This window comes from Dipodomys merriami, unplaced genomic scaffold (genome assembly GCF_024711535.1).
Source record: "Dipodomys merriami isolate MVZ:Mamm:240054 unplaced genomic scaffold, mDipMer1.0.p SCAF_368, whole genome shotgun sequence".
Taxonomy (NCBI): domain Eukaryota; kingdom Metazoa; phylum Chordata; class Mammalia; order Rodentia; family Heteromyidae; genus Dipodomys; species Dipodomys merriami.
Window position 1 is genome coordinate 150001 of NW_027205248.1, and position 58160 is coordinate 208160.

The window sequence follows — 58160 nt, forward strand, 5'->3', positions numbered from 1 at the left end:
CGGCAGCAAAACGTACTAGAGAAAATATTCACACACACAGACTGCTGAATGACATGCAGGTCACAGGAGAAACAGAAATGTTCCTGGAAACTAAGGAAAATGAAAACACATCTTACCAGAGCAAAGGCAGGGCTGAGAGGAAAATTTATAGCCATGAGTGGCTACTTAAAAGAAAACAGGAAACTAAAAAGCCCTCAAATAAATCGCCTTATGATGCAATTTGAACTTCTAGAAACACAGGAACAAACCAAGTCCAAAATTAGTAGAGATAATAAAGAAATAATAAAGATTAGGGAAGAAATTAATAAAACTGGGACCAAAGAAAACCCCTCCTATACGAAGAATCAGTAAAATAAAAAGTTGGCTCTTTGCAATAAATAAACAAGATTGACAAACCCATCTCTAACTTGACCAAAAGGAGGAGGGAAGAGATTCAAATCAAAATTAGAAGTAAAAAAGGAAATGTAACCACAGATATCAAAGAAATCCGAAGACTCATGAGAGAATGCTTTGAAAACCTACACTTAAAACAAAAATGGAGGCAGGATGCGAAATGGATACATTTTTAGATACAAGTTAACCAAGAGGCTATAAATCACTTAAATAGAAGTATAATAAGCAAGGAGACTGAAGCAGTAATAGTCTTTCAAGGAAGACCAGATGGATTCACAGTTAAGCTCTACTTCAAACAACACCAATAGTTGCACAAACTCTTCTATAAAGTAGAAAAGGAAGCCGGGCGCTGGTGGCTCACGCCTGTCATCCTAGCTACTCAGGAGGCTGAGATCTGAGGATCCCAGTGTGAAGCCAGCCTGGGCAGAAAAGTCAGTGAGACTCTTATCTCCAATAAACCACTCAGAAAAAGTCAGAAGTGGCACTGTGGCTTAAATGGTAGAGCATTAGCCTTGAGCACAAAAGAGTGCTCAGGGACAACAGTGCTCAGGCCCTGAGTTCAAGGCCCAGGATGAGCATAAAACACACACACCACACACACATGTAGCTAATAGATACATGAAGAAACATTCCTCATAAAAGAAACACACATCAAAATCACACTACGATCACAATTTTAACAACAAATGCTGGAGACAGTGGGGGGGGAGGGAGAGAGAGAGAGAGAGAGAGAGAGAGAGAGAGAGAGAGAGAGAGAGAGAGAGAGAGAGAAAGAGCTCTCCTGCATGGTTGGTGAGGACATAGACCACTGCTTCACTCCAGAAATCAGCACGGAGGCCCCTCGCAAAGCTGAAACATGACTTCTCTCTGAATCCGCCACCCTACTACTGGGAAGATACAATCCCCAAAGAGTGCGGGTCAGGATGGCGAGTGCTATCTACGTAACTTATATTTATGTGGCCGTGATCACAACAGATGAGTGGTGATGCAGCCAGGGTGTGCAAGAAAATGTAGGGTGTGTGTGTGCGTGTGTGTAGAAGGGAATGTAGGGTGCGTGTGTGTATAGAATGGAATGTAGGGTGTGTGTGTGTGTGTGTGTGTAGAATGGAAAGTAGGGTGCGTGTGTGCATGTGTGTAGAAGGGAATGTAGGGTGCATGTGTAGAATGGAAAGTAGGGTGCGTGTGTGCGTGTGTAGAATGGAATGTAGGGTGCGTGTGTAGAATGGAATGTGGGGTGTGTGCGTGTGTAGAATGGAATGTGGGGTGTGTGCGTGTGTAGAATGCAATGTAGGGTGCATGTGTAGAATGCAACGTGGAGTGTGTGCGTGTGTAGAATGGAATGTAGGGCTCGCGTGTGTGTAGAATGGAACGTACGGTGAGTGTGTTTGTGTAGAACGGGATGTAGCCCACGTGACTGTGTAGAATGGAATGTGGGGTGCGTGTGTATGTAGAATGGAATGTGGGGTGCGTGTGTATGTAGAATGGAATGTGAGGGCGCGTGTGTGTGTAGAATGGAATTGCGGTGAGTGTGTGTAGAATGTTATGTGGGGTGCGTGTGTGTGTAGAATGGAATGTAGGGTGCGTGTAAAATGGAATGTGGGGCGTGATCGTGTAGAATGGACTGTGGGGCATGTGTGTGTAGAATGTTATGTGGGGCATGTGTGTGTAGAATGGAATGTAGGGTGTGTGTATGTATGGAATGGAATGTAGGGTGTATGTATGTATAGAATGGAATGTAGGGTGTATGTATGTGTGTAGAATGGAATGTAGGGTATGTGTGTGTGTGTGAAGAATGGAATGCAAGGCGCATGTGTGTAGAATGGAATGTAGGGGTGCATGTGTAGAATGGAAAGTGGGGTGCGTGTGTGTGTAGAATGGAATGTAGGGTGTGTGCATGTGTAGAATGCAACGTGGGGTACGTGCGTGTGTAGAATGGAATGTAAGGTGCATGTGTGTAGAATGAAATGTAGGGCTCATGTGTGTAGAATGGAATGTAGAGCGTGTGTGTATAGAATGGAATGTGGGGCGTGTGTGTATAGAATGGAATGTGGGGCGCGTGCGTGTGTAAATGGAATGTGGGGTGTGTGTGTAGAAGGGAATGTAAGGCCTGTGTGTGTGTGTAGAAGGGAAATGTAATGCATGTGTGTGTGTGTAGAATGGAATGTAGGGTGTGTGTGTGTAGAATGGAATTTAGGGGTGCGTGTGTGTAGAATGGAATGTAGGGTGTGTGTGTAGAATGGAATGTAAGGCCCGTGTGTGTGTAGAAGGGAAATGTTATGCATGTGTGTGTGTGTGTATAATGGAATTTAGGGTGCGTGTGTATAATGAAATGTAGGGTATGTGTGTGTAGAATGGAATGTAGAGTGTGTGTGTGTACGTGTGTAGAATGGAATGTAGGTGCGTGCGTGCGTGTGTGTGTGCACGTGTGTGTAGAATGGAATGGTACACTGCCATGAAAAGGAAAATGAAACCGCATCATGGGCAGGAAAATGAATGTAAATGGAGGACGCCAGACTGAGATGAGCTCATAAACCTATTGTATTTTTTCCACTCATGGACAGGCGCGCGCGCGCGCACACACACACACACACACACACACACATACATGCACCACACACACATGTATTTCTGTACATAGAATTATGTATTTAGAAAGACACGGTATACCATTCTGACGGAAGGAATAGTTTTTGGGGGGAAGGGCAGGGGAGGGTGCGTAGTTTTGGGGGGGAAGGGCAGGGGAGGGGTGCGTAGTTTTGGAGCAGGGGCAGGGGAGGGTGCGTAGTTTTGGAGGGGAAGGGGCAGGGGAGGATGCGTAGTTTTGGGGGGGAAGGGCAGGGAGGGTGTGCAGTTTTGGAATACACTGAGTAGATGGGCTGGGGGGCCGGGGTGGAGGGGTACAGGCTGTGTGGGCGGCTGGGCACCAGGGAGGCTGACAGGGGGTGCCTAGAAGGTTTTCCTGGATGAAGCCGGGAACAGTTGAAGCTGTTGAAACTGTTTCCGGAAGGGGGGTTGGGGGGACGGTAGGGAGGGGGAGGGGTTGGAGTACAGTGCACACATGATCGCCATGGCACCCCTCCTCCCCCCGCATAACAGATGTATGCTAATAATAAAAACTACAGAAGCACAGTTGAGGGCGAGGACAGGGTCTGGGCTCAGCCGGGGCCCAGCGGGGTGCCCACAGTGCCCCCCACCCCGCCACCCCCAGGTCTCAGCAGACGCTGTCTCCCAGGGGGCCTGGTCCGGAGCCGCCTGCTACAAGTGCGTCTCCTTCTCCTGAGCCACGAGGCCCTCCTTGGCGGTGGGGAGCCCGCCCTCCTGGGCCAGGCCCCCCTCCGCGCTGGGGCGCAGCCTGGGCTGGGGCAGGCTGGGGTCGGGCGTGACTAGCTGCCAGAGGCGCTGCGGAGAGGAAAGCAGGTGTGCTCAGCTCAGCTCAGACCCGCGGGCTGCGAGAGGCCGGCCAGCTCCGCTTTCTCCTCCCAGGGCATGGGCCGGGGCCACGGCCGTCACGCGGTCATCACCGCTACTGCTGGCCACGCCCTCTCGCCAGGTGGAAGGTGGACCGAGGTGATGGCCGGAGCCACGCCCACCTTTTTGGGACGGAGCTGGTGGCAGCGCGTGTGGCCGGTGGGTGGACGATGTGTTCAGGGGGGAGGGCAGGACAGATGGGACAGCCCGTCCCCACTGACACCTGAGCAGCCGGGCCCTATGCCAACTACTCCCCCCACCCCTTGTGGGTCTTGAACTCAGGGCCTGGCGCTGTCCCTGAGCTGTTTTGTTTTAAGGCTGGCCCTCTACCACTTTGAGCCATAGCACCACTTCCAGTTTTCTTGTGGTTCATTGGAGATGTGAGTCTTAGGGACTGTTCTGCCCAGGCTGGCTTTGAACCATGATCCTCAGATCTCAGCCTCCTGAGTCACTGGGATGACAGGCGGGAGCCACCGGTGCCTGCCTGGCACTTGTTAATTATTTTCAAGGTAGGTAGGGTCTCACTTTATATCCCAGCCAGCCTGTCCTTCCCTGGGGTGCTGGGGGTCACAGGGATACGACACCGTGCCCTACCCCTGCACTTCTCTGGTAGCTGGAATGACAAGTTATACGCCACTGCTCCCGGTCAGTGGTTGGGATGGAGTCTCGGGAACTTCTTTTTTTTTTTTTTTTTTTTGTCGGTTGTGGGGCTTGAACTCCGGGCCTGGGCGCTGTCCCTCAGCTCTTCAGCTCAAGGCGAGCGCTCTACCACTTGAGCTACAGCGCCACTTCCGGTTTTCTGGTGGTTTATTGGAGATAGGAGTCTCACGGTCTCTCCTGCCCGGGCTGGCTTTGAACCTCGATCCTCAGATCTCAGCCTCCTGAGTAGCTAGGATTACAGGCGTGAGCCACCAGCGCCCGGCTTCGGGAACTTCTTAAGCCCAGGTTGGCCTCGAACTGCAACCTCCCTGCCCCCCCCCCCCACGCATCTTCAGCTCCGTGTGTGTGTGTGTGTGTGTGTGTGCGTGTGTGTGTGCGTGTGTGTGTGTGTGTGTGTATAGCTAGGATGACAGGCTTGAGCCACAGCACCCAGCTTGCTGCTTACCTCCGTGAAGGAGCCCCGGGCCCGCAGCAGGTTGATGACGGCGCAGAGTGGAACGCAAGCCATGGAGGAGAGGGCCAGCAGCCAGCCGATGGCGTAGCCCCAGGGTGGGTACACGTACACCTTGTTGTAGGTCAGAGGCGTGAACTTGCTCAGGGAGAAGAGGAAGATGGCCTGAGTGGAGAGAAGCAGGGAGGAGCAGGCCATGAGGGAGGCCCTCCCGCTGCTCCCACAGCCCGGGGCGGGTCAGACCCCAGCGGAAGCCCGGAGGCCTCCAGGGCCAGGAACCCCCCCCCCCGCCCCCCATGGATGGAGCAGGCAGAGGTGAAATGGCGGGCGAGGCCGACAGGAAGGCATGGAGCAGGAACGGGAGGAGGGGGCATGGGGGGGGGAGGGTCTCACAGGGCGTGGAGGAAGGGCGGGCAGGCGGGCGGGCGGGCAGTACCAGGCAGAGTCCCGGCGTCAGGAAGAGCCAGGAGATCTTCACCAGGGGCCACGGCCGGTAGCCGATCATGTCCTCCATGTTGTCATAGAAACGGTCGGCCCCTGCCCAGGCAAGGGGGAGGGTGAGGAGCAGAAGGAGGGGGTGTCCCTGGGCCCCTGGGCTCCTCCCAGCCCCTCCCTGCGATGGTGGTGGCCCCCTGGGAGCTGCAGAGCTTGGGGGGAGGGCAGGGCCACCACCACAAGGCGGGGTGCCCCTCCCCCCCGTGCCTGTCCCCCCCACAAGCACTGGGAAGACACGGGAGCAGCTGCTGTGGAAAAGGCCACTCTGCGCCGGCCAGGCCCTGGGGCTTGAACTCGGGGCCTGTCCCTCAACTCAGGCCCTCAAGCGCTCTACCACCTGAGCCACAGCTCCATCTCCAGCCTTTTGCGGGCGACTTAAGCGGAGTGTGGGGCGGGCTGGGGCCGGGGGTCTCAGCCCTCCCCAGTAGCTCAGCTGGGGTTGGTGGGCGCCACGGGCGGGCACGCGGGTGGGAAAGGCTGTTTGCACAAGTATTCAAGCAACGCCCAGGCACTGAACCAGCCACTGCAACGGGAAGGAGGGAATCTGGGGGTGGGGGGCATCAAACCAAGTGGCTGAGGGCCTGTGTGAGGGGGCTCCAGCCGGGGATGGGGGCTCAGCAGCTTCCTCGGGCCTTGCGGGGAACCGGGCTCTCGCCATCCGAATGAGAGACGCCGGGCTTCCTACTCTCAGGAAGCCCCTGGCTGTCTCTGCCCCTTCCCAGCTCTCCCTCCCCTGCTGCGGCCTCCCGGGGCGGAAGGTGGGGCTGGGGGGACTCACCGTACACCCAGCCGATACAGATCACTTCAAACACAGAGAGGAAGAGCAGGCAGATGCCGCTGCACGCGTAATAGTCGAACAGCTGGAAGATGTACATGCCGCCCTGTGGAGGTGGAGGGGGGTCAGGGCTGGGGTGGGGGCGGGGATCCCTCTCCTCTTCCTCCTCCTGGGTCGGCTGGCTGGGAAAAGCCGCTAATGGCCACCACCTGCCTTTGGTTACCAGGTGGACCCTCGGCCTGAGACGGCGGAGGGACACAGGGGACAGGGACGCGACGCAGGGGCCATCTCCCCGGTTGGCTCTCCTCCCCCGGGGCCCCCTCACCTCGGTGACCAGCAGGAGCCCAACCAGGTAGCACAGGACGGCGATGGCCAGGATGAGGAGCTCACGGCGGCCGCGCCTGCGCAGCTGCCCGGGGAACATGTCCAGGAAGGCAGTCACCAGACACTCCATGCACACGAACTGTGGGCGGGGGCGGTGAGGGGCTGTGCGCGTGCCCCCCACACGGCCTGCCCTGCCGCAGGGGCTTGGGAGCGGGTGGGGGGGGCTGGGAGGGGGGGAAGGCTCTGTCCGCAAGGCTGTGGGGCTGAAGCCGGGCCTCCAGAGCTGAGCAGCCAGGAGAAGAGTGGGGGGACATCAGTGGGAACCCCAAATAACAGCCCTGGGCAGCAGAAGGCTCTGAGGCAGGGCCGGGAGGAATAGGAGCTGGAAGAAGGTCCCAGGGCAGGCTGGGCCGGGCAGGGCAGGGCAGGGTGGGCAGGGCAGGGCAGGCTGGGCAGGGTGGGCAGGGCAGGGTGGGCAGGGCAGGGCAGGGTGGGCAGGCTGGGCAGGGCAGGGCAGGGCAGGCTGGGCATGGGTACTGTACCTGGCTGTCCAGCCCGAGAAATATGAGCATGAGGAAGAAAAGGCAGGACCAGAGCTGTGACAGTGGCATCATGGTCACAGCCTTGGGGAAGGCGATGAAGGCCAGCCCAGGACCTGCCAAGCACAGCATGGGCCATGGGCTCTGGGCTCTGGGCTCTGGGCAGCACGGAGGAGCCCTCCCCCACGCCCCACCCCCGCCCAGCCCCATGTGTGTCTGGGCATACCCGTGTACACACAGCGTGGGAGTGGTTCAAGAGGACACAGTGGACTTACCCATTGTTTTGCTCTTCCTGAGGAGAGCAAGTTGTTCATCATTTCTCTATCCTTTCATCCATGCATGCATGCATGCATTCTTCCATCCATCCACCATCCACCATCCATGCATCCCTCCACCCATCCATCCACCCATCATCCATCCACCATTCATGCATCCACCCACCCACCCATCCACCCACCCATCCATCCATCCACCCATCCATCCATCCATGCATCCATCTATCCATCCATCCATCTACCCATGCATGCATGCATGCATCCACCCATCCATCCATGCATGTATTCATGCATCCATCCACCCATCCATCCACCCATCATCCATCTACCATCCATGCATCCATCATCCATCCACCCATCCATCCATCCACCCATCCATCCACCCATCCATCTATGCATCCATCCATCCATCCATCTACCCATCCATGCATGCATGCATGCATCCATCCACCCATCCATCCATGCATGTATTCATGCATCCATCCACTCATCCATCCACCCATCATCCATCCATCATCCATGCATCCACCCACCCATCCATCCATCATCCATCCATCCATCCATCCATCCATCCATCCACCATTCATCCATGCATCCACCCACCCATCCATCCATCATCCATCCATCCATCCATCCACCATTCATCCATCATCCATCCATCCACCATCCATCATCCATCCACCCATCCATCCATTCATCCATCCATCCACCATTCATCCATCATCCATCCATCATCCATCCATCATCTATCCACCCATCCATCCACCCACCCATCCATTCACTCATCCACCCACCCACCCACCCATCCACCCACCCATCCCTCCATCCATCCACCCATCATCCATCTATCCACCCATCCACTCATCCATCCATCCATCCATCCACTCATCCATCCATCCATCTACCATCCATCATCCATCTATCTACCCATCCATCCATCCACCCACCCACCCATCCATTCACTCATCCATCCACCCACCCACCCACCCATCCATCCATCCATTCACTCATCCACCCACCTACCCACCTACCCACCCATCCATCCATCCATCCATTCACTCATCCACCCACCCACCCACCCATCCATCCTCCATCCACTCATCCATCTATCCATTTATCCATCCACCCAACCACTCATTCATCCATCCATCCACCATCCATCCATCATACATACATACATCCACCCATCCATGCATCCACTATAATCCATCCATCCATCATCCATGCATGCACGCACGCATCTACCCACCCATGCATGCACACATGCATGCATCCATTCATCCATCCATCTACCCATCCATCTATACATTCATTTGTTCATCCATTCCTTCATAAACACATGCATGCAAGCATTTCCCCTTTCCCGATCCCCATCTCATTCTAGAAACCCAGTGTGTCCCACACTGCCTGCCCCTGACGCTGAAAGGGTCCTGAGGCCGGGGCTCCGGTTCCTCCGGTCTGCAGGAGGACCACAGCTGGGAGGCCGGGAGGCCACTCACCTGACTCGGCCACCTCGGAAATGGGCACCCCTTGTTCTTGGGACATGAAGCCCAGGATGGAGAAGACAACAAAGCCCGCCACAAAGCTGGTGGCGCTGTTCAGGAAGCAGAGGGCGATGGAGTCCCTGTGTGCAAGCAGGGGGATGCAGGCAGGGATGGAGACGGAGAGGGGACGGGTGAAGAGGGAAGGGGGCACAAACGGGGAAAGACAAGGCAAGGATGTGAGAGAGGGAAGAGGAAAGCGGGCAAGGTCTGGGAGCAGCAGCCGCAGCGTCCGGGGCAGGCCCAGGCCGGTGGGTCTTTGCTCAGGCCCCTCCCCGCCCCCCCAGTCCCCCAGTGGAATCCCTGTCCCCTCCGGAAGGGCTGTCCTCACCTGTAGCAGTTGTTGTGGTACTTGTTGTAGCTGCCCAGCGCTGTCAGACACCCCTGGCCGATGGCAAAGGAGAAGAAGATCTGGGTGCCGGCATCCATCCACACCTGCGTGAGATGCCCGGGGATGTGGTAGGAGGGTCAGAAGGGAGCCCAGGCCGCTGGCGTGCGCACCAGCCCACCCCTGGGTCTCCCTGGTGTGGTGCCTGGGTCCCCTGCTCACAAGCATGCCCGCCCCTCCGTCCACTCTCCCATCCCCATCACGGCAGCAGCGCCTGGCCCTTCATGGAACGCCGGTACATTCTGTTGGCAAACCTAAGCGGTTGGCATTTGGAGATGAATTAGTTAAAGAACAAAAAGGATATATGGCCAAGTGCCAGTGACTCAGGCCTATAATCCTCGCTACTCAGGAGGCTGAGATCTGAGGATCGTGGTTCAAAGCCAGCCTGGACAGGAAAGTCCATGAGACTCTCATCTGCAATGAACCACCAGAAAACCGGAAGTGGCGCTGTGGCTCAAAGGGTACAGTGCTAGCCTTGAGCTGAAGAGCTGAGGGACAGTGCCCAGGCCCAGAGTTCAAGCCCCACAACCCACAAAAAAAATCCAAAACAAAAATAGCTGGGGAGGAAATATACTGCTGTGCTAACAGAATTATAGATGCCAAGAGATGCACTAGTTCCTTTCTGGGTTGTCTTCTGTGTCGCCCCCTGTATTTATAGACGGCTTTTAAAGCAAAGGCAAGACTTGCCCAAGCACAGATGGGCGCAGGGTGAGCGGCCCCGGAGTCCCGGCGCCACACGGAGCCCACCTGCGGGTCCCTGAGGCGGAGCAGGTCCGGCTTCAGGTAGTAGAGGATGCCATGGGAGGCGCCGGGCAGGGTGACGCCGCGCACCAGCAGGACGATCAGCATCAGGTAAGGAAAGGTGGCCGTGAAATAGACAACCTGGAGGGAGGGGGGCCGAGGTCACTCCTGGGTGCGGGGGGGGGGGGCTTCCCGGGAGAGACCGCGAGCCTCCCTGAGTCTCCCCACTGCCCAGGCTTCCCTCCCGGGCCCCAACTTCAGATGTCCCCACGCCTGTCGTGCTAGCGACTCAGGAGGCTGAGATCTGAGGATCTCGGTTCAAAGCCAGCGCAGGGAAGGAAAGTCTATGAGACTCCTGTCTTGAATGAATCACCCCAAACCCCAAAGTAGAGCTTTGGGTCAAGCAGTAGAGCACTGGCCTTGAGCAGAAAAGCTCGGGGACAGCTTCCAGGTCTGGAGTTCAAGCCCCAGGATTGACAAGCACACGTACACACACACACACACACACACACACACACGCACGCACATGCACACACACGCACACACTGCAGTCTGGTGTCCCTCCATCCTTTACCCTGGCTGCTATCTCCTCTCCCATGGGGGGGGGGGCGGTGTAGGGAGGGTGCAGGGATGGGCAGGGAGATTTCGGTGATTGGTTCCCAAGGTGAAGGTTGAGGAAGGGTGTCAGTCCGCCCACGGGGACCTCGGAGTCACAGGGGTCCTGTGTCCCAACCCAGGACTGCCCTGTGCATCATTACCCCCACATCTCGCTTGTACAGCAAGCCAGGCAAAGGGACGGCTTGGGGAGGGGCCTGACTGGCGGCCTGAGCCCCTGCCAGGCCTGGCTGGTGAGAGCGGCGAGCGGTGTCCTTGGTCTCTGGGTGGGAAGCAATAACCCCCCCCCCCCCCCCGCTCCCCCTGAACTCACTCCACAGCGGAGCTCAGTCTCGCCCCGTCTAGCCAGGCAGTTCTGCTTGGAGCTCTGTGTACTGAGACTCCTGTTCAGGTGGAATCATGTACAATAAGCAGTTGTGAGTGTGGCTCCTGAGTACTGTACACACAGCACAATACACACACACACACACACACACACACACACACACACACACGCAGTGACCGACTCCTGAGAGGAATGAGTAAGCAGAGCCACCAAGGTCCCCAGGGACCAGCAGATCTAACGTGCCGCCCACTGGCCCGCCTAGACACAGATTAGCTCCGGCTGCGAGATTTTGATGCTTTTTGATTTGGCTCTGAGTATTATTTATGTAAACGGGCCTTTTGAAGTCTACCAAAAAAAGAAAACCTCTCCTTATCCCAGGCCAAAACTGTGGAGCCTTCCTGCCATGGCCCCGCACCCCACCAGGGGGGACCCCAAGGACTTCCTTTCATCTCTTGGGAGGAGGGACCCCTTGGAGTGCCCATGCGCAGGGCGGGCTGTGGCCGGGGCCGCTGGCGCAGCTCACCTTGCCCGTGGACTTGATCCCCTTCCAGATACAGAAGTAGCAGATGATCCAGGCGAGCAGGAGACACAGCGCCAGCTCCCAGCGCAGGGCCCCCAGCTCGTGGAGGCCGGAGGTGATGCCCAGGACGCGTCTCCTGGTGGGTTGGGAAGAACAAACACCCGGGTGAATGGTCGAAGGGACAAACGGCCACTGTCCCCCCAGTGTGTTCAGAGCTGACCCCATCCCATGCCTCCCTCCCCCCCCCCGCCTCCCGCTCCTCCCTCCCAGGGGAGGCCGGTCTCCCCCTGCGCTCCCACCTGTGGTGTCAGGGACCCTGGCTGGGGGTGGGGGGGACCCCCATCACCGTAATCCCACGGGCATCTGTGTCTCTCTAACTGTTGCACAGAGAGATAAAGAGAGAGGGTGAGGGCGTGTGAGGTTTGTCAGGAGTGGGAGAGTGGACATTCATTTACGTGGTGGGTCTGTGTTCGGGTGGATGTACAGGTGCATGTGTGCTTACATATGCGCAGGGAGACATAAAGATGGCATAAGGCAAGCGGGTGTGAGCAGCGCCCACGCTGGCCAGCCAGGCAGATGCGGGTGAGGACGTAGGTGAGCGAGCTGGGGTTTGCAGCCGGTGGGGCACAGGCAGGCTGGGGAGAAGCAAGAGGGACACACACGCGGGCAGGCGGGGGGTAGAGGGGTGCACAATCGTGGGAAGGTTGGCTGGCACACTTCCATGGTGTAAACACTCCCCTGGCTGGTGGGGACAGGGTTTGGAAGATCCCCAGGCTGTCAGCACCCCGAGGTATGTGGGGGTCCAGGGATGGGGGTCCTGGACCTCGGGGGAACGCAGGACCTGACCGTGCCGGAGGACAGTGAATGGGGGAATGTAAGCAGGCCTGGGTGGAAAATCCAGGTCTGGGTGTGGGGTGTGGGCTTGGAGTGTCGGTGGGCAAACATGGGGGTATGTGCGGGGGTGCGGACTCCCTTGTCTCTCAGTGGTGTGGGTGAAGGCTAGACAGCGTGCCCACAGTCTCAAACATGCACCCCTGGGATATCCCGACCACGCACAGCTCAGACGCGCAGGTTTCCCCTGTGTGTGGGGGGGGGGGCCTGGAAGGTGGCACCTACTCCCAGAATTCTATGACGGGCGAGGTGAAGTTCTCGGAGTGCGTGACGGCTGCGGAGTGGTTCAGGAAGTTCACGCAGAGCTCTGCGGACACAGGCAGGGGAGGGGTCAGTGACGGAGGAGATGAGGAGCCCCTCAAACCCGAAGCCTCCCCTGGCCTCTGTCCTCACGTCCAGCGCCTTGCCTTCCACCATGGCTAGGCCCCAGAGCTTTCTTTGGGGGCTCCATCTCCGAGAGCGCCAGGGCTGGGTGTAGAAGGGCCCCTGGTCCCAGGCAGCCCCCACGGCCGGCTCCCTCCAGTGCTGCCCCTCTGATTCCTCTCTCCCTCCCACGCCCCCCCACACCAGTGCGATATCCCACACTCCCCCCCTCCCTTTTGCCCCACTAGGCTGTCTCCACCTCTTTGGCGCCATGTTTGGCACATAGTAGATGCCTGGGAACTATTACACGGGAGGAGGCGGAGACAGCCTGCCACCGCCACCACGGCAGCCGTCACCATGGTGACCGGGGTGGGGGTGGGGGCTGGCGCACGGGGGTCTACCTGTGTTCCAGGCATTGGAGCAGCTGGTCCAGGGCAGCTGGGAGGTGAAGGAGCTGAACAGATAGAAGAGGGCCCAGGAGAGGATGATGATGTAGTAAATGTTCAGGTAAGACTCGATGACCACAGACGCCAGGCCGATGCCTTCCGGAACAGGGGTGGGGGAGAGACACACAGCGCACCAGGGTGATGTTAACGCAAGCAGGGACGGCATGGAAGCCGCCAGCCGTGGGCTCAGGACAAGGACCACGGGGGTTCTGTCACGGACATGGATTCCTGTTCCTTCCCCTTCCCTTCCTTCTCCTCTCTCCTCTGCTGTCTCTACTTGGTTTGTTTTTGAGACAGAATCTCACGATGGAGCCCCAAATAGCCTCAAGCTCACAATCCTCCTGCTTTGGCCTCCTAAGTGCTGGGATTATAGATGTGCACCACTGTGCACAGCTCCACCGCTGGGCTCTCTGGCAGCCACCTCAGGGCCTGTCCCTCCCTGCCCCTTCTGGCCTCTTTGTACTGAGTTCTAGAGACCAGAGGCCACACCCTAGTTGGACAGGGGTCCGTCCCCTGGCCCAAGGGAGCCCTCTGGACTGCCTTTTCTGGTTGTCTGTCTGCAGCATCAGGGTGGGCACTGTGGGAGGCTCAGCGCACACTCAGCCCTACAGACCCACAGAGGAGGCTCAGAGACCCCGTCCAAGACCTGCGCCAAATCTGCTCTTTGTGATTTTGGTAACTTGGTTTCCATGCTGTGGGTCCTCATCCCCAAGCTGTGTAAGCTTCGGCCCCCACGAAGCTTGTCTGTCCAGTTAGCCCAGGCTGAGCAGTGGATGGAGAGTGAGGTGGGCAAGGGTTAAGGAAGCGGGCAGATGCTACACAGGAAGGGGAGGGATGATGGGCAGATGTTATACAGGAAGGGGAGGGATGATGGGCAGATGTTATACAGGAAGGGGAGGGATGATGGGCAGATGTTATACAGGAAGGGGAGGGATGATGGGCAGATGTTATACAGGAAGGGGAGGGATGATGGGCAGATGTTATACAGGAAGGGGAGGGATGATGGGCAGATGTTATACAGGAAGGGGAGGGATGATGGGCAGATGTTATACAGGAAGGGGAGGGATGATGGGCAGATGTTATACAGGAAGGGGAGGGATGATGGGCAGATGTTATACAGGAAGGGGAGGGATGATGGGCAGATGTTATACAGGAAGGGGAGGGATGATGGGCAGATGTTGCACAGGAAGGGGAGGGATGAGCAGATGTTGCACAGGAAGAGGAGGGATGAGCAGATGTTGTACAGGAAGGGGAGGGATGAGCAGATGTTGCACAGGAAGGGGAGGGAGGACGATGGGCAAATGCTGCGCAGGAAGGGGAGGGATGATGGGCAGATGTTGCACAGGAAGGGGAGGGATGATGGGCAGATGTTGTACAGGAAGGGGAGGGATGATGGGCAGATGTTGCACAGGAAGGGGAGGGATGATGGGCAGATGTTGCACAGGAAGGGGAGGGAGGATGGGCAGATGTTGCACAGGAAGGGGAGGGAGGACGATGGGCAAATGCTGCGCAGGAAGACTCACCCTGGAAAAGGGGGCAGATCTTCCTCCAGGCTGTGACGCTCCCTTGGCTGGTGTGCTGGCCCAGGGACACCTCCAGGAAGAACACCGGGATGCCGCAGCTGAAGAAGAAGATGAAGTAGGGGACGAAGAAGGCGCCTGTGGAGGAGAGGGAAGGGGCATGAGGGCTGAGCCACGCGCTGCGCCTGGGCCCTGCCCTTCAGAGCCTCTGCCCAAGGCCCAAAGGGGCCTCGTCCTGTCTGTGGGCCACCAGGTGATAGGGCTTTGGCTTTCCCACTGAACTCAGGGCCTAGGTGCTGTCTCCGAGCCGTTTTTGCTCAAGGCTAGCACTCTACCACTTTGAGGCACAGCTCCGCCTCCAGTTTTTAAGATTAAGAGTATCACGGGGGACTTTGCTGCCTGGGCTGGCTTCAAACCAGGATCCTCAGATCCTCCCAAGTAGCTAGGATTACAGGCGTGAGCTGCCAGCACCCGGCTCTGATTTTTTTCCCTCACAAATCTTGTTTGTGTATTATTTTTGGAACAAGACATATGTTCTGCATGATCTGATATGCTTATTAAGCTATCAGGTTTGACACATTTGGGAGAAAAATAAACAAACAAGAACACCTCAGACAGACACTGTTTCCTGCTAATAGTTCTCAGCATTCCCCTCTGCTGGGTTCCGATCTGCCTGGATCAGAACCCCGGATGGCAGGCAGGCAGGCAGCCCTGGGCCCCTGCGCTCATGTTGGGATGCACAAAGCGCCCAGGCCTCACTGCCAAAGAATACTGGGCAGTTGTCGGGTGCTCATTGTGTGTCTGGTCAACAGAAAAGTCCTCACGAAACAACCTGCCACTGCATAGGACCTGCGTGACCGCCGCCATTTTAGAGACAAGAGAACAGAGGCCAAAACTGATGCAAAAATCCAAGGCACAAACAAACACACTGAGTCCATCCTCCAACCAGGCTGGCTGTCTGATCCTAAGAGTGTCTCTTCCTCTCCCTTCCCCCCCCCTCCCTCTCTCTCCCTTCCTCTCAGGGCCCAGGCTGTAATCCAGGGCCCCCTGTGTGCGCCAGGGTACCCCTCCACCGCTGAGCCAGGCCCCACAGCCTTCCTTCTAGATTTCTGGGTTTTGCTTTGTGTTCAGACAGGGTCTCTCTATCCTGAGGCTCTGCCTGGCCCATAGTTCGTGGGCAGCCCCAGAACAGCCATGGGGAGATGTCTGCAGACATAGTGGCTTCAAGCTAGGAGTTGATTGGAAATCTCCCCCTCACATCCTCTTCTCTCTCTAAATTAGGCCTTTTTCTTCTCCTCTCTCCTCCCTCCTCCCTGCAGGGCTTTTTCATGCTACGCTCAACAGTTAGCATCTGTTCTCTTTAAGGGGGAACCATTTCTTCAGGATGATCCATTTTGTAGTTTCCTTTTTTGTAGCGGGACCAATAATTGTACTATGGTTTTCTACTTTATACTTTTTTGGGGGGGGGTGTTTCTAGGGTGTGAACTTGGGGCCTCCTGCTTGCTGGACAGGTGTTCTAGCTTGAGCCACACCTCCAACCCTTTTTGCTTTAGCTATTTTCCAAAGAGGGTCTCATGATATTTTTCCTGGGCTAGCCTGGACTGCAGTCCTATTTATGCAAGCATAATCCCAAGCAGTTGGAATTACAGGTGTGAACCACTGCACTGACTTTTTCTACTTTTTTTGAAAGACTTTTCTCTACTGAACTCTCATTAATAACCAACAAATTTCCCTACATAAATTAATAAAAACTGTATTTAACTATAATCAGAGCATATCATTGGTCTGAGATAAACCTTATTATTACCATGTATAACTCTTGCCTAAAGCAAAAAATTTACATTTGTATTAGTCTGTGACATTGTGTACCTGTATAAATCCATTTCTAGGTTGTCTGTAATAAAGAAACTAATCTCTGCCCCTCTCCTCCCTTTTTGTACCAGTCCAGGGGATTGAATTCAGGGCCTTTTTGCTCAAGGCTGGAGCTACACCTCCACTTCTGTTTTTTTTGGTGGCGAATTGGAGGTAGAAGTCTCACCGACTTTTCTGTCTAGGCTGGCTTTGAACTGCAATCCTCAGATCTCAGCCTCCTGAGTAGCTAGGATTATCCCCTTCCTGGACCCAAGATTGGGATCCAGGTCTCACTAAAAATGAGGGATCAGGGTACAGGGGTGGCAGCCTGTTTTTCCCTAGTAGTTGGCCTACTGTGACTGGGGGAAAACTGATCTAGAATCCACCTCGCTGCCCAAAGCCACAGTGCTCAAGACCCTCCAAGAAAAACAGCACAGGACCTGATGATCTCCTCCTAGCAACCAGAAATCATTTCTAGATTGTTTGTAAGGCCTAGCACAATGGAAAGGCTGTCGAAATAGGTGTTATGCCCCATTATATGGGGAATCACCACAAGAAAAAAAAAGCAGATGGGTGGTTAGTGGCTCACACCTGTCATCCCAGCTACTTAGGAGGCTGAGATTTGAGGACCATAGTTCAAATCCAGCCCAGCAGGAAAGTCTGAGAGACTCTTATCTCTCCTGAACCACCAGAAAACCAGAATTGGCTCTGTAGGTCAAAGTGGTAGAGACTAGCCTTGAGCAAAAAAGAGCTCAGGGACAGTGTCCAGGCCCAGAGTTCAATCCCCCTGAATGACCACAAAAAAAAAAAAAAAGAAAGAAAAGCTTTTACATTTTCAGTTCAGATTCCACTTTTAAAAACATGTATCTTTTTTGCCAGGCACTGGTGGCTCATGCCTGTCATCCTAGCTACTCAGGAGGCTGAGATCTGGGGATCACAATTCAAAGCCAGCCCAGGCAGGAAAGTCTGTAAGACTCTTTTATCTCCAATAAACTACTCAGAAAAAGCCAGAAGTGGTGCTGTGGCTCAAGTGGTAGAGCGCTAGCCTTGAGTACGGAGGGGGATAGGGACAGTGCCCAGGCTTGGAGTTCAAGCCCCAGGACCAGCATAAATAAATACTATATACTATATAACCACATATATATATATATGTGTGTGTGTGTGTGTGTGTGTGTGTGTGTGTGTGTGTGTGTGTGTGTGTGTGTGTGTGTGTGTGTGTGTGTGTGTGTGTGTTTTGGTGAGTCATGGGGCTTGAACTCTGGGTTTTGGCGCTGTTCCTCAGCTCTTCAGCTCAAGGCCATCGCTCTACCACTTGAGCTACAGTGCCACTTCCGGCTTTCTGGTGGTTTATTGGAGATAGGAGTCTCACGGTCTCTCCTGCCCGGGCTGGCTTTGAGATCCTCAGATCTCAGCCTCCTGAGTAGCTAGGATGACAGGCGTGAGTCACCAGCACCGGCATATGTGGTATTTATATATATATATATATATATATATATATATATATATATATATATATATGTATATGGTAGGGATTCTCCTAAACAATATGTGTGTGTGTGTGTATATGTGTGTGTATTATATTGTTTAGGAGAATCCCTAAGTTTGAGTGTTTCTTTTTTTTCCCCCTTCCTGGAATATTTCTGGAATTTATAATACATATTTCTCCAGGAAGAATACAGGGAATTCTTTCAAGAGGTAAAATGAATGTGTGAGCCAGCCACAAGGGCTGCTAGGTTAGAGCCCACCAGCTCCCCCTCAGGCCAGAACGAGGGGTCTGGGCAGGCGCTGCCCCCCCGATGCCAACCCAGGTGAACTCACCACCTCCATTCTTGTAGCAGAGGTAAGGAAACCTCCAGACGTTGCCTAGGCCGATGATCTCCCCAGCCACGGACAGCACGAACTCCATCTTGTTGGTCCATTGGCCCCGGTCCTTCGCCCCGTCCTCGCTTTCTTGGTCCGTGGTCTCTCCTTCCTCAGGGACCCAGGAGATCACAGGAGCCCCAGCCTCGTGGACTGCCACTTTCCTCTCCATCTCCACGGAGTGGCGGGGGCAGGGCGGGAGGAGAGAGGCCAAGGCTGGGGGAGAAGGGAGGAGCCGTGAACTCTGGTGCGTATGTGCGTCAGCCCATTCTGCCCTCTGCCCAGTCTTTGCTGTTCACATATTGCTTTTTTTTTTTTTTTTGGTGGTGGTACTGGTGTTTGAACTCGGGGCCTTATGCTTTGCTAGGCCGGCGCTCTAGCACCTACCTGCACCATGCCCCACCCCCCCCCACCCCCCCCCCCGCTCCACAACCTGCTATATTGTTTTCCTTCTCAAACTCTGCCTGGCATTTCCACCTAAAGTTCCACTCTGCTCCAAGGAGCCACGAGACCCCGCTTCCCATCCAGGAAGCACCTCTGACCTGGCCAGGTTTGCAGCTCAAGTGACTTGCTTGCCCAAGACCAATAAGGAAGAGCTGGGACCTAAACCCAAGCCTGGGTTCTGTAGCTCAAGTGCCCTTTTGATCTATTTGGGCAGCCACCATCTCACCAGCCCCTCCGCCCAGATGGTCTGTGTTCTCCAAGGCCCTGCTGGCCTCCAGGTCAGAGGGGATCATAGGCTGTGTGTGTGTGGGGGGGGGAGGGTTGGGGTCAAAGGGCAGGGGTAGCGGAGTGGGTGCCTGGAGCTCCAGGCCAGGCACGCTGTGATGGATCCTTCTCACTTGGAGTCCACCAGGGCTGGGCGTTCAAGCGATCGGAAGGCAAGCAGAAGGTGGGGCCTCTGAACAAGGCTAGGGGGGAACCTTGGGCAGCACCAGCAGCAAGTGCCAGCCGCCTGAGGAAGCCATTCCTTCCTTGTCTCCCCCTCCCCACTGTATCTCCATCCCGAGCTGTGCAGGAAGGGGACGCGGCTTGTGCCAGAGAGGTCACAGAGCACCCTCACCTGGTAGGAGGTGACCTAAGAGGGTCAGATGATGGGGATGGGTCCCCCCCCCACCCAGAGGAGTCCTAGCAGGAGCTACCCATCCTGGGCAGGCAGGATACCCCCTCTTCTCCCTGCTCCCCACCCACCCCGGGAGACAAAGCTCCCCAGCCCCCCTCCGCTCTCAGCGCTATTTCTGTCCCTCTCATGGGTCTGTCAAATGCCAGGCTGTGAGCAGAATCTTGATCTGACTCACAAGGGCCTGAGGCCCTGCTGCCTCTCCCCCTGGGAAGTGCCAGGTGGAGATGCCCAGCTGTGGGGGGGAGGTGCCCCCCGCCCCTCACCTCCAAGAGGTACCAGGAGAATGAAGTGAGCCTGAGCCTCAGCCGTCTAGCAAGGCTCCATGTTTCTCTAAGGCTCTAAGGAAACACAGGGGAGTCTTTTTTTTTTTTTTTATTAAGGAAGAATCTGTGTTTATTTGTTGGTCCTTTTAACCCAGGCAACAGCCCAAGCCCAAGTCAGTTAGAAAGGCGTGGGCAGGAGCGATTGGAGGTTATGGAAATTTTTGAAGGTGACTCTGGAGGGTGCGGGCAGGGGAAAGCGTGGCGGGGTAAAATTCTGGAACCCACACAGAGGCATGGATGGAAAGCTCAGCCCGGGACGGAGAGCAAGGAAAGAGCCACTAGGCTGCAGGTCCAAGACCTGGAGCTCAAGGGAAGAGGGAGGAGAGGGAGTAAGACAGCAAACCCACGGGGGGGGGGGGTTTGCAGGCCAGACCCCCAGAGCTCAGGCTCCTGTGGCCAGTTCTGACTGGGGGCCATCCCCCTGAGGAATGGCTCCCGAATTGTCATCAAGCAAATAAAGGCATAAATGAATGAACTCGGACACACAGATCCAAGAACACCAAAAAGCCTGAGTCCAACGCAGGCCTACTCATCACAACAATAACCACAAAGGGTTAATGGCTGAGAAACACTGAGTGCTGACACTGGTGAACAGGGCCTCATCTGACCACAACCCTAATCCCTACCACAGCCTCTCAAGCACCTTATCATCGTGACTAGCAGAGGCTAAAGGGGGGAGGCTCAGGAGGTGGCACAGAGCAGCTGCTCAGTAAGACAGACTCTTGAGGAGCTGCTGAATACACTTACCAAGATGACGAGTGGCAAAGCTGGGTCTTGCTGTGTGACCTTGGGGGAGTCACACCTCTTCTCTGAGCTTTAAGTCTCCCTGGAAGACAGAACGGCCCCTTGCTCAAGTAGGATAATGGAAGGGGGGTGGGGTGGGTAATGATGAGAATGGTAAAAGACAAGAAGAGATTGTCTTTGCCAAGACATGGGGTAACAGGGTCAGAGTAAGCCCCGAACATCAGGACTGCCAAGGGACCTGGCAGGAAAAGCAGTAATGAAGGAATGAATGAAGCGAGAGACAGAGGAGAGCCAGACAGGGGAGCAAGTCACAGAACCCAGTGTGGGCGCAGGATCTGGGGATGCATTAATACGGGCAGAGAGAGGGGAGAAAGAGAAGAGTTGACGCGTAGACCCGGACGTAACTTTTTATGTTATAAAAAACATTCTTCTTTACCAGACTTACGTAACTGTAGCCCCTCTGTTCATCACCTTTATCATAACAATTTAAACATATTTACCAGAAAAGAAGATTATTGGGAAGAACAAAAACTTATGGGTAAGAAGGAAAGCTGGAATGAGGGAAACTGGCTCAGAGCCAAGGTAAGTCAAGGGGAAAGAGGCTAAAAATTGCAGCAAGAGGGACTTAAGACAGACTTGGGAAGGAAGTGTCAGGAGGGGATATAGACACACAGAAGAGCAACACAAAGATCTCCATGTTGGGTTCTTTTCAAAAGTAAAAAGGGGGTGCTGGGAAGGTGGCTCAGTGGTAGAGTGCTTGCCTTGCATGCATGAGGCCCTCGGTTCAATTCCTCAGCACCACATAAGCAGAAAAAGCTGGAAGTGGCTGTGGTTTAAGTGGTAGAGTGCTAGCCTTGAGCTGAAGAGCTGAGGGACAGCGCCCAGGACCAGAGTTCAGGCCCCACGACTGACAATCAATCAATCAATCAATCAATCAATAAAAATAAATGCACTTAGCAAACTTTCACACACACACACACACACACACACACACACACACACACACACACACACACACAAAAGCTAAAAGGGCCAGCAGGTACTGGTGGCTCACACCTGTCATCCTAGCTACTCAGGAGGCTAAGATGTGGGGGGTCCTGGTTTAAGCCAGCCTGGGCAGGAAAATCTGTGAGACTTTTATCTCCAGTGAACCACCAGAGACCTAGAAGTAGAGCTCAAGTGATAGAGGGCCAGCCTTGAGAGAAGGAAAAAAAAAAAAAAAAAGCTCAGATAAAGAGCCCAGGCCCTGAGTTCAAGCCTCAGGACTGGTGTGCAGGAACACACACACACACACACACACACACACACACACACACACACACACACACACACACACACACACACACACACACACACACACACACACACACACACACACACACACACACACAGCTAAAAGGGCTGAACTACATAATGAGATCCTGTCTCAAAACAACAACAACAAATCAAGAAGAAAGGGAGGGAGGGAGAGGGAAGAAGGGAAGGAGGGAAGGAAGGGTGGAGGGAGGTGTAGCCCCATCACAGCGCCCTCCCACCTCTGGCCAGCTTGCTAAGAACCACGTGTAATGACGGAGCCCCACAGCGGAGAGGAGGCTTGGACAGCTCTCTGTTCTCAGGCCCCACCCCAGGAGCTGATGGTGGTCCCCCCCCCCGCCCTCCTGCTGTCCCCCTGCTTGGCCAAGCTGGGCTGGGGGGGGGATGGGGAGGGCGATGGGGCCTCACCATCCTCCAAGAGCAAACGGGGGTCTGCACTGAGTATTCAGTGTTCGGGAGACGGCAAGGTGGAGGGAGCCGCCCCCCCCCCCTGGCGGGGCTCGGGTGGGCATGGGCGGGCTGGGCATGGGCGGTGGCACGTTCCGCGGCTGTCTGTCCCCCGTCAGCCCAGGAATGGCCGGACTCCTGCTCCAGCTCACACCCACATACCAACACCCCTGTGTGTGTGTGTGCGCGCGCACACAGAGGCCGGTGCCCGTCACGTCCCTTTGCACACACATACCTGTGTGCATGGCACCAAAGCCCGTCTCCCTCACACCCCGTGGGCCACGGGCTGCCATGGGGTGCCAGCTCCTCCCCTCAGATCTCCCAGGACACTAACACGCCCAGCCGCCCTCCCTCCACACAGAGGGGAGTACCGAGCCTCCACCTGGGTCCCCCCCCAGCCATCGTAGGCCCTGGCCACTCCTGTCCTTCCCACCCCTGGGGTGCTCTTGTCTTCTCCCCCCTCCCATCTTTCACCCAGCTCCCTGGGGGTCAGCTCTCCATCTGTGAGCTTGTCCTGGAGGATCCTCAATGCTGTGGTAATTGGGGTCACTGGGGAGCCCCCGGTAGTCCCCGCACCCGTTGCCTGTGGCCCCCCCCCCGACCCCCAGACACACAAGTCCATCAAGTCCTGCCTTCCAGGTCTCAGCCCTGTGGGGCAGCAGTAAGAGATTGGGGGGAGGTGTCCCGATTCACCTCAGTCCCCGGGCGTCGGCTGCACCACACGTACCTGCCTTCCTAGGTCCTGGGGACGCGGCCTTGAGCGCAGGGACCCGAAGGGGCAGGGTCTCACACTGCCCGTGCAGAGTCCCATCCACGTGCTTCGGAGGCTGCTCTGTTTCTCGTCCGTCTGTGTGTGGGAAGAGGGTCAGAAGCGCACAAGCACAGGAGGGGCTGAGACTAAAAGGCTGTGAACCGGGGTTACAACATCCCAACATCCAACCTCAGGAAGCCAAGACCTCTGCCCTCCCCTCCCCCCCCCCCCGCCCCCAGCCCCAGCCCCCTCCTTCCGGTGGGCACGGCTGCTCCCTCAGGCAGAGAGGAAGGGGCGCACGCAGCCTGACCTCAGCTCCCCCGCCCCCGTCCTGGTCCCCTTCCCCCCACCTCCACCCTTGGGCCAGGTAGGGCTGTGTCTCTTACTAGACAAGGAGAGCCAGAGTGGCCAACGTCCAGGCTGGACACGGAGAAGCCTGGAGGGGGGCTGGCCTCCCTGACGTGGGCACGGGAGGAGGGTGAATCACATACTGGACTTTTCCACCCAATACCTGCCCTCAGTGGCTTCCAGCAAAGCCCTGGGCCTCACCAGCCACTGCCCTCTCCCTGGGATTTTCCTAGAGAAAATGCCCAGAGCCACCTTGTCCTGGGGTAAGCCTGGGGGAGGGGGGGAGAGGACCCCTCCCTTCCCGTCCCTCTCCTGTCACCCAGGACCGCAGCCTCAGTTTCCCACCCTGAAAAGGCAGAGCGCAGATGCTCCGCGTGGCCGTGTGTGTGCAGAGCCCTGTAAGAGGGGCTGCATGGTGAGGGGCGCCGCCCATGCCCTGCTGGGCTCCCAGCCCTAGGGCATTCGCCCCGCCAATGTACCATGTGCCCCGTGGGCTTCTCAGCACAGAATCTCGTCTCCTCACTGCTCCTGGGGACTGGGGTACAGGGTCATCCCAAGCCCAGTGTCCCCCCTCCCCCCCCCACTTCAAGACAAGACGTGTCTTCTGCTTCAGGGGGGAGGGGAAGTGGTGGGGAGATGGGAAATTTCCCCTTACGTCTTCTTCCTCTTCTTCTCTCAGAACTTCGCAGCAGTGGAGGGGTGTGAAGGCAGAATCTTGGGTCTGTAATTTTCCATCAAGTAACCCCCACCCCCAGCCTCTCCCATGGGGCTCCCCACCAAGGAAAGCAGGTACGACTCAGTGAAATGGCCACCGCTACGCGTCCACCCCGTCCACCCCGGAATGAAAGACTCACACTGCTCTCTTCCGGGGAGTGCAGTTTGATCCCCTCTACCCCTCCCCCCCCAAGCTGCCTCATCCCTCACCCCTTTAACTCTGAGCACCCTCCCCTCCCCATTCAAGGCCACCCCAACCCCCAATCTCCCAGTACTCACCTCTAGCCCAGTGAGTCCGAGTACTGACTGGAATCTCAGGATGCCAGATACTGCCTTCGCACAAAATCCAGCCAAGGCTGGGTTCCCTCCATACTCAGATGAAATCCAGTGACATGAATCGGTCATCTCCCTGTAGCTAAGAAGCACTGCTCACGACCCCCACCCCCAGGATGTTTTCACTGACCTGGCCTCTGCAGCCTTTCGGAGAGGCTGGAGTGGACCCCGTTTCCTGAGTACCAACCTCAGGCTAGGCATGGAGGTGCTGTCTCTTCTGATCCCCTGAGGAGCCTTGAAATGGAGGCGTGATCCGTCCCACTTCTACAGATGAAGATGCTGGGCTGAGTAGAAAGCTAAATGTTTTGTTCCATGTACGAGTCAATGATGGAGCTGGGATGTGAACTTGGGCCTCTCAGTCCCCAAAAATCTAGGCTGGCACTACCGCATACTCTTTTCTAGAACATGCACACTAAATGGATGGGAACCTCTGTTTCTGTCCGTATCAATGAATACAGTGTGATCTTAGGGCACGTACTTCACATTGGACAGATGGATGGATCATAGATGATGGATGGATAGATGAATAGACGAATGGTGGGTGGATGGATGGACAGATGATGATGGATAAATAGATGATGATGGATGGATCTATGGATAGATACGTGAATGGATATATATATATATATATATATATATATATATATATGCATGGATGGGTAGAAGCAACTGGAAAATAATAATTCTAGTTGTCCCCCCCCCCCTTCTATTTTGCCAGTCCTGGGCTTGAACTCTGGGCCTGGGCACTGTCCCTGAGCTTCTTTGCTCCAGGCTAGCACTCTACCACTTGAGCCATAGCGCCACTTCTGGCTTTTTCTGTGTATGTGGTCCTGAGGATTCGAACCCAGGGCTTCACGCATGCTAGGCAAGTGCTCTACCACTGAGCCGCATTCTTAGCCCTTGTCCCTTTTCTAGAGCCTTCTGTTCCTCTGGAAGCAGGGGACAGATGAAGGTGTGGTCTGCTCTCTGGTTCCACTCCATGCAGAGCCCGGTCATGAGGCCCCCAGCTGCGTCAGGGCTCTCTCCAGCCCTAGGGCTGTGGGGACAGTGAGGATGTGTCTGAGCACTCCCCGGGCCTGCAGCTGGGGGGCTGGAGCTGCGGTAAGCTGGAGGGACTTACTTGGATGGGTCACAGGACAGTTTTCCCTGAACTCTCTGCTGGACTCTATCGATATTATGATGGACGAAGTATTTTTCTCATTTTTTTAGAAGAGAAAACTGAGACCCCGAGAGGGTTAACCTGCCCAGGCTCGTACAGCTAGCAGGCGCGAGGGTCCAAAGGAGGGTGCTTGGCCAGTACAGGTTTGTGTACAGCTAACAAGGGGCTGGGAAGCCCTGGTGTACCTGTGTGCAAGATCTGAGGGCTCAAGGCAGGGCCCAGTGGGCTCCGTACTCACTAAGCGCTTCTCACCGCCATGGGCATCTTCTCAGAACTCCGCAGCTCCCCGACTCTGTGTGCTCAAGTCACCTGCTGCCTTTCTGCTCTAACGGGTGCAGCCTCTGCGTGTGACAGGTGCCCCCTTCCTTTCTCTGGAACTGCTGGGATCCAGGCCTGATCCTTTCCAGTCAGGGAAAGCGAACGCCAAGTCCAGGGCCAACCCTAACCTTGGCCAGCGATACTTCTCACTTCCCCGCCTTGGCCAGGCAGAAGGTCTCCTCCCTCAGTAGCCACGCCCCAGGTAAGACCGGGCCAGCTCGCACACCCTGCATCTCCTCTGAGCCCTGTCACAAACCTGTGCAGGTGGCACGCACACTCTCACTCACCACCTGGAAAATGAACACAAATTCTAATGAGCACGCAGTGTGAGCTAGACACACAAGCCTGGACCAACAACCTATTCCTTGCACTATTTCCTGATCACTATTTCTTGTGTACCAGTGGCTGGGTTTTTTTTTTTTTTTTTCATACTGTGTTCCACCACTTCACCATTTCCGTCACCGAATCCCCCCCTACATATCTTCCTGGGCTCGGCAGACTCTTGTGCCTTTGATCATCCCCAGTGATTGACAGATACTACATCCCTAGAGCCATCTTCTAGACCACCCGAATGAAGCCATCATGCTCCCTTCCTGTGCCCTAGCCTTTGATGGCATTCGCCACAGGTTGTTTATGGGGTCGGGCCCACGGTGTTGGTGGGTCCCCATGGAGCGGCCTTCCCGGGAACACTGTCAGATGATGCAGATGGTGGGGGAATGTGGTACCCCGAGTTTTGGCAAGCGACTCCTAAGGATCTGCTTCTCCCCTGGAAGACCGTGACCGAGCCTGGCACACCTGAGCCCCGTCCAACCAGTCAGTCACGCCTCTGGAGAGCGGCCCAGGTTAGCTCTCAGGAAGGGCTGCTGTGTCATTATTCTTTCTCCCTGAATTTTTCCCAACTCCAAGAAATCCAAACTCGGAGACATGGAGAAGACCTCTGTGCATTCCCCCCAAACCTGATGAGTGAGAAAGCCAGCCAGGGAAACCCCGGATGAGAGCAGCTCTGAGTCGCGGGGGACGTGCACTGTGCAGGGAGCAGCAGACCCAGGCTTATCCCAGTGAGCCGTGCAGCTGTGTGTGTGTTCAAACACCTCCACAAACACAGCTGCGGCTGCGGCACCTGTGGGACCCCCTGGGGCCACGGCAACAGGCAGGACGGGGCTTTCCTTCCTCTGTCCCCTGCAGCCGCAGCTCCAGGACCTGTCTGGGCGGCTCAGGCCCCACAGTGGAGCCACAGTACCACCCTCTTGTGGCCACAGCTGGCGGCGACAGCACCGGGTCCGGTTGCAGGCCTGTCCCTGGAGGGCAGGGTCCCTCTCCTGGCCTTGCTGGGGTAGTGTTTTCCTCCACTAAGCCTCCCCTCCCCAGACCTACTTGGGGCCTGCAAGGGTGTGGCTGGCAGCCCGCTCCCGCCCTGGGGAGGGGGGGGAGGGGGGGGAGGGCCTGGGGTGGGCACACACAGTGTGGGAATGTGGGCATGGAGGAAGCTACCCGCCTCCTTCTTACAACCAGAAGGAAGAGGGAGGAGGAGGAGGAGGAGGAGGAGGAGGAGGAGGAGGAGGAGGAGGAGGAGGAGGAGGAGGAGGAGGAGGAGGAGGAGGAGGAGGAGGAGGAGGGGGGGGGGGGGGAATGGTAAGGGAAGTGCAGGGAGCCGCGTGGCCGCCTCCTCCCCTCCACTGTCTGGTGAAGGAGGGTCTCCACGTGGCACTTGCCTCTCCCCGCCCCCCCCCCCCCCCGCCAGGCCGCATCAAACACCTCCCGCCGCCGCATGGCCCACGGGAATCCACGGAGGAAGGCACGAGGCCGAGGCAGAGACCAGGCCGGACTGCGAGCGGTGGTGGGAGGAAGACGGGTTTAATGGCACCGGCGGGAAGGAGGCCCAGCGGCCAGCCACACTGTCGCCCCTGCAGGGCTGCGCTCCGGGGGCTGTGTGTCACTGTCGGGGGCCACCTCTGGAGTGGGGGCAGTGGAGGTGGGAAGGACCCCTGCCCCAGCTCACAGGGTGGATTGGAAGATGTCCCCCGCTTCTGTCCTTTCCGCCCCGGGTGGACGGCGGGAGCAGAAGGAGCACCGAGGGCTGCCGCGGCCTGGGCCGCCGTCCCCTCCCCGCCAGGCTGACTGGCGGCAGGGCCCCGGGCGGGCCTGGGCCTCAGCAGTGAGACTCCAGCTCTGAGAGTCTGAGAAGGGACGTCCTGGGCGTCACAGGGGTGGGGGGTCCTGCCACGTTCTGCCGGGGCAGGTCCTCGGCCGGGCACAGGAGCTGGCGGAGTCTCTGCAGGGACAGTGAGGTGGCCATTGTCTCGTCTGTCCATCTGCAGGCAGCCCAACCCACCATCCCCCCCCCCGCCCCCCAGCAGGCTCCTCTCCGGCCTGCCTCCCTCCCTTTCTTACCTCCCTGAAGGGCCCCTTGAGGGTGCTGAGCCTGTAGATACCCCAGGTGGGAATGCAGATCATGGAAGACAGAGCTAACAGCCAGCCTAAGAAGTCGCCCCACCAGGGGTAGGTGTATTTGTTGTTGTAGGTCAGCGGGGTATACTTGATCAGCGAAAACATGAAGGTGGCCTGGGGAGAGGAAGGGCTTGAGGGGGTGGGTCCCCTGCCCTCCCCGCGCAGCCCCCCCCACAGCTGCCTGCTGGGGCTCCCCACACTTCAATCTCAATCCTCCAATCTCAGCCTCCTGAGTAGCAGGGATGACAGGTGTGAGCCACTGGGGCCTGGCCCCCATCCTACTTTTTGTCCAGGATAGAACACACACACACACACACACATACACACACACACACACACACACACACACACACACACTACACACTCTCTCTCTCTCTCTCTCTCTCTCTCTCTCTCTCTCTCTCTCTCTCTCTCTCTCTCTCTCTCAGACTGGGGGTGAGGAGGGGGTCGAGGACTTCCCTCCCCTCCCCTTTCCTGGCAATCCGATGTAGACTTGGAGTGGTAGATGTGGGGGTCAGGTCCAGCGGGAGGGTGAATGGAAAGCTACACCTCAACTCCTAGGAAGAAGTCCATTTTGGAGCCAAGACTGTCCCTCCTGAACACCTGGCTGTACCCCTGGGGGCTTTTCCTTACCATGCACACAGCTGGGGTGAAAAAGAGCCAGCAGTATTTGATCAGCGGCCATGGCCTGTATCCAATCATATCTTCAATGTTGTTGTAGAAGCGCCCGGCCCCTGCCACGAAGAGCACATGGAGAGGGGAGGAAGGTCCTTCTTCAGAGTCTGAGGAATCGGAAGGTGGGGGTGGGGGTGGGGGTGGGGGTGAGGCCCCCCTGTCCTGGGACAGGCCAGGACCATAATCAGAAGGTAGCAGGGCTGCCTTTGTATAAATGACAGCGGGAAGAATCGGTGTGGGGGGCCCTGACTCTGCTTTCGGAGGGTGTTTAAGGGCAGGAGGTGTGTGTAGACAGGTGGTGGCCCCACCAGAGCTGGTCTAGGTGTGGTCATCACTGGCCAGGCCCTGCAATGGTGAGAGACCACACGGAAGAGGTCTCCAGTGGGTGGAGTCCTTGGTCTGAGAGGTTCTGGGGCTGGGGCGGAGGGGAGACAACTGGGGTCTGGATCCAGGGGGAAAGCCACTCACCGTAAATCCAAGCCACACAGAGGGACTCGAAGATGGCCACGAACAGGAGGCACATGCCGCTGGCCGCGTAGTAGTCAAAGAGCTGGAACACGTACATGCCGCCCTGCATGGGCGGAGCAAACAGGTGGGGTGGGCCCTGGTGCCCCTCAGCCTCACACTTTTGGGGTATGGAGCCCAGTTGGCAAGGACCACGGGGCAGGACGGGGGGGGGGGGCGGACACACAGGTCCTAAGAGGACATAGATGGTAGACCTGGACACTAACTTCTCTGTTATCACTGTGGGAGGCGGGATCGGGTGAGGACTCGTGGTTGGTCCACTGCCCTGCCTCTCCCTGGTGACATCACACAGGATGTCGCTGGGCCCCGGGTCCCTCCCTCCCTGCCTAGGAAACCATGGGCTCTCCTTCTTCCCAGCCTATGAACCTCCTGCAGACTCTTCATACATCTTCGCTTCCCCAGGAGCCAAAATGGGGCTGGTGGGAGGGTGGGGGACTAGAATCCTAGAACCACAGCGGCATGCCCCGCCTGGTGAGTGGCTTGGCCCCCCCCCCCCCCCCGTTCCCTTTCCCCACTAGCCTCTCCCTCAGTCCCCGCTTCCCTGGCCGGCTGCTCACCTCTGTGACCATGATCAGGCCGACCAGGAAGGAGAAGACAGCCACGGCGAGGATGAGGAGCTCCCTCCGGTTTTTCTTGCGGAATATTTTGGGGTACAGGTCCACCACCGCCGTTGCCAGGCTTTCTACACCCACAAACTGATGAGATGGCGAAAGGATCAGAGGGGAAGGAGAGCTCCCACAGAGCCCTGCCTGCCGGCTCACAGCCGCTCTGCTCCCGCCCTCCTGCCGTGGCCTCCCTTCTCCAGCCTCCTGCAAGTGCCTCTGGGTCCAAACTTGTTCTCAGTCCCCAGCTTTCTAAGGTCTCTTGGGGCAGCAGGCTCAACCTGGTATTGTCTGCTCTCCCTTCTGATACCTGGCTATCTAGTCCCAGGAGGACCACCATGAAGAAGAAGCAGCAGGACCACAGAGGCGAGAAAGGCAGCATCACCACAGCCCGAGGATAGGCGATGAAAGCCAGGCCAGGGCCTACGGGGGTCAGGGGTCAGGGGTCAGGGGTCGGCAAGGAACACAACCCAGGGCCTAAGCCAGTTTCTGGTCTCTGTGATCCCTGAGCCTCCCCAGATGGGCCACGGAATCACAGAGCTGGAAAAAATTCTACCCCACAGTGCCCCTCGCCACCACCAAGAGCGCCACCCAAGCCTCTACCGGTGCCTGAATTCCTAAGGTGCCACCACCCAACCTGAATCGCAGATCCAAGATGGCCCCCGCCCCAAAACCAGAGGTTTCAGACTTAGCATGAGCTCAGGAGCCAGCAGGCAAAATGAATCTCTGCGAGGCTCCCCGGGGGCCCCACGGAAGTGGCCGGGCCTGAGGGGAACAGGCCAAGTCTGCGTTTACCCAACAGATCGTGGTGTGTCAAAAGCGCCGCGTCTACCCCGAAGTGGCTCTCACCTGACTCGGCCACTTCGGAAATGGGCACGCCTTGCTCCTGAGACATGAAGCCCAGGATGGAGAAGATGGCGAAGCCGGCCAGGAAGCTGGTGCCGCTGTTGAGGAAGCAGAGCGCGATGCAGTCCCTGTGGGGAGCACAGCCTGGTCAGAAGGGGGCTGCTCCCCGGGGCCAGCCCGGCACCTTTCCTGGATCGTGTTTTTGGTCAGTCGTGGGGCTTGAACTCTGGGCCTGGGTGCTGTCCCTGAGCTCTTCAGCTCAAGGCCATCGCTCTACCTCTTGAGCCACAGCGCTGCTTCTGGTTTTCTAGTGGTTTATTGGAGATGAGTCTTACAGACTTTCCTGCCCAGGCTGGCTTTGAACTGCGATCCTCAGATCTCATTCTCCTGAGTAGCTACGGTGACAGGAGTGAGCTACCGGCATCCGGCCCTTCCCTGGATCTTAGAAAGGGCCTCGGGGACTCTGAATCTACTGGTCCAAATCGGGATGGTAGAACTCGGGGAGCTCAGAGTGTGGTCTCTGCCCCCATTTCCTCCCTCCCGCCCCATCCCCAGCTCAGTGGTGGACCTGGTTCTCAAAGGAAGATGCTAGAAGGGAGGAAAAGAACAATCTAACATTGCTAAGCTGACACACAGCCTCCCGCTCCCGAAGACCCTCCCAGACTGACAACAAGACCTCCTCTGGCACCCGTAAGGATTATTCCAGACAGTAAATAATTCTTAGACATCCACATTTGATTGTAGCAGGATTTTTTTTTTTTTCTGGCTAAAATCAAAATCGGCATAGGCTGGGCCTTGGTGGAACAATGACGCCCATAATCCCTGCACAATGGGAGGCTGAGGCAAGGAGGATCCAGAGTTCAAGGCTAGCCTGAGCTTAATCAGCTCTCAAACAACATCAGCAATAAACAGTAACAACAACACTAGTGAAGTTGGCTTCTGTTCTCTGAGCAGAGCCAGGCAAGGCGGGGTGAGCACTGGGGAGAAGACGGAAGGGAGGGAGGAAAGGCCTGTGGCAGACATAGCTAGGGTAAGTATTTGACGCCCCCGGGCACAGTTCCCAGGCTGAGCTACCAGGGCTTGGCAATGCTAGCACGCTGGGCACGGTCAACCTTGATCCTCCAGCCAGTGAGCGGGTGTATCGCCCCTAGCCTAGCCGGAAGGGCAGGGGAGGCGCAGGCCGAGGCTCCGCCCCCGCCCCGCCCCCCATCACAGTCACCTGTAGCAGTTGTTGTGGTACTTGTTGTAGCTACCCAGGGCCGTCAGGCACCCCAGACAGAGGGCGAAAGAGAAGAAGATCTGGGTGCCCGCATCCATCCACACCTGCAACGGGAGGAGAAAGCTGAGCTCCAGGAAGGCCCGGCCCCGCCCCGGCAAGGGGGTGGGGAGAATTCTGTTCTCAGCCCACGGGAGCCTGGGTCCTTGCGTGGAGTTTCTCAGGCACCACCAGGGTGGCAGAGGAACTAAGAACTCAAAGGAAAAGACGCTGAGGAGGGGGTGGGAGGGAAGGACAAGGATCTAGGTTCGAGGGAGGTGGAGGGTCCGGTGTCTGCTCATGGAAGTCGGCGGGGGTTCTGTCCCCACTTTTTCCTCCGCTCCAAGTGTCACGGCAGTGTGACCCGTGGGCGAGGAGTCTCTAAGGGTGGGAGGCTTCCATGTCAAGGTCAGCTGGAAGATGGAGCTTTGTCCCTCCTGAACCCTGGCTCTCCACTGGGGCCTCCTTATTATCTCAGCTGGCTCATCGGCCCGTGCCTGTGGGGGTTTAGATCTCCCAGCTAGAAAAACATCCTGAAGAGAAAGGATGTGCAGAGATCGGGGGCCAAGCTGGGCGGCAGGAGGGGGTGTGCTGCGGCTGTCCCCCCCTCCCCGCCGGCCCCCGGCTTGCCCACCTCCAGAGGACAAGCACCACCATCAGGCTGCAGGTGCGGACGTGGCCAGGGCAGGCTCCTAGCCGAGAGGACACCCCATCACCCCATCCATGCCTCCGCCCAACCCCCACCTCCGCCAAGGCCCCCAAACAGACTCCTGCTTTCCACTTACCGCCAACAGCACAAGCTAATCCACACACACACAGTCCCTTCCTGCCTTTTCCTGCCCCCCCTTTCTCACACCTTCACCCCTTCCTCTCCCAGTGTCAGCTCAACCCACGTGTCCATTCTTCACACAGCAGGGCCAGGCTGGGGGAGGGGGGCGCCCTAAGCAGGCCGAGCACCTCAGGGTCTGAGCGACTCTTCAGCCAGCATTCCCCATTGAAAATGCCGAATCTCAAAGCCAGGAGCACAACTCAGAAAGCATACATCTCCAAAACTTGCTAGTAGGCCTCATGACCCCTAACATCTGGCGCTGGGGGGACCCAGCCAGAGAGCCCCCTCTCGCTACATTCCTACAGGCCCACCAGGCCTACAGCTGCCACCAGGGAGAGGAGTCAGAGGAGGAGCGTAGGGGGGTACAGAGCAATGGGGGAAGGTCTCTGGGCCGGTCTGGCCGTTCCTGCCGAATGTTGTGCTCAGTCCCTGCCCCAGGAACATGCAGGGACCTTCAGGAACCTTCAGGAACATGCAGGGGCCTTCAGCACTGTCCTGTGGGCCTTCCTGCCTCCTGTGGGTCCTCGGGAGTTGGGAGGCCTGGCAGCGTGGGCCCTGAGCCCATCCCCAAGGCCTCCCCCCAGCAAGGCCAGGGCTCTCGCCCAGGTAGGTGCATCCTGGTGGTGAGCGCACAGCCCTCTGCCCTGTGCCCAGATTGGACGCCCCCTGCACCCGGTGGGGGCTCCGTCCCCGGGACGACCGGGTGTGTGTGTGTGTGTGTGACCCAGGGCTGGGGCAGAACTCATTAGGAGTGAGCCGTGACTTGGCTGGGTCACCTCCCGCAGCAGGAAGCCAGGGGAGGAGAGGTTACTGAGAACAGAGGACCCCGCAGGAGGACCGGAGTTCGGAGCTCAGGGGGTCCCGTGTGCTGCCTTATGACCAAAGCCCCCTTGCTGGGAGCTTGGCAGGCCCAGGACTCTCAACAGCTGTGGCTCGACAAGCCTGCTGCGCTGGGGGACAGAATGGGGTCAGAAGGAGGTGGAGGAACATGGAGGGCAAGATGTCCCCCCCCTACCCCCCACCACCGGCCGCCCAACCCCGCTCATTCCAGAAGCCCCAGATTCCAGAACAAAACTGGGATGGGTCTTCGGCTGGGGGAGGGGGCTGGGCAAGGCCAGCCAAGGCAAAAGCAAGGATGGAAAACCCTTGTGAAGGGACAGAGAGCTTTAGATGACCCGCAAGAGTCGTTTCCACCTTCGGGTCAGGCCATGGCACATGATGACGGAAGAGCTCACGGGCCCAATTCCTGACGTCATCGCTAGCTGTCGGATCTCAGGCAAAGCACTGCACCTCTCTTTTCTCACCAGAAAAAAGGGGTACGGTAACAAAATCAGGCACACAAATTTCCCGACATAGAAACATAAACATCCCACCCTCTAGAACAAGAAAAAGCAAATAAGTCACGTGCCGGTGGCGCACACCTGTCATCCCAGCTACCCAGGAGGCTGAGACCCGAGGATCACAGTTCAAAGCCAGCTGGGGCAGGAAAGTGTGTGAGATTTGTTATCTCCAACGAACCGCCAGAAAACCAGAAGTGGTGCTGTGGTTCAAGTGATAGAACACAAGCTTGGAGTGAAAAAGTTCAGAGATAGCACCCAAGCCCTGAGTTCAAGCCCCAGGACTGTCAAAAAAAAAAAAAAAGAACTTGCAAATGATGCATAATAGGCTTTGTGAAAGATCTATCATGGAGGCCAAGAGAGCAGACTACAACACACAGAACCCACTCCCTCCAATACGCTAGTTTGGGGTTCTGACCGGTCCACACCCTTTCCTAAGTGTCTGTCAAAGGAGGCTTGCCACCGAGTCAGGGTCTGTGGAAAGGTGAAACTGGGCCAAGTCTCAGTCAAGTCTGGGCAGACCCCGAGCAGACCACCTGCAGCCAATAACGAGGTGCCATCGATTTCAAGTAACAATCACAGCGATGACAAATGATCAGCTATGTCTGATCCCTGGGTTCAGACTTCCCCTTTACAATTCGGCACGGCTCTTTGGACACCCTACCAATCCCCTGTCCTTACGCATCTACCAAACCTCACAGGAATGAGAAGTCAAGCAGACTGAATGAGGGCTGGGGCTCGGACCCTGCCACCCTGGAGGGTCAAGCCCAGGAACCCAGGGAAGGTAGCAACCTGTCCCAAACGCACAGCAAGCCCGGCAGAGGCCCCCCTGGCTCCCCACCCCCAGCCTCCGTGCCTGGCGGAGAGAGAAGCCCTGGGTCTTAGCACCTTTCTCAAGTACCAGGCGAATGCCAGCTGGATCTTTCCCGCTTCCCAGGGAGTGCCAACTAGCTTCAATTAGGGCTCTGGTGGGGTGCCCCGCCCTGCAGGTGCAGCTCAGCTCACTGATGACAAAGGCCTGGCTCCAGCAGGGGCCCAGGGCCTGGCTGCTCCTGAAAGAGCTCCCTCCCACCACCGGCTCTGCCGCCTGCAGCCTGCAGCCGGGGAGGGCTGGAAGGATGGTGGCGAGGTTGGAACCCCAGCGCCTACTGCTGCTCCTGCAGAATCCCCCGTCCTTCTGAACGCTCAGAATTAGAGGCGGCCTGGTCTAGCCACATGGTGCGCTAGAAGCTTACCAAACACCCCACCTCAAATAGACCTCCAACTCAACAGGTGCTGAGTGAACGGGTTGGGGGAGAAACACAGGGGAGAAGATGGGGACTTGGTCTTCAAGAGATCATACCGTGTGGCTGTGCGGGGCTGTCACCAAGCAGCCCAGTTCCAGTTGTGTCAAGACAGGAAATTCTTAAAGCTCTAGGCCTCTATTTATGTCATCTCCTCCTCCTCCTCCTCCTCCTCCTCCTCCTCCTCCTCCTCTCTTCCTCTTCTGCCTCCTTTTCTGCCTCCTCTTCTGCCTCCTCCTCCTCTTCCTCCTCCTCCTCTTCCCCCTTCTCCTCCCCTCCACCCAACTTTCCCCCATTCCTCAGGTAGACTTTTTTTTGATCAGTCATGGGGCTTGAACTCTGGGTCTGGGAGCTGTCCCTGAGCTCTTCAGGTCAAGGCTGGTGCTCTACCACTTGAACCACAGCACCACTTCCAGTTTTCTGTGGTTTGTTGGAGATAAGAGTCTCACAGATGGAAGTGGCGCTGTAGCTCAAGTGGTAGAGCGCTCGGCTTGAGCTGAAGAGCTGAGGGACAGCGCCCAGGCCCAGAGTTCAAGCCCCACGACCGACAAAAAAAAAAAAAAAAAAGAGTCTCACAGACTTTCCTGCCCGGGCTGGCTTTGAACAGTGATTCTCAGATCTCAGCCTCCTGAGTAGCTAGGTTTACAGGCGTGAGCCACCAGTGCCCTGCCCCCAGATAGACCTTGAATTTCAATCCTACTACCTCTGGCTCCAGAGAAGTTCACTTTTTTTTTTAAGACAACGTATCTACCTTTGCCTAGGCTGGCTTTTGAACGTCCTGTCCCTACATCCTAAGAAGCTGGGATTATAGGCATGTGCTACCATGCCCAGTTCTAGGTCTCTATTTCTTTATGTGCAAAATGAGGATAGCCCATGCATTTGCTGTGAGGATAAGCAGAAATCATGCTTGCAAACTTTGCAATAGCGTCACGGATATAGCAAGACAGACCCCAGTGGTTGTTCCAAAGCCACAAATCCTGGAACTCCCTCCCTCCCCCCCATCCCCCTCTCTCCCCCTCTCCCTCTCCCCCCACCTTTTTCTCTTTCAGCCTGGCCTGCCTGACCACATCCCCTGTGCTCTGGGCCCTCCCTGCAGGCCAGGGTGAACTTTGGCTCCCTTCTGAAGCAGATCTAGGCCTTCAAGGTCCTCCTACGGCCTCCTGCTTTGTGACACAAGCAGCCGTCACAGCCCTCTGGTCCCAGACAAGCCAAACGGCTTCCTTCTCATTCACGAAAGGAAGATGCCCCTCGCAGGATGTACTCCCTACTTGCGAGGTGCCCCTTGAGGCTGCGGAAGGCTCTCTGGTCTAGGGGAGTGGGGGCTCTGAGGTGGAGCTTGCCCTCACTCCCAGTGGGCTTTGCCAGCTTTCAAAATGGCTGCCAGAGAGGAGCCCAGAAGCCATTCTATCAGGGGCCCCTGCCCAGGCCTTTTGTGCCCCAGGCCTGGCTCCACACACCCTCCAGTCTACCCACCAGCAGCAGCGCCCCTCCTGGGGGCCCAAGGGAGGAAGGGAGGGACTGGGAAGAGGGAGACTGGAAACTTAACACCAGCCCAGTTGGTATGGGGAGGGGCAGGGAGCTGGGGGCCTGGGAGGGGGGAATGTGGCCAGAGGGAGGGCAGCAGAGGGCAGAGGGAAGGGTGGGCTGAGGAGAGCTCAAGAAGAAATGCAGAAAGATAGAATGAGGGGGGGGGGCAAAGAATGGGGCAAAGAGACCCAGGTAAAGGCATTTAGTGACTTATTTCTAGTCTCCAAGAAATGTCGCCAGAGGGCTCAGGACCCCCCTGGGTTGCCTGGCAGCTGTGGACCAAGGAGGGACCACAAAGATCTGCTTATCAGGAGGGACTGTCCCCCCCGCCCCCACCTTCGGGAAGGATCCAGGAGGCGCCCAGAGAAGGGAGGGGGCCTGGGGTTCAAGAGGTGGTCCCTCAGCTCTGTGGCTTCTTACCTGGGGATCCCACAGCCGTGTGATGTTGGGGTACAGGTAAAACTGAATTCCTTGGGCGGCCCCAGGCAGTGTCACCCCTCGAATTAACAGAACCACCAGCATGAGGTAAGGGAACGTGGCTGTGAAGTACACCACCTGGTAGGGAGGGCGGAGGGAGGGAGGCAGGGCGCCGTGAGGAAGGGAGGGAGGGGGGGCCCCTGGCCCCGCGTGGGGGGACACACTGGCAGCTCCGCTCCAGCTGCCCTCTGGTCCTCCCCAGATGTCCACGTCCATCCCCCGGCCACACCACGCCTCCCCCCCCCCAGCTGAAAATACTGGCTGCCTCTCGGAGTAAGTCTCATAGAGGAACTGACTGGAGCTGACGCGCAAAGGGTGTCAGGAACGAAACAAAATCTTTAACACACGATTCCTTCCTCCGCAGTTGAGACGCTTAGCGTGCACACACAGACAGACAGCCGGATTAGGAAGGAAGCCTCTCCGAGGCCTCCGGGGGCAGGAGTCCAGAAAGAGCCTGGGACAGCCCCGTCCAACACGTCAGGCTCAAGGCAAGGACGCTCCCCACGTCTCAAGCTAGTTGAGAATCATTCTGAGGTAACGGAACTGTTATTGCTGTCATCATTATTGTTATTAATTTTGGTGGTAGCGGGGTTTGAGTTCGGGGGCTCGTGCTGGCTAGGCCTAGCTCCTGCCCTGCTTTTGAACCACTTTTGTTTTGAGGTAGGGTCTCACGGCCCACCTGAGTCGCAATCTATCTTAGGCTTCCCGTTGCTGGGATCAAAGGCACATATCACTTTGTCCAGCTTCCCCTGGTGGAGGTGGGGGGGCTCTCTTTCCTGTCCAGGCTGGTCTTGAACCCCGATCCTTCCATTCACAGCTCCAGGAGGGAGCCGTGAAGCGTGTGTGGTTAGTGTCACGCTCACAAGCACACCGATCCAGAGATCAAATCCTTCCCCAGGTGGCCTTCCTGCCTTTTTCTCTTGGTTCATCTCCCAGCAGTACTTGGGGTTCAATTCAATCGAGAGACGCAGCCACGTCAAATCTTTGCTGTGTCACCCTCCCTTCCTCCCCCCCCCCCCCCCGTCCCTCTGTCCCCTCTTTATCGGGGACCCAGCCACAGGAACTCCAGGAAGGGTGGGCCATGTGGCACGGAAGGGGGAGGGGTGGGGGGCGCAGGCTAACAGCACAGACCTTGCCCGTGGACTTGATCCCCTTCCAGATGCAGAAGTAGCAGGTGACCCAGGCCAGCAGGAGACACAAGACCATCTCCCAGTGCAGGGCCCCCAGGTGCTGGATGCCATCCGTGATCTTCAGGACCCGCCTCCTGGAAGAGCGGGGGGGGGGGGGTCCACTTTGCAGGCCTCACATCTTCCCCTCCCTCCTTCCCTCCCTTGCTCCTGCCCTCTCTCTTCGCCTCTCCTCCCTTCCCCTCTCCTCTCCCTTTCTCTCTGGCTTCTTCCCGGCACGCCAGGGAAGCCGCTGTCACTGAGTCACCCCACAAAGTTCCCCCAAGTGTGTCTTGTGCTGACCATGGCGGACCCCACAGAAGCAAGGCGCCAGGCGAAGGGCCAGGAAAGGAGTGGAGAATCTGCTCCCCGCTCCCCGCCCTCCGCACAGGCCCACAGGAAGAATGGGACGAGGGTCTCACTTACTCCCAGAACTCAATCACTGGGGAGGTGGCGTTCTCCGAGGTGACGTTCAGGGAGCCATTGGTCTTCTGGAACTCCACGCAGTTCTCTGCCGCCCGAGCCCCGGGGAAGGAAGGAAGAGAAGGATCATCAGTCAAGACTCAGGTGGGGGGTCCCCGGGGCTGACCTAGCCTCTTCCCCACACTTTCTCCGGGGTCCTGTGTGTGTGTGTACACATCCCCGTGGACGCTGTTCAACATTAGGAAAGGTGGGCTGGGAAGGTGGCTCAGTGGTAGAGCACTTGCCTTACATGCATGAGGCCCTGGGTTCGATTCCTCAGCACCACATAAGCAAAAAGAAAAAAGCCGGAAGTGGCACTGTGGCTCAAGTGGTAGAGCGCTAGCCTTGAGCTGAAGAGCTGAGGGACAGCGCCCAGGCCCAGAGTTCAGGCCCCATGACCGGACCCCCCAAAAACAAACATTAGGAAAGGTTCTCCAAGTGCTAGCTACTCAAAGCGAGCGGATGATCCCAGAAGCAGGCCCGAGAAAGGCACCGCCTTTGAGGCAGGGGAGCATGCCTTCCGGCTTGGTGCAGGAGCAAGGTCAAGACCCTGGCAGGGTTCATTACCCTCTGGGTACCAGCTGAGCGGCCATCAGGAAGTGACAACCAGGCTCTCTAACCACCCCTGCCCTATTTCCGGTATGGGTGCATCTTTTAGAACCGATGGAGGATCACAGGCAAACATGGGATGGGTGCCGGTGGCTCACGTCTGTAATCCCAGCGACTCAGGAGGCTAGATCTGTACCACTCTACCCTCCTGGGCGCTGCTGGCCCCTGGATACACTAGGCACGGCGTACTGAGGGACTTGGCACTCACCGCTCCTCTATTAGATGCTTGTCCCCCTCTGCCTTCAAATCTTTATCTCTATAAGGCCTCTCCTGACCACCCCTACCTCAAATCATATCCCACCCCCAAAATGTCCAGACCCCTTCCCGCTCAATCCTCTGCAGAGAATGGGCTCCTGGGCAGCCCACCCTGGACACTGCGTTGTCCTTACTATCTGTGCATTAGTTTGTGGCTCTAATACCGAAGGTGGTCTGCCCAGGCCGGTAAGAGCAGAAGTCAATTACTACCATGAATTATATCGATGACATACAAAACAGCCAATTCCCTAATTAAGCCCAGATAAATGATAAGTCTGAAAGACCTAAAATAGTATCAGAAATAACAAGGAACAAAGAAATGACCATGTAACAGACACATATATCAAGCTGGCTACAGTCCAAACTAAAATTAATAAGTGGCTGAGCAACATGTTTTTAAACAGAAGTCAATTCTATTTGCCTAAATTGTGAGCTACATGCATTTTTTGTCTGTGATGCTGGTGAACTCCTGTTTTCATTTTCATTTTTTGATAGCAATACTGAGGATTGAACTCCAGATCTCGGGCTTGGTAGGCAGACACTCTGCAACTTGAACCATACCTCCAAGCCCCTTTTACACTGATTTTAATTTTTATTTTTTTCTTGATTTATTTCATTGGTGGTGGGGCTTGAACTCAGAGTCTGGGCACCGACCCTAAGCACTTTTGCTCAAGGCTAGTACTCTACCAATTTGAGCTACAGCTCCGCTTCCAGTTTTCTGGTGGTTCATTGGAGATAAAGAATCTCATGGACTTTCCTGCCTGGGCTGGCTTTGAACTGCTGTCCTCATATCTCAGCCTCCTGAGAAGCTAGGATCACAGGTGTGAGCCACCAGCGCTTGGCTGTACATGGATTATATTAAGGTCACACTTGAGGCCTGGGAAGACCTGCCTGGTCTGTGCTCTTCCTACTTGTGTTTCCCTATGTCCCTGGGGATAACAGGCACATGCCTCCAGGACCATAAACTCCCCCCCACCCCCCCCACCCCCCCACCCCCCGCTCTGACTAACCTTAAACCATGATCCTCCAATCCCTGTCTCTGAGGTAGCCAGGATGAGAGGTGTGAGCCAGGGTGCGCATCCCCTACCCCTTCCTCTTATTATTCTTGGTGGAAATTCTCTGTGAATCTGGGCTGAGGAACAGGCCGCCTGGGATACAGGGCCAACCTCACTGCCGGTCTACATGGCAGAGCAGGAGGAAGCCGTAGGATCCTGGGAGACAACCTCACCTGTGTTCCACTCATGGTGACAGCTTCCCCAGGGGAGGTCAGTGGTGAAGCTGCTGAAGAGGTAGAAGAAGGCCCAGGCCAGGACAACAATATAGTAGATATCGAGGAGAATGATGATTATCTGAGAGGCATACCCGATGCCTGGTGGCAGGAGAGAGGACAGGCTGTAGAACGTGGCCGGGGGCACCCAGCCCTGTTGGGAGGGAGCTTCGCTTTCACTATCAGTGTCCTCAAGGACTGAGACTCGCACCCCAGCTCCAGGAATGGGTCTCCTGGGTGCGGGTGGCCTCTCAGCCCACTCCCTGCACCTTCCATCTTTGTCAGCTTCTGAGAGTTCACTGTTCTGAGTTCTTCTAAACCTACATGAGGTTATCTCCATGATTCCAAGGGCTAATGATCCCCAGTGTTTTGTCAGCACAAGTAAGGGATGGAGACAGCAGGTTTGTGTGGGAAAAGAACACGAAGTCACGGTCACATACACACATAGAACAGATACAGCTAAAGTAGTTCCCTGCACTACTGGTTGAACCATCCTTGCCTCTATTTCTCCCTCATCCTCTCACAGGCCAGGTGGCGAGTGCAGGGTGTAGCCCACAAGCCAAAGGCTTGCTGTGGAGCCTCCGTATCTTCTTGTCTTTGTGTAGAATGTGCTTCGTGCTCAGCCATTGCAGATGAGCTCTATCGTGGGGGAGGAGGAGGATGCCTGGGAATGGGGCACACAGGTACTTACCCTCAAACAGAGGGCAGATCTTCCTCCAGGCTGTGATGCCCCCCTGACTAGTGTACTGGCCCAGGGCTGTCTCCAAGAAGAAAATGGGAATGCCGCAGGTGAAGAGGAAGATGAGGTAGGGGATGAAGAAGGCACCTGCGGGTAGAAAACACATGGTCTCTCACCTCTCAAAACCCTGCTCAGGGTCCCACAACCCCCTTGCTCCTGTGTTAGCCAGAACCCCAGGGGGTAGGGGAGCATGCAAAATGCAGATGCTGGGCGCCTGTGGCTCACACCTGCAATCCCAGCTACTCAGGAGGCCGAGATCTGAGGATCATGGTTGGAAGCCAGCCTGGGTAGGAAAATCCATGAGCCTCTTTTTCTCCAATTAAACACTCCCAAAAGCCAGAAATGGAGTTGTAGCTCAAGTGATAGGGTGTTTGCATGAGCAAAAAAGCTCAGGGACAGTGCCCAGGTCCTGAGTTTCAAGGATCAACACACACACACACACACACACACAGAGACACACACACACACACACACACACACACACACACACACACACACACACACCCCACACACATACGCACACCCTTGCAGCAGGCATCTGTCTGGACCATGGGCAGTGCTCTATGATCACCAAGGTCCCTAGGAGCCCTTTTTTACCTGCAGTTTCAATCTCCACTGAGTATCAATTGCTGACTGAGTAGCATGTCACTCGAAAAACACGTCACAAATTCATTGACTGATAACTAGCTGGGAGCATCAGCACAGCCCGAAGTCTATAAATCTTTTCAGGGCTGGGAAGGTGGCTCAGTGGTAGAGCGCTGGCCTTGCATGCCTGAGGCCCTGGGTTTGATTCCTCAGCACCACATAAGCAAGAAGAAAAAAGCCGGAAGTGGCGCTATGGCTCAAGTGGTAGAGCACTAGCCTTGAGCTGAAGAGCTGAGGGACAGCGCCCAGGCCCAGAGTTCAGGCCCCACGACTGGACCCCCCCAAAAAAATCTTTTCCAAAAAATGGTTGTTCCCAATGTCAAGTAGAGATTGGGGGGGTGGGGGGGAAGACACAGGAGATACTGGGATTTGAAATCAGAATCTTGTACCTGCCTAGCTATGCCCATAGTCCTTCTTTGCACTGGCTATTTTTGAGATAGGGTCTTGCTTTCTGACTAGGCACACTCCTGGACTGAGATCCTCTAGTTTTAGGCTTCCCGCACCACACTCAGCTTCTTGGTTTGAGATGGCGGGGCTGGGGGTGGGTGTGGGGGGTTTGTCTCATGAACTTTTCTGCCCGGCTGGCCTCAAACTACAATGCCCCTGATTGCAGTCTCCAGTAGCTAAGATTACAAGGTAGGGAGTTTTTGAGGGAAAGGAGGGACAGGGCCTCGAACTACCTTTCTGCCTCAGCCTCCCATGCGAGGTTTCCCGCAGCCTGCATCACCTCCCCAGCTAGTGCATTCGCCCCGTACTGTATCAAGAAGAATGCACCACTTAGGGGCTTAGAGCTGGAATCAGACTTCTGCTCCTGTTTTCGTAATCACTGGCCGAGATGAGACTATTATAGATGTTAGAAATGCCAGTACTTCTCTCCAGGGACCTCCATCTTCTGCCACAGCAGACAAATGGAAGTTCATAGCAAACAGTAGCAGAGAAAGGAGCCCTGCCCCCCGAGAGGGAAAAGCCCAGCACGCAGGAAGAATTAGTCAGAAAGGTTAAAAGTCCGTTTTTGTCTGTTCCCACCAGCCAGAGAATCATCTCAAGATTCACCAGGCGCCGATTAGCCAAAGTGCATTTCCTCAGTGGAGAAGAGCCAGCCCTAGAGAGATCATAACACCAGTCCTGGATAACAAAGTCTTAAAGGTAAGATGAAGAAGGTTCAAGAGTCCTCACTGATCCCAGAGCAGAGCTCGAGAACATTCATAAAAACAGGAAAAAAAATTGTATTACCACCAATAAAGCAAGAAATTCATCTGGTCTTGTATCCAATAATGCATTGGCAGCAGCAAAGAAGCTGGAACAGGTGACTCCTACGAAAGTGGTTAAGTCATCCATCGGTTCTGATCCATCACTTACACAGATGTTCCAATTAGCTAACATGGGCACTTAAAGTTATTGTAACTGAGCCAGGAGCCTGTGGCTCACACCTGTCATCCCAGCTACTCAGGAGGCTGAGATCTGAGGATCGCGGTTCAAAGCCAGCCCGGGCAGGAAAGTCCGTGAAACTCTTTATCTCCAATAAACCACCAGAAAACCAGATGTGGCGCTGTGGCTCAAGTGGTAGAGCGCTCACCTTGAGCTGAAGAGCTGAGGGCAGCGCTCAGGCTCAGTGTTCAAGCACCACGACCGAAAAAAAAAGTTATTATAACTGTACTGTATATGCCATAAGAAGTTCTTCCAGGGGCTGGGAAGGTGGTTCAGAAGTAGAGCGCTTGCCTTGCATGCATGAGGCCCTGAGTTCGATTCCTCAGCACCACATAAGCAGAAAAAAGCTGGAAGTGGTGCTATGGCTCAAGTAATAGAGCACTAGCCTTGAGCTGAAGAGCTGAGGGACAGCGCCCAGGCCCAGAGTTCAGGCTCTGCGACTGGACCACCCCCCCCCCCAAGAAAAGAAGTTCCTCCATGTCTCTAAAAGGTGTAGAAAAAAATATCCAAGTAATACTTGTAAAAGCTGGGTGCCAGTAGCTACTCAGGAGGCTGAGATCTGTGGATCCTGGTTCAAAGCCAGTTCAGGAAAGAAAAGTCTGTGAGACTCTTAGCTCATTTTTTTTTTTTTTTTTTTTTTTTTTTTGTGGTTGTGGGGCTTGAACTCAGGGCCTGCGTACTGTTCCAGAGCTTTTTTTTTTTTTTGCTGAAGGCTGGTGCTCTACCACTTTAAGCCATAGCTCCACTTCTGGTGTTCTGGTGGTTCACTGGAGATGAGTCTCACAGCCTTTCCTGCCCAGGCTGGCTTTGAACCACACTTCTCAGATCTTAGCCTCCTGAGTAGCGAGGATGACAAGTGTGAGCCATAATTGCCCAGCTTCTTATCTCCAATTAACCAGCAAAAAGTCAGAGTGGAGGCGTGGCTCAAGTGGTAGAAAACCGGCCTTGAGGGGGAAGAGCTAGGGGACAGTACCTAGGCCCTGAGTACCTGCACAACACACACAAACCCAAAACTACCAAACCACGGACACAATACTTTTAAATATGTGCATGTTGTCCTCAATTGGTGGAGAACATAATGAGGTCCCCAGGTCTTCACCTTTCGGACTTGTAGTGTGCAGTCTACCCTACTTAGTTCTGACACTATGAGGCTTAATTAGCCTGAGGGCAAAGAAATGAAGGTTGTAAATAATTCAGCCTAACAGGTCCATAAATCAATCCAAGATTTGTCGGGCCAGAGGAAAATAAAAATTAACTCAGTCTTTGCTGAGCACCCCATCTTTCCAGGAAGGGTTAATAGCTCCACTCCGGGGTCCCTCACAATGATTAACTGCAGTGGGTTTGTGCTCAGCTTTGCTTTCCTCCTCCCCTGCCTCTCTGAGCACTAGGATAGCACCAACACTACGCCTCCGGGAATTGCTCCAGGGGTTGGATGGAGGCTGAGAGGGACCTAGGAAGAGCCCAGGGGTCCTGAGGAACAAGCTGCCTCTTTCTTCCCTGCCGTCACCAACCACTATCAGAAGATGGGCGTCAGTCCTGGTGGGGGTGGACAGAGCTCCCGGTGTCCCAGCACTCCCAAAATGTGAGTGTCCACTAAGTCCCCAAATGTTCCAGCCTTACCCACCAATGGGCACTACCATTCTGGAAACGAGCTGCTTTGTTGGCATCTCAAAATGAGGACACTTTGGGATGCCACCTGCAAGGTGCTAGGTACTTTTGAAAGTGATAAACCAATTAGTTCACATGAGAAACAGAGCAGAGAGGGGGGGAGGGGGAGGGAAAGAATGCAGGAATAGCCACATGGCTAGAGTCCACAGTAGCCTGGGCACTAGTGGGCATTGAGTAACTCCCTCAAATGTGAATCGATTGTCCCCTGCCACTAAAATAACGGCTTCTCTTCTATGACGCAAAGGGGTGAATGGTATCCTTGATTCACCGAGTCCACCTAGACTTTGTATTCCTAAACTCTCTTGGTAGAGCCTAGAGCTCAGATGAACAGTTTCTGCCCCTCCCTTCCAAGTCCTATCTCTCAGGCTTCCACCCCCCACCCCCCCCACCCCCCCGCCGGTGGCCACACACGGGGACCCGTCTCCATATTCTGCCAATGAGGTCCCAGATGAAGACCCAGGGGCTGAAACCCAAGATCTGGGTGATTCTGGATTGGATGAAAAGACTTGGAGGCGGGCAGAGGGCAGGGAGCTCTTGTCTGCTCAGTCGGGATGGTCTCCAGGAACTCTTACTGTGGGTAGCCCCTGGTTATCCATTACTCTACAGTTAAAAACTAAGTCAAAATGCTGGACAAACCAACTGGTTTTGTCTGAGCTGGGATGGGCAGGCAAGGAATTTTTAAATTTTCCTACCACCTCCTTCTGTGTCGCCTTGTCTCCTTGCTAGAGCTTTAGCTAGACAGGCCTTGGTGGAAAGGTCTTTGCTCTCCCTTTTGGGGAGCTGACGGTGAAGAGCTGGGGAAGAGTTCAAGGGTGCAGCTTCTGCAGCAACTTGACCAGCAGTGCTGGGCAGGCTGGACTACTCGCATGGGCACAGGCAGAAGGAAGAGGGCAGAGATGGAGGTCTGCCATGACGACTCGTACATATGACTTGCGATCTTTCTCCCTCTCCCTCGCTATCGGAAGCCCTGCACAGCACTCTGACCACGAATGACTGAACCCAACACCAGTTCCACCCCCACTCGGCCCTCCCAAACCCAGCTGCTTATTTTCTTCTCCAAGTCTGCTCTTCTCTGGGCCCCAAACATCTCTGGACATGGCCATCCATTTCCTGATTGCCCAGCTAAGTGATCTATCTTAGGGGTTCTCTTAGACAGGGTAGTAGCAATGGTGGGGACAGCAAGAAGCCTGATTCTAGTCGGAGGGGTTCTGAGCCTGAGGAACTTCGTCTGCTGGTACCCAGGGGCCAGGAAGCTGAAGAGGCCTCTGCTCAAGGCCCAGGCTCTGAGGCATACCGGATCCGGGTGTTCACATAGAACCACCGGTTCAAAGAAGAGAATCAAGGATGAATCCAATTTTTAGCCTTGTCACTGGCTTACTGACATTCTTCCTTATAATCAGTTCCTTTATTTATTTTTTTCTGTCAGTCGTGGGGCTTGATCTTGGGGACTGGGCGCTGCTACCACTTTGGAGCCACAGCTCCACTTCTGGTTTTTGAGTGGTTCACAGGAGATAAGAGTCTCAAGGGGACTTTTCTGCCCGGGCTGGCTTTGAACTACCATCCTCAGTTCTCAACCTCCTGAATAGCTAGGATTATAGGCATGAATCACCCACCCAGCACCCAACTTTTTATAATCAGTTCTGAACACAATGGCGGGATAGATTATTCTAAATGCAAGATCATGCCATTCCCATGCAAAATCCTCCTCAAATGGCTGATTCTAAAGTGAAAGCTGAGTCTTGCAATGGCTGACCAGGCCCCACCTGGCATGCACCCCCAACCCCCCAACTCCGATCGCCCTTTCTATGGACTCTTCCTGTTCTAGGCTCACCGGCCTCTTGCTTGGGGCTATCTAACCTGCATTTCCTTGGCCCGGGGTGCTTTCACCCCCAGTAGACACCTGGCCAACCCTCTCACCCCTGGTGATGTGGTGGCTGGTCTGCCACCCACACCCAGCTCAACCCGCTCCATTTCCACAGCTCTCAGAAGCTCTGGCGCGCTGCACGGTGGGGTGCCTTGTCCACCGCCTTGTCCCCCTCCCCTGGAATGGAAACCGTTCGCGAGGCCGGGATACCGGTCTGTGGTGCTGACAGATGCACCTAGAACAATTCCTGGCCTTTGCAAAGTGCTCAGTAAATATTTGTCCATGAATGGCACCGGCAGAGGCCGGGCTTGGTTGGCCGGGTGCTGGCACAGTGGGACTGGAACCGATCTGGCGCCTGCAGGGGCGGCATGCTGGGGACAGATGGTCTACATGGCCTGGACAGAGGGGAGAGTGTCTCCCAAGGAGGGGATCCGGGAGCTCTCTGAAAATCCTGTGCGGCCCCGGGGCTTCTGACTTAAGAAGGGCTTCATCCCAACTCCTTCTCTGCTTCCCCAAGTGTCCAAGTCTGGTTGTCACCCCTCTGGCCTCAGTCCCTCCCCTGCACTGGACCTCACCGGCAGATCCAGCAAGATCGAGCCAAATGGTAAAGCTGAAGAAACCGAAGGAGATGTGACTTGTCTTTCTAGTCTGGATGTAGACCGTGGGAGGCTGTGGACTTAGAGGGAGACCCGAGGAGCAGGCTGATGGGACACGCGACCCCAGCACGGAGTATTCCTGGACCGTCCCGTCACACTTCTGTGGGGTCCGCTCCGCCGTGCGTGCGCTTCCTGCGAGCCCAGGCTCCGCTCTCACCACCATGGTTTTAAACAAAATCTCTAAGCCACGAGGAGAGAGGTCAAACCAATCGAATCGCTTTCCATTCCCAGCACCTTCCTTCCCCAAAGTGGAAAGAAGAGAGAGAGAGAAAGAACATGGAAGCCGGGCGCCGGTGCTCACACCTGTCATCCTAGCTACTCAGGAGGCTGAGACCTGAGGATTGTGGCAGGAAGGTCTGTGAGACTCTAATCTCCTATTAACTCCCCCCAAAGCTTTCCTTGGAGTTACCTGAGGACAGAGAGGACGAGCTTTTGGGGGAAACAACAGCAATAACAAAGAAAGGAACATAGGTGCAGAAGGCCCTGCGCTCCTCGCCTGACCGTACGCACACACACCTTCGCGCAGACTTTGGCAAAGGAGCCTTCTCATGAATGTATCCAGTGGCCCTGCATGACGCATGCCCTTCAGAGCAAACGCGGGCATTCACCTCTAGCTCCAAAGTCCTTCCCAGCCCTCCCCCCCAGCTGCCGTCTGTCCATCAGCAAACAAGAGGCGGGGGGATGCTAAGGCCTCACGCAAGCTCAAGGGAGCAAAGTGTGGGGGTGACGTAAGGGTTAAAGCACGTGACAGGATCTTAGGAATCCCAGAACCATCTAAACTGCCAGGTGGGAGCAGAAGGCCCAGGCACACTGCTTCTGAGCCTGCAAGCCGAGCCCGCCCCACCCCAGGTCCACAGCAAACGCGCCAGGGAGCCCTGAACCAGAGCTTGGGCTCCACGTCCTCGGGGCCGCTGTCCCTCTCCACCTTGTCTTCTTCAACCCAAACCTGGAAAGGGCTGTCTTCCTGCCACTGCTACTAATTCCCAAGCCAACCCTTACCCCATTCCACAGAGGCTTGGGGAAAGCGGCTCATCGCTAATCTCTCTGCCACGTGAGGCGCTAAGCTGGTTACTAGCCATGCTCAGCTCAGTCCCGGCCCGCTGGCTGCGCCCCTCATCCTCCTGGGCGGCTTCTTCCGTCCACCCAGTTTACTCCAAAGGGGCGCCGATTCCTCCACAGGGTGCGAAGTGTCGGGTAGGTGGGAGGTGGGAAGAGCGCCCCTCTCCCCTCTCAATGCAGACAGAGCAAAGTCCTGTGATTTCAGGCCACAGGCCAGAAATTCTTGGAAGACAGGACACATGAGCTCATTCCTGCTGGAAAAACACAAGCTAACCTCCAACCCCAGGGAGCGGGCCGAGGGTCCCTCCAACCACCACAAGCCCCCAGACCTTCCAGCTCTACCTGGGAAGTCTGCTTTCTCCAAAGCCACCGGGAGACTCCAGTCTGAGGAGTCTGCAAAAGGGTAGGTGTTGTGTTAGCCCCCACCCTCAGAGCCCAGGGCACCCTACGTCTCCGCCTCGATCCTGGCGACCCATGTCTGCATGAAGCAGGAGGTGCCCACGTTACGAAACCGATCTGAGTTCTCCCAGTAAATTCCATTCAAGCATCCCACTGGTCAGTCTAAAACCTTTAGTATTGGGGGGAATCTCTTCCAAGCCTTCCCACAGACATGGGATTCCCTAAAAGTCGCTTAGTGGTAACAGAATTACTTTTTTCTTTCTTTTTTTGTAGGTCGCTTTGCCTGAACTCTGGGCCTGCGCGCCGTCCCTCAGCAATTCAACTCAAGGCGAGTGCTCTACCACTTGAGCCACAGCGCCACTTCTGGCTTTTTGTGATTATGTGGTGCATGCAAGGCAAGCACTCTACCACTTAGCAACCATTCCAGCCCCAGAATTACTTTTTCTAGCCAAGCACGGGAATGGATGTCTGTAATCCCAGCACTTGGGAGACTGAGGCAGAGGATTGAGAGTTTGGTGATAGCCTAGACACATAGCAAGACCTTGTCTTAAAAAAACAAGCCAGTTCATGTCTGTAATCTTAGCTATTCAGGAGACTGAGACCTAAGGATTGTGGTTCAAAGCCAGCCCAGGCAGGAAAGGCCATGAGACACTTTTATGGGGGGTAGGTGGGTTATCAGTCATGGACACTGTCCCTGAGCTCTTTTGCTCAAGGCTAGTACTCTACCTCTTTGAGCCATGGCTTCACTTCCAGTTTTCTAGTGATTAATTGGAGAATAGATAGACTTTGCTGCCTGGTGTGGCTTTGAGTCACGGTCCTCAGATTTCAGCCTCCAGAGTAGCTAGGATTATTAGGTGTGAGCCACTGGTGCCCATCTCATGAGCTCTTATCCTCTCTTATTTCCAATAAATTACTGGGGGGCAGGGACTGGGAGTGGTACTGTGGCTCAAAGTGGTAAAGTACTAGTCTTGAGCAAAAAGAAGCGAGTTCAAGCCCCAGGGTTGGCAAAAACAATTTTTTTTTTAAAAGGCACTGCTGTGGTGAAAACTGTTATTCCAGGGCGGCTGGAGTGAAGAATAAGAAGCTCTTAATGACACAGCGAAGAATTAGTGTTGCTGGGCCCCGGTGGCTCACGCCTGTCATCCTAGCTACTCAGGAGGCTGAGATGTGAGGATTGTGGTTCAAAGCCAGCCTAGGCAGGAAAGTCTGTGAGACTCTAATCTCCAATAAGCCACCAGAAAACCAGAAGTGGTGCTGTGGTTCAAGTGGTAGAGCGCTACCCTTGAGCTGAAGAGCTGAGGGACAGTGCCTGCGCCCACAGTTCAAGCCCCATGACCAACAAAAAAGAACTAGCGTTAAGGGCTGGGAATGTAGCTTAGTGGTCGAGTGCTTGCTTAGCATGCATAAAGCCTGGGTTCCATTCCTCAGTACCATATACACAGAAAAATCTGGAAGTGGTGCTGTGGCTCAAGTGGTAGAGTGCTGGTCTTGAGCACAAAGAGGCTCAGGGACAGTGCCCAGGTCCTGAGTTCAAGCCCCAGGACCAGCAAAGAAAAAAAAAAACAAAGAAAGAAAAAGAACTAGTGTTAAATGTTCCTCCACAGGCAGACACACATGGATACACAGATACACACATACACAGGAAAATTTTAAAGAAAGAGTTGCTAGGGTCAAAGGTTATGCTTCGGTGGGGGTTGGGCCACAGATGGCTCTGGGATTTGTCACAGCGCCGGCTGAGTTGGGGAAGACGCAAGGCCAAGGCGTCTTGAGCGCACAGGAAGTCTAGCTTCGACCTGACTATCATGTAGCCACGACTCCTAACGAAGTTACAGGCGTTCTCTCAGGTGCTTACCACCACCTTGGAAGACGGGTGTGATGACCTGGATTGACAGAGCGGCCCGGGAGGCTCTGAGCACAGGAGCAACCCGCCGGAGACCACGCGGGGTGGGCGGTCGTCAGGATCCGGGCCCCGGGACACCACGGAGGGGTGCGCCCTCATTTGGGGGACAAGGGGGAGGACGCCGCGGCTCTTACCTCCCCCATTCTTGTAGCAGAGATAAGGAAACCTCCAGATGTTGCCTAAGCCAATGATCTCCCCAGCCACAGAGAGCACGAACTCCATCTTGTTGTTCCACTGTCCGCGCGCCAGGGTGCCATCTTGTTCTGCCTTCTCTGTGCCCGCACACACTGGCTTTGTCTCTCCATTACTGGCTGTGCCCGGGACCCTGTTATCCATCCCTCCTGGAAGACAAGTGGGGTGCTCTGTTACTGTGGAAACCCCCGCCCCTCCTCAAAGGGAAGCCTCTGCCCTTCAGAGCCCCGGGATCAAGGTGTTTGTGCCTTCCCCAGCCTTGAACCTATTAGCCCTTCTCATCTCAGCAAGGCCACACTAGAGGGCAGACGTGGCTTCCGTGACCCAGCACTCTCAGGTTGGGGTCTGTGCTGGGGTGCTGGTGGCTCACGGCCCCCTGTCACCCTAACTACTCAGAAGGCTGAGATCTGAGGGTCGTGGTTCAAAGCCGGTCCAATAAGCCACCAGAAAACCAGACGTGGACCCATGGCTCCAAGTGGTAAACGCTAGCTTTGAGCAACAAAGCAAAACAAAACAAAAAAAAGAGCTCAGGGACAGTGCCCTGGCCCTGAGTTCTAGCCTCATGACCTAAATAAATAAAGAATTATCCCTGGGTCATCTGCAGTGAACCTTGGCTATGTGAACATGTGCTTCTATTTCTTTACTCTGCTTGCTGGGGGCACTGGAGGGATGCCACACCATTTATTCTCAAAGCCACTGATTTCCCTCTGAGTAATCTATCCTAAGGATGTAATTGTGTCTGTGGGTTAACAGATTCCGTATGAAGGATGTTTGTAACTTCTCACTATGAAAAAAAGAACCAAGCAGACCAATGTTCCAAACTCGTTAGCAGATACACACAATGAAACAACTCCATAATCATTAAATGCTACACTGCAGAGAGAGATTATTGAAGCAGAAAGGCAGTCACACGTAAAAGAAGGGAAAGTAGAAAACAGGATCGGGTTGGTAGGTGGTAGGCTACCCCCAAAATGTCTCTCCTAGCAGCTGGAGGACAGGAATATATTTCCCCTCCATGCCTTCTACATTTTCACCAAAGAACATGTTTTAATTTTGCCCTAGAAAAGTACAAGCGCTAGGAAAGTAAAATCCTTCCAAAGGAATAGGGGAGGAGGAGCAGAATCAGTGACTGGCCAAAGTAAGCTGAATGAGCTGCCTGGGGGCTCAGTCCTCAGTTGCTCTCTGAAATCAAAATGAGAGGGGGAAATGAGCGATGGATTTTCCCTGCGCGCATGAGCGCACACGCACACACGAGCTAATATAAGCACAGGATCTGTCAGAAGACAATAGAAATGAATGATTCTAAACAACCTCTGCGTGGACTGCTCTACCCTGAGGTTGGGATGGAGGCCAGGCTCGGCTAGCCTTTACCCAGCAGCTCCTGAGGAGGTGGTACCCAACACCCTCTCATTCACTCGTACCACCCGAAGGTGTGTTCTCACTACTACACTAAAAATAAGGAAGCTGTAGTTCAGTGAGATTAAAAGGGCTGATTGGTGCCATAAAGTAAATTGCACAGCCAAGACCTGAACCCACTCTGCCCTTCCTGTTTTTCTGATTACGTCTGCTCAGCTTATTGTCCACCTCACCGATGAGCAGGTCTAACTGGACTGTCTTTTAGCCACTCCCTCATTAATACGGTGGCCCCTCTTACAGAGAAATAGGTAGTGGTGTTTTTCTCTGAACATCAAGAAAAATGTGTGCTAAAAGAACTGCTTCAGCAGGATCTCTTCTGACCCCCAGATTCTCCTTAGGTTTGGCCTCCCTGGCAGGGTTAGCCCCGGGGATTTGGAAAGTGAAGAGAGAGAAGAAGTGGGGGACAGAAAGCACCTTAGCTTATCTGATAAACTAGGGGATGAGCTCCAAAGGTTGTCCGTGGGCTAGGAAAGAAGTCTAGTGACCAGTCCCAACACACAGCTGCTCTAGCCGTTTCTTGTAGGTCATGGGACCTGAACTCAGAGCCTGTGCACTGTCCCTGAGCTCTTTTGCTCAAGGTTAGCCTGCTACTACTTTGATCCATAGTGCCACTTCTGGTTTTTGAGTGGTTAATTGAAGAGTCTCAAGGAAACCTTTCTGCCTGGGGTGGCTTCGAACTGCAATCCTCAGATCTCAGCCTCCTGAGCAGCGAGGATTACAGGCAGGAGCCGCCAGTACCTGGCTCGCTCTAGCCTTTAGAGTGCTGTCTCTGGTCCTGGGTCAACACCGGGCCTCCCCTTACCTTATCTGATAGGAAGCTGCCTCCCTTTTCTTCTTCACTCTCCCAGACCCTTATAACAGGGCGGTGACAACACATCTTAGGGTCATGAGAGTTAACGAAACGATCTTATGTAAAGTGCCCAGTGTATAGTAGCTGTTCACTAAACAAGAGCTGAATCCAGACTTCTCTCAGTCAGTCCCAATCGCAGAATGAGGCGTTTCTAGTGATGAAAGTTTGCAATGATGGACTTTATTCCTTTTCGGTTGGCTTCTCCGCTATCAGAGACTCCTATATTTGTCATCGCCAAAAAAGCAAGTCCCTAGGGTGCAAAGAGGAGCAGGTTTTTCCCTGAGCCTTGACGTAGCTGTGCGTCAGGAAGAGCCCACTACAGAAAAAAAAAAATACAACTCCAGCCCCGGAGTCAGCCTAGGTCCAAGCCCTGGGATTTTCTCAGACCTCTGCCTGACTTTCCAGGAGTTAATGAACAACCCAGCCTTAGTCTGCTCACCTGTAAAAGTGGGAATGACAGAACAGGTTTACCTATATGTGAGTATAGAACAAGAAGACCTATAGCTCCTCACTTTGTAGACGCAAACAGGTGTGCTTGCATCTGCATTTTTCTCTCGGCCCTGCCAGCGTCAATCCTTATCTTCCTATACAGAGAGAGGAAAAACTATGCTTTTGTGAGATCAAACCCAAGCCATTCCGCTCAATCTATGGCCATTTGCACTCCGACTCACATCATGCCCTCCGGCGAGCAGCCACCCCAAATTCCAGAAAGTCAAGAAAATAGCATATTGTCTTTTGCATATGCTCAATTAATCGTCAGAAACATTTGTTTAAGGAGATGCCAGAAATGTTCTAGCTATACATCCTATGGATCCCACCACCCAGCAGAATGAGACCCCAGAGAAGGGGTGAGATGGGGAGAGGGGGCGAGAGGGAGAGAGGAAAGGAGGGAGGGAGAGAATGGCACCAGCATTCCAGACCTTAGTGAAGTTGCTGCCCGTCCAGTGGCGAATTCTCCAGGGAAGGGGAAGGTGCTGGCTATTTAAAGTGTGGTTCCAGAACGCCTCTGTGGCTGTGGCACTTGTAATCCTAAACTAGGCCCAGCCCACATTCCGCCTCCTGTCCCCGGCCCTCCCCTCTCCTCAGCCACCAGACAATCCTCACACTGGTGATTCACAGCGGGATTGTGTGCATATCCTGGCAGGTCAGGCCAGTGGCTTATAAGTTATCTTAGGGTGCCACCTTTTCTGCCTTCTGCCCATCCCCACAGCTCAAGTGCTCCTATGAACCCATTAAGAAGTGGTGTTTCTTGGACCAAGTGCTGGATAGATGATTTAAAAAGCACTTCTATGTTACCTTTTACCGTTTCCAAGCTGGAAAGGACAATAATTTATTTTTACTTAGATTTTTGTGTCAGTCCAAGAGGGCCGTGAACTCAGGGCTTGTGTGCTTTTTTGCTCAAGGCTGGTGGCCCACCACGTTCGCCACAGCTCCACTTCTAGCTTTTTGATGAGTAATTGGAGATAAGAGTCTCACAGACTTTCCCGTGTGGGCTAGCTTCAAACCAAAATCCTCAGATCTCAGCCTCCCTGGGATCTCAGCTGGGATTACAGGTGTGAGCCACCAGCACCAGGCAAAGGACAATAACTTAGAACACAATATAAACAATTACTGAGATGTCAGAAATCAAATCCACACTGCCTCCCCTCCCCGTACCCCTATCATATATAAAGTCAAACAACAACTAATCAGACAGTTAATAGTAGTTCTACTAGAACTGGGAGGAGGCAATATTTTTTTTTTTCATTTCTTTTTTTTTTTTTTTTTTTAAGCTTCAATAGTATACTTATTTGTGCCAGACCTGGGGCTTGAATTCAGGGCCTGGGTGCTGTTCCTGCGCTTTTTTTTTTTTTTTCTCAAAGCTAGTATTGTACTACTTAAGCCACAGCTCCACTTCTGGTTTTTGGCAGTTCACTGGAGATAAAGAATCTCACCAACTTTTTTAGCCCTCACTAGCTTCAAACCACGATCCTCAGATCTCAGCCTTCTGAGTAGCTGGGATGACAAGTGTGAGCTGGTGGAATTCAGCCTCTTGATTAGCTAGGATTACAGGTGTGAGCCACCTGCCCAACTGGAGTTTCTATTTATTTCTTTGACTTTTCATCTACCACAATTCATGGGGTAGATGCAGGGAGTGCGTTGTACCTTCATGGTGCTTCATGGAGATTCTGCTGCGCTTGTCTCTGCCGTCCTAACCATCCAGGTCTGGTTTAGGTGGGCGAAGCCAAAGACCAAAGGGGTGTCTGTCCTCAGAAGCTGCAAGCTCAAGCAAAAGAGCCCACCTTCAAAGCAATGACACTGACTTCCATTGTGTGTGTGTGTGTGCACGCGTGCGCACACACGCACGCACGGGTGTCTCATTGGAATCAGGTACCAATTCAATTGGGGAGGGCCTGTCCAAATGTGCATTGTTCCCAACTTACCTCCACAGGGGAAGATGTACTGGTGCTGGGCATGGAGAGGCCCGATGAACTCTGCATAATGCAGATCCAAATGGAAGAAGACTAGACAACCGTGAACAATGCTTAGTCTACAAGTAGAACAGACACAGTCAGCAAAGGCTAGTCAAGGGTTCTGGGTAAATGTTTCTTCCAAGCAGGGGCTAGAATACTTACCTCTATGAATTCTAAAACCTCTTGAGGGAGAAACATCCTTAAAACCAGCCTGTGTCCTTCCTTGGTCAAAGACAGCGGCTATACCTTAATTTCCCTAAGATTCATGTCAACTAACCCGTGTAGAAAATCATGACCTCTAAATAGTTAGGTAGGGTAAGGTCACATATAAAACTAAAAGCCAGATGACTTGATCCTGAAATCGAGTTGACCAATGAACTTCGTGGAACTTCCAAAAGATATTAATTTTCTAGAATTGTAACCTCTCTGTATATCAGCTTTGTTTTTTGGGGTTTTTTTGGGGTCTGGGCGTGGGGCCTGAACTCTGGGCCTGGGCGCTGTCCCTCAGCTCTTCAGCTCAAGGCAAGCGCTCTACCACTTGAGTCACAGCGCCACTTCCGGCTTTTTTCTTTTTGCTTATGTGGTGCTAAGGAATCGAACTCAGGGCCTCAGGCAAGCAAGGCAAGCGCTCTACCACTGAGCCAACTTCCCAGCCCTGTCTATCAGCTTTAAGATAATTTTTTTTTTTAAATATTAAGCTCCAGGCTGGGAAGATGGCTCAGTGGTAGAGCATTTGCCTTGCATGCATGAGGTCCTAGGTTCGATTCCTCAGCACCACATAAGCAAAAAAAAAAAAAAAAGCCAGAAGTGGCACTGTGGCTCAAGTGGTAGAGCGCTAGCCTTGAGCTGAAGAGCTGAGGGACAGTGCCCAGGCCCAGAGTTCAGGCCCCACGACCGGACCCCCCCCCCAAAAAAGCTCCTATTAAGCTCCTATCTTCCTACCAAATTAGAGTAGAAATATGCCTTTATAAGCAAACAGGTAAGAAAAGCCAAGAAATGACAAAATCACTGAGGTTTATTAATGCTGCACATTAATAATTGTGTTCTTTTATCATGTACAATCTTTGTCAACCAAGAAGAAACACTGAACATTCCTTTTGTAAACTTTATTTTTTGGCCACCAGCCACAATGCGCAGTCTGAGAAACATTATTGAAACCAGGACTGTAAATAATTTTTACTAAGAAAAAAGGACTATCATCTTGTGAAACCTCAAATTATCTCTGCTGCTGGCAAGAAAAGTATTTTCCCAGTTAAGAGATAACCAGATGGTTTTCCCTTCCCTCTTTCCACCAACTTTCCTCCCAATTCATA

The 58160-nt window shown here is 55.0% G+C and overlaps 2 protein-coding genes across 6 annotated transcripts; both read right to left on the reverse strand.

Moving 5' to 3' along the window:
• Nucleotides 1-2951: 2951 nt before the first annotated feature.
• On the reverse strand, nt 2952-23567 carry LOC138804532 (sodium- and chloride-dependent betaine transporter). Of its 3 annotated transcripts, none has more exons than XM_069988861.1 (17): nt 23530-23567; nt 23120-23239; nt 20635-20713; nt 18400-18657; nt 14734-14868; nt 13166-13306; nt 12627-12708; nt 11514-11646; nt 10057-10191; nt 9253-9356; nt 8880-9004; nt 7109-7221; nt 6568-6651; nt 6246-6348; nt 5409-5509; nt 4967-5137; nt 2952-3792 (listed from the first exon to the last, which is right to left on the reverse strand). In XM_069988861.1, the coding sequence occupies exons 4-17, from the start codon at nt 18611-18613 to the stop codon at nt 3649-3651; spliced, it is 1785 nt and encodes a 594-aa protein (XP_069844962.1). In that variant the 5' UTR covers nt 18614-18657; nt 20635-20713; nt 23120-23239; nt 23530-23567; the 3' UTR covers nt 2952-3648. The 3 variants fall into 3 exon arrangements, with proteins under 3 accessions (XP_069844962.1, XP_069844960.1, XP_069844961.1); XM_069988859.1 differs by having other exon boundaries at nt 2953-3792; nt 6568-6705; XM_069988860.1 differs by lacking the exons at nt 23120-23239; nt 23530-23567 and adding an exon at nt 22354-22498 and having other exon boundaries at nt 2953-3792; nt 6568-6705.
• Nucleotides 23568-28074: 4507 nt separating this feature from the next.
• LOC138804530 (sodium- and chloride-dependent GABA transporter 2-like) lies at nt 28075-55403 on the reverse strand. 3 transcript variants are annotated; one of them, XM_069988858.1, is made up of 15 exons: nt 55315-55403; nt 52071-52277; nt 42270-42404; nt 41540-41680; nt 39412-39496; nt 38951-39083; nt 37763-37897; nt 32331-32434; nt 31115-31239; nt 30576-30688; nt 30221-30358; nt 29607-29709; nt 29097-29197; nt 28407-28577; nt 28075-28287 (listed from the first exon to the last, which is right to left on the reverse strand). In XM_069988858.1, the coding sequence occupies exons 2-15, from the start codon at nt 52270-52272 to the stop codon at nt 28165-28167; spliced, it is 1809 nt and encodes a 602-aa protein (XP_069844959.1). In that variant the 5' UTR covers nt 52273-52277; nt 55315-55403; the 3' UTR covers nt 28075-28164. The 3 variants fall into 3 exon arrangements, with proteins under 3 accessions (XP_069844959.1, XP_069844957.1, XP_069844958.1); XM_069988856.1 differs by having other exon boundaries at nt 29097-29245; XM_069988857.1 differs by lacking the exon at nt 55315-55403 and adding an exon at nt 54347-54641 and having other exon boundaries at nt 29097-29245.
• Nucleotides 55404-58160: the final 2757 nt, after the last annotated feature.

Excerpts from the sequence above, each read along its gene's own strand:
- LOC138804532 (XM_069988859.1), bottom strand. The coding sequence starts at position 18,613 with ATGGAGAGGAAAGTGGCAGTCCACGAGGCTGGGGCTCCTGTGATCTCC. Across the intron at positions 6,706-7,108 it reads TTCTCGGGCTGGACAGCCAG|TTCGTGTGCATGGAGTGTCT; the intron begins GTACAGTACCCA and ends CCCCGCCCACAG. Across the intron at positions 3,793-4,966 it reads CCCGGGGCTCCTTCACGGAG|CGCCTCTGGCAGCTAGTCAC; the intron begins GTAAGCAGCAAG and ends TCCTCTCCGCAG.
- LOC138804530 (XM_069988856.1), bottom strand. The coding sequence starts at position 52,272 with ATGGATAACAGGGTCCCGGGCACAGCCAGTAATGGAGAGACAAAGCCA. Across the intron at positions 32,435-37,762 it reads CACGGCTGTGGGATCCCCAG|GTGTGGATGGATGCGGGCAC; the intron begins GTAAGAAGCCAC and ends CTCCCGTTGCAG. Across the intron at positions 28,288-28,406 it reads TCAAGGGGCCCTTCAGGGAG|AGACTCCGCCAGCTCCTGTG; the intron begins GTAAGAAAGGGA and ends CTGTCCCTGCAG.